Source organism: Lampris incognitus, chromosome 2 (assembly GCF_029633865.1).
Source record: "Lampris incognitus isolate fLamInc1 chromosome 2, fLamInc1.hap2, whole genome shotgun sequence".
Taxonomy (NCBI): domain Eukaryota; kingdom Metazoa; phylum Chordata; class Actinopteri; order Lampriformes; family Lampridae; genus Lampris; species Lampris incognitus.
In genome coordinates, this window is record NC_079212.1 from 86,436,266 (window position 1) to 86,503,148 (window position 66,883).

A 66,883-nucleotide genomic window follows, 5' to 3' on the forward strand; every position below is an offset into this window, starting at 1 on the left:
TTGGTAGATTTTTTGAGGAAGGAGTGGAGTACTCTGGGTAGATTTTTTGAGGAAGGAGTGGAATCCTCTTGGTAGTTCTGTTTAGGATGGATCGGAGTCCTCTTGGTAGATTTTTTTGAGGAAGGAGTAGAGTCCTCTTGGTAGATTTTTTTGAGGAAGGAGTGGAGTCCTCTTGGCAGATTTTTTGAGGGAGGAGTGGAGTCCTCTTGGCAGATTTTTTGAGGGAGGAGTAGAGTCCTCTTGGCAGATTTTTTGAGGAAGGAGTGGAGTCCCCTAGGTAGATTTTTTTGATGAAGGAGTGGAGTCCTCTTGGTATATTTTTTCAGGAAGGATTGGAGTCCTCTCGGTAGATTTTGTGAGGAAGGATTGGAGTCCTCTAGGTAGATTTATTGAGGAAGGAGTGGAGTCCTCTTGGTATGTTTTTTGAGGAAGGAGTGGAGTCCTCTAGGTAGATTCTTTGAGGAAGGAGTGGAATCCTCTAGGTAGATTTATTGAGGAAGGAGTGGAGTCCTCTTGGTATGTTTTTTGAGGAAGGAGTGGAGTCCTCTAGGTAGATTCTTTGAGGAAGGAGTGGAATCCGCTTGGTAGTTCTCTTTAGGAAGGATCGGAGTCCTCTTGGCAGATTTTTGAGCAAGGAGTAGAGTCCTCTTGGTATATTTTTTTGAGGAAGGAGTAGAGTCCCCTTGGTATATTTTTTTGAGGAAGGTGTAGAGTCCTCTTGGCAGATTTTTTGAGGAAGGAGTAGAGTCCTCTTGGTAGATTTTTTGAGGAAGGAGTAGAGTCCTCTTGGTAGATTTTTTGAGGAAGGAGTAGAGTCCTCTTGGCAGGTTTTTGAGCAAGGAGTAGAGTCCTCTTGGTATATTTTTTTGAGGAAGGAGAAAGAGTCCTCTTGGCAGAATTTTTGAGGAAGGAGTAGAGTCCTCTTGGCAGATTTTTTGAGGAAGGAGTAGAGTCCTCTTGGTAGATTTTTTTGAGGAAGGAGATGAGTCCTCTTGGTAGATTTTTTGAGGAAGGAGTGGAGTCCTCTGGGTAGATTTTTTGAGGAAGGAGTGGAATCCTCTTGGTAGTTCTGTTTAGGATGGATCGGAGTCCTCTTGGTAGATTTTTTTGAGGAAGGAGTAGAGTCCTCTTGGTAGATTTTTTGAGGAAGGAGTAGAGTCCTCTTGGCAGATTTTTGAGGAAGGAGTAGAGTCCTCTTGGTATATTTTTTTGAGGAAGGAGTAGAGTCCTCTTGGCAGATTTTTTGAGGAAGGAGTAGAGTCCTCTTGGCAGATTTTTTGAGGAAGGAGTGGAGTCCTCTAGGTAGATTTTTTGAGGAAGGAGTGGAGTCCTCTAGGTAGATTTTTTTGAGGAAGGAGTGGAGTCCTCTTGGTAGATTTTTTTAAGGAAGGAGTGGAGTCCTCTTGGTATGTTTTTTGAGGAAGGAGTGGAGTCCTCTAGGTAGATTCTTTGAGGAAGGAGTGGAATCCTCTTGGTAGTTCTCTTTAGGAAGGATCGGAGTCCTCTTGGTAGATTTTTTTGAGGAAGGAGTAGAGTCCTCTTGGTAGATTTTTTGAGGAAGGAGTAGAGTCCTCTTGGCAGATTTTTGAGCAAGGAGTAGAGTCCTCTTGGTATATTTTTTTGAGGAAGGAGTAGAGTCCTCTTGGCAGATTTTTTGAGGAAGGAGTAGAGTCCTCTTGGTAGATTTTTTGAGGAAGGAGTGGAATCCTCTTGGTAGTTCTCTTTAGGAAGGAGTGGAGTCCTCTCGGTAGATTTTTTGAGGAAGGAGTGGAGCCCTCTTGGTAGATTTTTTGAGGAAGGAGTAGAGTCCTCTTGGCAGATTTTTGAGCAAGGAGTAGAGTCCTCTTGGTATATTTTTTTGAGGAAGGAGTAGAGTCCCCTTGGTATATTTTTTTGAGGAAGGAGTAGAGTCCTCTTGGTAGATTTTTTGAGGAAGGAGTGGAGTCCTCTTGGTAGATTTTTTGAGGAAGGAGTGGAGTACTCTGGGTAGATTTTTTGAGGAAGGAGTGGAATCCTCTTGGTAGTTCTGTTTAGGATGGATCGGAGTCCTCTTGGTAGATTTTTTTGAGGAAGGAGTAGAGTCCTCTTGGTAGATTTTTTGAGGAAGGAGTAGAGTCCTCTTGGCAGATTTTTGAGGTAGGAGTAGAGTCCTCTTGGTAGATTTTTTGAGGAAGGAGTAGAGTCCTCTTGGTAGATTTTTTGAGGAAGGAGTAGAGTCCTCTTGGCAGATTTTTGAGCAAGGAGTAGAGTCCTCTTGGTATATTTTTTTGAGGAAGGAGTAGAGTCCTCTTGGCAGATTTTTTGAGGAAGGAGTAGAGTCCTCTTGGTAGATTTTTTGAGGAAGGAGTGGAATCCTCTTGGTAGTTCTCTTTAGGAAGGAGTGGAGTCCTCTCGGTAGATTTTTTGAGGAAGGAGTGGAGCCCTCTTGGTAGATTTTTTGAGGAAGGAGTAGAGTCCTCTTGGCAGATTTTTGAGCAAGGAGTAGAGTCCTCTTGGTATATTTTTTTGAGGAAGGAGTAGAGTCCCCTTGGTATATTTTTTTGAGGAAGGAGTAGAGTCCTCTAGGTAGATTTTTTGAGGAAGGAGTGGAGTCCTCTTGGTAGATTTTTTGAGGAAGGAGTGGAGTACTCTGGGTAGATTTTTTGAGGAAGGAGTGGAATCCTCTTGGTAGTTCTGTTTAGGATGGATCGGAGTCCTCTTGGTAGATTTTTTTGAGGAAGGAGTAGAGTCCTCTTGGTAGATTTTTTTGAGGAAGGAGTGGAGTCCTCTTGGCAGATTTTTTGAGGGAGGAGTGGAGTCCTCTTGGCAGATTTTTTGAGGGAGGAGTAGAGTCCTCTTGGCAGATTTTTTGAGGAAGGAGTGGAGTCCCCTAGGTAGATTTTTTTGATGAAGGAGTGGAGTCCTCTTGGTATATTTTTTCAGGAAGGATTGGAGTCCTCTCGGTAGATTTTGTGAGGAAGGATTGGAGTCCTCTAGGTAGATTTATTGAGGAAGGAGTGGAGTCCTCTTGGTATGTTTTTTGAGGAAGGAGTGGAGTCCTCTAGGTAGATTCTTTGAGGAAGGAGTGGAATCCTCTAGGTAGATTTATTGAGGAAGGAGTGGAGTCCTCTTGGTATGTTTTTTGAGGAAGGAGTGGAGTCCTCTAGGTAGATTCTTTGAGGAAGGAGTGGAATCCGCTTGGTAGTTCTCTTTAGGAAGGATCGGAGTCCTCTTGGCAGATTTTTGAGCAAGGAGTAGAGTCCTCTTGGTATATTTTTTTGAGGAAGGAGTAGAGTCCCCTTGGTATATTTTTTTGAGGAAGGTGTAGAGTCCTCTTGGCAGATTTTTTGAGGAAGGAGTAGAGTCCTCTTGGTAGATTTTTTGAGGAAGGAGTAGAGTCCTCTTGGTAGATTTTTTGAGGAAGGAGTAGAGTCCTCTTGGCAGGTTTTTGAGCAAGGAGTAGAGTCCTCTTGGTATATTTTTTTGAGGAAGGAGAAAGAGTCCTCTTGGCAGAATTTTTGAGGAAGGAGTAGAGTCCTCTTGGCAGATTTTTTGAGGAAGGAGTAGAGTCCTCTTGGTAGATTTTTTTGAGGAAGGAGATGAGTCCTCTTGGTAGATTTTTTGAGGAAGGAGTGGAGTCCTCTGGGTAGATTTTTTGAGGAAGGAGTGGAATCCTCTTGGTAGTTCTGTTTAGGATGGATCGGAGTCCTCTTGGTAGATTTTTTTGAGGAAGGAGTAGAGTCCTCTTGGTAGATTTTTTGAGGAAGGAGTAGAGTCCTCTTGGCAGATTTTTGAGGAAGGAGTAGAGTCCTCTTGGTATATTTTTTTGAGGAAGGAGTAGAGTCCTCTTGGCAGATTTTTTGAGGAAGGAGTAGAGTCCTCTTGGCAGATTTTTTGAGGAAGGAGTGGAGTCCTCTAGGTAGATTTTTTGAGGAAGGAGTGGAGTCCTCTAGGTAGATTTTTTTGAGGAAGGAGTGGAGTCCTCTTGGTAGATTTTTTTAAGGAAGGAGTGGAGTCCTCTTGGTATGTTTTTTGAGGAAGGAGTGGAGTCCTCTAGGTAGATTCTTTGAGGAAGGAGTGGAATCCTCTTGGTAGTTCTCTTTAGGAAGGATCGGAGTCCTCTTGGTAGATTTTTTTGAGGAAGGAGTAGAGTCCTCTTGGTAGATTTTTTGAGGAAGGAGTAGAGTCCTCTTGGCAGATTTTTGAGCAAGGAGTAGAGTCCTCTTGGTATATTTTTTTGAGGAAGGAGTAGAGTCCTCTTGGCAGATTTTTTGAGGAAGGAGTAGAGTCCTCTTGGTAGATTTTTTGAGGAAGGAGTGGAATCCTCTTGGTAGTTCTCTTTAGGAAGGAGTGGAGTCCTCTCGGTAGATTTTTTGAGGAAGGAGTGGAGCCCTCTTGGTAGATTTTTTGAGGAAGGAGTAGAGTCCTCTTGGCAGATTTTTGAGCAAGGAGTAGAGTCCTCTTGGTATATTTTTTTGAGGAAGGAGTAGAGTCCCCTTGGTATATTTTTTTGAGGAAGGAGTAGAGTCCTCTTGGTAGATTTTTTGAGGAAGGAGTGGAGTCCTCTTGGTAGATTTTTTGAGGAAGGAGTGGAGTACTCTGGGTAGATTTTTTGAGGAAGGAGTGGAATCCTCTTGGTAGTTCTGTTTAGGATGGATCGGAGTCCTCTTGGTAGATTTTTTTGAGGAAGGAGTAGAGTCCTCTTGGTAGATTTTTTGAGGAAGGAGTAGAGTCCTCTTGGCAGATTTTTGAGGTAGGAGTAGAGTCCTCTTGGTATATTTTTTTGAGGAAGGAGTAGAGTCCTCTTGGCAGATTTTTTGAGGAAGGAGTAGAGTCCTCTTGGCAGATTTTTTGAGGAAGGAGTGGAGTCATCTAGGTAGATTTTTTGAGGAAGGAGTGGAGTCCTCTAGGTATATTTTTTTGAGGAAGGAGTAGAGTCCTCTTGGCAGATTTTTTGAGGAAGGAGTAGAGTCCTCTTGGCAGATTTTTTGAGGAAGGAGTGGAGTCCTCTAGGTAGATTTTTTGAGGAAGAAGTGGAGTCCTCTAGGTAGATTTTTTTGAGGAAGGAGTGGAGTCCTCTTGATAGATTTTTTTAAGGAAGGAGTGGAGTCCTCTTGGTATGTTTTTTGAGGAAGGAGTGGAGTCCTCTAGGTAGATTCTTTGAGGAAGGAGTGGAATCCTCTTGGTAGTTCTCTTTAGGAAGGATCGGAGTCCTCTTGGTAGATTTTTTTGAGGAAGGAGTAGAGTCCTCTTGGTAGATTTTTTGAGGAAGGAGTGGAGTCCTCTTGGCAGATTTTTGAGCAAGGAGTAGAGAACTCTTGGTATATTTTTTTGAGGAAGGAGTAGAGTCCTCTTGGCAGATTTTTTGAGGAAGGAGTAGAGTCCTCTTGGTAGATTTTTTGAGGAAGGAGTGGAATCCTCTTGGTAGTTCTCTTTAGGAAGGAGTGGAGTCCTCTTGGTAGATTTTTTGAGGAAGGAGTGGAGTCCTCTTGGTAGATTTTTTGAGGAAGGAGTAGAGTCCTCTTGGCAGATTTTTGAGCAAGGAGTAGAGTCCTCTTGGTATATTTTTTGAGGAAGGAGTAGAGTCCTCTTGGCAGATTTTTTGAGGAAGTAGTAGAGTCCTCTTGGTAGATTTTTTGAGGAAGGAGTGGAGTCCTCTTGGTAGATTTTTTGAGGAAGGAGTGGAGTACTCTGGGTAGATTTTTTGAGGAAGGAGTGGAATCCTCTTGGTAGTTCTGTTTAGGATGGATCGGAGTCCTCTTGGTAGATTTTTTTGAGGAAGGAGTAGAGTCCTCTTGGTAGATTTTTTGAGGAAGGAGTAGAGTCCTCTTGGCAGATTTTTGAGGTAGGAGTAGAGTCCTCTTGGTATATTTTTTGAGGAAGTAGTAGAGTCCTCTTGGCAGATTTTTTGAGGAAGGAGTAGAGTCCTCTTGGCAGATTTTTGAGGAAGGAGTGGAGTCATCTTGGTAGATTTTTTGAGGAAGGAGTAGAGTCCTCTTGGCAGATTTTTTGAGGAAGGAGTAGAGTCCTCTTGGCAGATTTTTGAGGAAGGAGTGGAGTCCTCTTGGTAGATTTTTTGAGGAAGGAGTAGAGTCCTCTTGGTAGATTTTTTTGAGGAAGGAGTGGAGTCCTCTTGGTAGATTTTTTGAGGAAGGAGTGGAGTCCTCTGGGTAGATTTTTTGAGGAAGGAGTGGAATCCTCTTGGTAGTTCTCTTTAGGATGGATCGGAGTCCTGTTGGTAGATTTTTTTGAGGAAGGAGTAGAGTCCTCTTGGTAGATTTTTTGAGGAAGGAGTAGAGTCCTCTTGGCAGGTTTTTGAGGTAGGAGTAGAGTCCTCTTGGTATATTTTTTTGAGGAAGGAGTAGAGTCCTCTTGGCAGATTTTTTGAGGAAGGAGTAGAGTCCTCTTGGCAGATTTTTGAGGAAGGAGTGGAGTCATCTTGGTAGATTTTTTGAGGAAGGAGTAGAGTCCTCTTGGCAGATTTTTTGAGGAAGGAGTAGAGTCCTCTTGGCAGATTTTTGAAGAAGGAGTGGAGTCGTCTTGGTAGATTTTTTGAGGAAGGAGTAGAGTCCTCTTGGTAGATTTTTTTGAGGAAGGAGTGGAGTCCTCTTGGCAGATTTTTTGAGGGAGGAGTAGAGTCCTCTTGGCAGATTTTTTGAGGAAGGAGTGGAGTCCCCTAGGTAGATTTTTTGAGGAAGGAGTGGAATCCTCTTGGTAGTTCTCTTTAGGAAGGATCGGAGTCCTCTTGGTAGATTTTTTTGAGGAAGGAGTAGAGTCCTCTTGGTAGATTTTTTGAGGAAGGAGTAGAGTCCTCTTGGCAGATTTTTGAGCAAGGAGTAGAGTCCTCTTGGTATATTTTTTTGAGGAAGGAGTAGAGTCCTCTTGGCAGATTTTTTGAGGAAGGAGTAGAGTCCTCTTGGTAGATTTTTGAGGAAGGAGTGGAGTCATCTTGGTAGATTTTTTGAGGAAGGAGTAGAGTCCTCTTGGCAGATTTTTTGAGGAAGGAGTAGAGTCCTCTTGGCAGATTTTTTGAGGAAGGAGTGGAGTCCTCTAGGTAGATTTTTTGAGGAAGGAGTGGAGTCCTCTAGGTAGATTTTTTTGAGGAAGGAGTGGAGTCCTCTTGGTAGATTTTTTTAAGGAAGGAGTGGAGTCCTCTTGGTATGTTTTTTGAGGAAGGAGTGGAGTCCTCTAGGTAGATTCTTTGAGGAAGGAGTGGAATCCTCTTGGTAGTTCTCTTTAGGAAGGATCGGAGTCCTCTTGGTAGATTTTTTTGAGGAAGGAGTAGAGTCCTCTTGGTAGATTTTTTGAGGAAGGAGTAGAGTCCTCTTGGCAGATTTTTGAGCAAGGAGTAGAGTCCTCTTGGTATATTTTTTTGAGGAAGGAGTAGAGTCCTCTTGGCAGATTTTTTGAGGAAGGAGTAGAGTCCTCTTGGTAGATTTTTTGAGGAAGGAGTGGAATCCTCTTGGTAGTTCTCTTTAGGAAGGAGTGGAGTCCTCTCGGTAGATTTTTTGAGGAAGGAGTGGAGCCCTCTTGGTAGATTTTTTGAGGAAGGAGTAGAGTCCTCTTGGCAGATTTTTGAGCAAGGAGTAGAGTCCTCTTGGTATATTTTTTTGAGGAAGGAGTAGAGTCCCCTTGGTATATTTTTTTGAGGAAGGAGTAGAGTCCTCTAGGTAGATTTTTTGAGGAAGGAGTGGAGTCCTCTTGGTAGATTTTTTGAGGAAGGAGTGGAGTACTCTGGGTAGATTTTTTGAGGAAGGAGTGGAATCCTCTTGGTAGTTCTGTTTAGGATGGATCGGAGTCCTCTTGGTAGATTTTTTTGAGGAAGGAGTAGAGTCCTCTTGGTAGATTTTTTTGAGGAAGGAGTGGAGTCCTCTTGGCAGATTTTTTGAGGGAGGAGTGGAGTCCTCTTGGCAGATTTTTTGAGGGAGGAGTAGAGTCCTCTTGGCAGATTTTTTGAGGAAGGAGTGGAGTCCCCTAGGTAGATTTTTTTGATGAAGGAGTGGAGTCCTCTTGGTATATTTTTTCAGGAAGGATTGGAGTCCTCTCGGTAGATTTTGTGAGGAAGGATTGGAGTCCTCTAGGTAGATTTATTGAGGAAGGAGTGGAGTCCTCTTGGTATGTTTTTTGAGGAAGGAGTGGAGTCCTCTAGGTAGATTCTTTGAGGAAGGAGTGGAATCCTCTAGGTAGATTTATTGAGGAAGGAGTGGAGTCCTCTTGGTATGTTTTTTGAGGAAGGAGTGGAGTCCTCTAGGTAGATTCTTTGAGGAAGGAGTGGAATCCGCTTGGTAGTTCTCTTTAGGAAGGATCGGAGTCCTCTTGGCAGATTTTTGAGCAAGGAGTAGAGTCCTCTTGGTATATTTTTTTGAGGAAGGAGTAGAGTCCCCTTGGTATATTTTTTTGAGGAAGGTGTAGAGTCCTCTTGGCAGATTTTTTGAGGAAGGAGTAGAGTCCTCTTGGTAGATTTTTTGAGGAAGGAGTAGAGTCCTCTTGGTAGATTTTTTGAGGAAGGAGTAGAGTCCTCTTGGCAGGTTTTTGAGCAAGGAGTAGAGTCCTCTTGGTATATTTTTTTGAGGAAGGAGAAAGAGTCCTCTTGGCAGAATTTTTGAGGAAGGAGTAGAGTCCTCTTGGCAGATTTTTTGAGGAAGGAGTAGAGTCCTCTTGGTAGATTTTTTTGAGGAAGGAGATGAGTCCTCTTGGTAGATTTTTTGAGGAAGGAGTGGAGTCCTCTGGGTAGATTTTTTGAGGAAGGAGTGGAATCCTCTTGGTAGTTCTGTTTAGGATGGATCGGAGTCCTCTTGGTAGATTTTTTTGAGGAAGGAGTAGAGTCCTCTTGGTAGATTTTTTGAGGAAGGAGTAGAGTCCTCTTGGCAGATTTTTGAGGAAGGAGTAGAGTCCTCTTGGTATATTTTTTTGAGGAAGGAGTAGAGTCCTCTTGGCAGATTTTTTGAGGAAGGAGTAGAGTCCTCTTGGCAGATTTTTTGAGGAAGGAGTGGAGTCCTCTAGGTAGATTTTTTGAGGAAGGAGTGGAGTCCTCTAGGTAGATTTTTTTGAGGAAGGAGTGGAGTCCTCTTGGTAGATTTTTTTAAGGAAGGAGTGGAGTCCTCTTGGTATGTTTTTTGAGGAAGGAGTGGAGTCCTCTAGGTAGATTCTTTGAGGAAGGAGTGGAATCCTCTTGGTAGTTCTCTTTAGGAAGGATCGGAGTCCTCTTGGTAGATTTTTTTGAGGAAGGAGTAGAGTCCTCTTGGTAGATTTTTTGAGGAAGGAGTAGAGTCCTCTTGGCAGATTTTTGAGCAAGGAGTAGAGTCCTCTTGGTATATTTTTTTGAGGAAGGAGTAGAGTCCTCTTGGCAGATTTTTTGAGGAAGGAGTAGAGTCCTCTTGGTAGATTTTTTGAGGAAGGAGTGGAATCCTCTTGGTAGTTCTCTTTAGGAAGGAGTGGAGTCCTCTCGGTAGATTTTTTGAGGAAGGAGTGGAGCCCTCTTGGTAGATTTTTTGAGGAAGGAGTAGAGTCCTCTTGGCAGATTTTTGAGCAAGGAGTAGAGTCCTCTTGGTATATTTTTTTGAGGAAGGAGTAGAGTCCCCTTGGTATATTTTTTTGAGGAAGGAGTAGAGTCCTCTTGGTAGATTTTTTGAGGAAGGAGTGGAGTCCTCTTGGTAGATTTTTTGAGGAAGGAGTGGAGTACTCTGGGTAGATTTTTTGAGGAAGGAGTGGAATCCTCTTGGTAGTTCTGTTTAGGATGGATCGGAGTCCTCTTGGTAGATTTTTTTGAGGAAGGAGTAGAGTCCTCTTGGTAGATTTTTTGAGGAAGGAGTAGAGTCCTCTTGGCAGATTTTTGAGGTAGGAGTAGAGTCCTCTTGGTATATTTTTTTGAGGAAGGAGTAGAGTCCTCTTGGCAGATTTTTTGAGGAAGGAGTAGAGTCCTCTTGGCAGATTTTTTGAGGAAGGAGTGGAGTCATCTAGGTAGATTTTTTGAGGAAGGAGTGGAGTCCTCTAGGTATATTTTTTTGAGGAAGGAGTAGAGTCCTCTTGGCAGATTTTTTGAGGAAGGAGTAGAGTCCTCTTGGCAGATTTTTTGAGGAAGGAGTGGAGTCCTCTAGGTAGATTTTTTGAGGAAGGAGTGGAGTCCTCTAGGTAGATTTTTTTGAGGAAGGAGTGGAGTCCTCTTGGTAGATTTTTTTAAGGAAGGAGTGGAGTCCTCTTGGTATGTTTTTTGAGGAAGGAGTGGAGTCCTCTAGGTAGATTCTTTGAGGAAGGAGTGGAATCCTCTTGGTAGTTCTCTTTAGGAAGGATCGGAGTCCTCTTGGTAGATTTTTTTGAGGAAGGAGTAGAGTCCTCTTGGTAGATTTTTTGAGGAAGGAGTGGAGTCCTCTTGGCAGATTTTTGAGCAAGGAGTAGAGAACTCTTGGTATATTTTTTTGAGGAAGGAGTAGAGTCCTCTTGGCAGATTTTTTGAGGAAGGAGTAGAGTCCTCTTGGTAGATTTTTTGAGGAAGGAGTGGAATCCTCTTGGTAGTTCTCTTTAGGAAGGAGTGGAGTCCTCTTGGTAGATTTTTTGAGGAAGGAGTGGAGTCCTCTTGGTAGATTTTTTGAGGAAGGAGTAGAGTCCTCTTGGCAGATTTTTGAGCAAGGAGTAGAGTCCTCTTGGTATATTTTTTGAGGAAGGAGTAGAGTCCTCTTGGCAGATTTTTTGAGGAAGTAGTAGAGTCCTCTTGGTAGATTTTTTGAGGAAGGAGTGGAGTCCTCTTGGTAGATTTTTTGAGGAAGGAGTGGAGTACTCTGGGTAGATTTTTTGAGGAAGGAGTGGAATCCTCTTGGTAGTTCTGTTTAGGATGGATCGGAGTCCTCTTGGTAGATTTTTTTGAGGAAGGAGTAGAGTCCTCTTGGTAGATTTTTTGAGGAAGGAGTAGAGTCCTCTTGGCAGATTTTTGAGGTAGGAGTAGAGTCCTCTTGGTATATTTTTTGAGGAAGTAGTAGAGTCCTCTTGGCAGATTTTTTGAGGAAGGAGTAGAGTCCTCTTGGCAGATTTTTGAGGAAGGAGTGGAGTCATCTTGGTAGATTTTTTGAGGAAGGAGTAGAGTCCTCTTGGCAGATTTTTTGAGGAAGGAGTAGAGTCCTCTTGGCAGATTTTTGAGGAAGGAGTGGAGTCCTCTTGGTAGATTTTTTGAGGAAGGAGTAGAGTCCTCTTGGTAGATTTTTTTGAGGAAGGAGTGGAGTCCTCTTGGTAGATTTTTTGAGGAAGGAGTGGAGTCCTCTGGGTAGATTTTTTGAGGAAGGAGTGGAATCCTCTTGGTAGTTCTGTTTAGGATGGATCGGAGTCCTGTTGGTAGATTTTTTTGAGGAAGGAGTAGAGTCCTCTTGGTAGATTTTTTGAGGAAGGAGTAGAGTCCTCTTGGCAGGTTTTTGAGGTAGGAGTAGAGTCCTCTTGGTATATTTTTTTGAGGAAGGAGTAGAGTCCTCTTGGCAGATTTTTTGAGGAAGGAGTAGAGTCCTCTTGGCAGATTTTTGAGGAAGGAGTGGAGTCATCTTGGTAGATTTTTTGAGGAAGGAGTAGAGTCCTCTTGGCAGATTTTTTGAGGAAGGAGTAGAGTCCTCTTGGCAGATTTTTGAAGAAGGAGTGGAGTCCTCTTGGTAGATTTTTTGAGGAAGGAGTAGAGTCCTCTTGGTAGATTTTTTTGAGGAAGGAGTGGAGTCCTCTTGGCAGATTTTTTGAGGGAGGAGTAGAGTCCTCTTGGCAGATTTTTTGAGGAAGGAGTGGAGTCCCCTAGGTAGATTTTTTTGATGAAGGAGTGGAGTCCTCTTGGTATATTTTTTCAGGAAGGATTGGAGTCCTCTCGGTAGATTTTGTGAGGAAGGATTGGAGTCCTCTAGGTAGATTTATTGAGGAAGGAGTGGAGTCCTCTTGGTATGTTTTTTGAGGAAGGAGTGGAGTCCTCTAGGTAGATTCTTTGAGGAAGGAGTGGAATCCTCTAGGTAGATTTATTGAGGAAGGAGTGGAGTCCTCTTGGTATGTTTTTTGAGGAAGGAGTGGAGTCCTCTAGGTAGATTCTTTGAGGAAGGAGTGGAATCCGCTTGGTAGTTCTCTTTAGGAAGGATCGGAGTCCTCTTGGTAGATTTTTTTGAGGAAGGAGTAGAGTCCTCTTGGTAGATTTTTTAAGGAAGGAGTAGAGTCCTCTTGGCAGATTTTTGAGCAAGGAGTAGAGTCCTCTTGGTATATTTTTTTGAGGAAGGAGTAGAGTCCCCTTGGTATATTTTTTTGAGGAAGGTGTAGAGTCCTCTTGGCAGATTTTTTGAGGAAGGAGTAGAGTCCTCTTGGTAGCTTTTTTTGAGGAAGGAGTGGAGTCCTCTTGGTAGATTTTTGAGGAAGGAGTAGAGTCCTCTTGGCAGATTTTTGAGCAAGGAGTAGAGTCCTCTTGGTATATTTTTTTGAGGAAGGAGAAAGAGTCCTCTTGGCAGAATTTTTGAGGAAGGAGTAGAGTCCTCTTGGCAGATTTTTTGAGGAAGGAGTAGAGTCCTCTTGGTAGATTTTTTTGAGGAAGGAGATGAGTCCTCTTGGTAGATTTTTTGAGGAAGGAGTGGAGTCCTCTGGGTAGATTTTTTGAGGAAGGAGTGGAATCCTCTTGGTAGTTCTGTTTAGGATGGATCGGAGTCCTCTTGGTAGATTTTTTTGAGGAAGGAGTAGAGTCCTCTTGGTAGATTTTTTGAGGAAGGAGTAGAGTCCTCTTGGCAGATTTTTGAGGAAGGAGTAGAGTCCTCTTGGTATATTTTTTTGAGGAAGGAGTAGAGTCCTCTTGGCAGATTTTTTGAGGAAGGAGTAGAGTCCTCTTGGCAGATTTTTTGAGGAAGGAGTGGAGTCCTCTAGGTAGATTTTTTGAGGAAGGAGTGGAGTCCTCTAGGTAGATTTTTTTGAGGAAGGAGTGGAGTCCTCTTGGTAGATTTTTTTAAGGAAGGAGTGGAGTCCTCTTGGTATGTTTTTTGAGGAAGGAGTGGAGTCCTCTAGGTAGATTCTTTGAGGAAGGAGTGGAATCCTCTTGGTAGTTCTCTTTAGGAAGGATCGGAGTCCTCTTGGTAGATTTTTTTGAGGAAGGAGTAGAGTCCTCTTGGTAGATTTTTTGAGGAAGGAGTAGAGTCCTCTTGGCAGATTTTTGAGCAAGGAGTAGAGTCCTCTTGGTATATTTTTTTGAGGAAGGAGTAGAGTCCTCTTGGCAGATTTTTTGAGGAAGGAGTAGAGTCCTCTTGGTAGATTTTTTGAGGAAGGAGTGGAATCCTCTTGGTAGTTCTCTTTAGGAAGGAGTGGAGTCCTCTCGGTAGATTTTTTGAGGAAGGAGTGGAGCCCTCTTGGTAGATTTTTTGAGGAAGGAGTAGAGTCCTCTTGGCAGATTTTTGAGCAAGGAGTAGAGTCCTCTTGGTATATTTTTTTGAGGAAGGAGTAGAGTCCCCTTGGTATATTTTTTTGAGGAAGGAGTAGAGTCCTCTTGGTAGATTTTTTGAGGAAGGAGTGGAGTCCTCTTGGTAGATTTTTTGAGGAAGGAGTGGAGTACTCTGGGTAGATTTTTTGAGGAAGGAGTGGAATCCTCTTGGTAGTTCTGTTTAGGATGGATCGGAGTCCTCTTGGTAGATTTTTTTGAGGAAGGAGTAGAGTCCTCTTGGTAGATTTTTTGAGGAAGGAGTAGAGTCCTCTTGGCAGATTTTTGAGGTAGGAGTAGAGTCCTCTTGGTATATTTTTTTGAGGAAGGAGTAGAGTCCTCTTGGCAGATTTTTTGAGGAAGGAGTAGAGTCCTCTTGGCAGATTTTTTGAGGAAGGAGTGGAGTCATCTAGGTAGATTTTTTGAGGAAGGAGTGGAGTCCTCTAGGTATATTTTTTTGAGGAAGGAGTAGAGTCCTCTTGGCAGATTTTTTGAGGAAGGAGTAGAGTCCTCTTGGCAGATTTTTTGAGGAAGGAGTGGAGTCCTCTAGGTAGATTTTTTGAGGAAGGAGTGGAGTCCTCTAGGTAGATTTTTTTGAGGAAGGAGTGGAGTCCTCTTGGTAGATTTTTTTAAGGAAGGAGTGGAGTCCTCTTGGTATGTTTTTTGAGGAAGGAGTGGAGTCCTCTAGGTAGATTCTTTGAGGAAGGAGTGGAATCCTCTTGGTAGTTCTCTTTAGGAAGGATCGGAGTCCTCTTGGTAGATTTTTTTGAGGAAGGAGTAGAGTCCTCTTGGTAGATTTTTTGAGGAAGGAGTAGAGTCCTCTTGGCAGATTTTTGAGCAAGGAGTAGAGTCCTCTTGGTATATTTTTTTGAGGAAGGAGTAGAGTCCTCTTGGCAGATTTTTTGAGGAAGGAGTAGAGTCCTCTTGGTAGATTTTTTGAGGAAGGAGTGGAATCCTCTTGGTAGTTCTCTTTAGGAAGGAGTGGAGTCCTCTTGGTAGATTTTTTGAGGAAGGAGTGGAGTCCTCTTGGTATATTTTTTGAGGAAGGAGTAGAGTCCTCTTGGCAGATTTTTGAGCAAGGAGTAGAGTCCTCTTGGTATATTTTTTTGAGGAAGGAGTAGAGTCCTCTTGGCAGATTTTTTGAGGAAGTAGTAGAGTCCTCTTGGTAGATTTTTTGAGGAAGGAGTGGAGTCCTCTTGGTAGATTTTTTGAGGAAGGAGTGGAGTACTCTGGGTAGATTTTTTGAGGAAGGAGTGGAATCCTCTTGGTAGTTCTGTTTAGGATGGATCGGAGTCCTCTTGGTAGATTTTTTTGAGGAAGGAGTAGAGTCCTCTTGGTAGATTTTTTGAGGAAGGAGTAGAGTCCTCTTGGCAGATTTTTGAGGTAGGAGTAGAGTCCTCTTGGTATATTTTTTTGAGGAAGGAGTAGAGTCCTCTTGGCAGATTTTTTGAGGAAGGAGTAGAGTCCTCTTGGCAGATTTTTGAGGAAGGAGTGGAGTCATCTTGGTAGATTTTTTGAGGAAGGAGTAGAGTCCTCTTGGCAGATTTTTTGAGGAAGGAGTAGAGTCCTCTTGGCAGATTTTTGAGGAAGGAGTGGAGTCCTCTTGGTAGATTTTTAGAGGAAGGAGTAGAGTCCTCTTGGTAGATTTTTTTGAGGAAGGAGTGGAGTCCTCTTGGCAGATTTTTTGAGGGAGGAGTAGAGTCCTCTTGGCAGATTTTTTGAGGAAGGAGTGGAGTCCCCTAGGTAGATTTTTTTGATGAAGGAGTGGAGTCCTCTTGGTATATTTTTTGAGGAAGGAGTGGAGTCCTCTCGGTAGATTTTGTGAGGAAGGATTGGAGTCCTCTAGGTAGATTTATTGAGGAAGGAGTGGAGTCCTCTTGGTATGTTTTTTGAGGAAGGAGTGGAGTCCTCTAGGTAGATTCTTTGAGGAAGGAGTGGAATCCTCTAGGTAGATTTATTGAGGAAGGAGTGGAGTCCTCTTGGTATGTTTTTTGAGGAAGGAGTGGAGTCCTCTAGGTAGATTCTTTGAGGAAGGAGTGGAATCCGCTTGGTAGTTCTCTTTAGGAAGGATCGGAGTCCTCTTGGTAGATTTTTTTGAGGAAGGAGTAGAGTCCTCTTGGTAGATTTTTTGAGGAAGGAGTAGAGTCCTCTTGGCAGATTTTTGAGCAAGGAGTAGAGTCCTCTTGGTATATTTTTTTGAGGAAGGAGTAGAGTCCCCTTGGTATATTTTTTTGAGGAAGGTGTAGAGTCCTCTTGGCAGATTTTTTGAGGAAGGAGTAGAGTCCTCTTGGTAGATTTTTTTGAGGAAGGAGTGGAGTCCTCTTGGTAGATTTTTGAGGAAGGAGTAGAGTCCTCTTGGCAGATTTTTGAGGAAGGAGTGGAGTCCTCTTGGTAGATTTTTTGAGGAAGGAGTAGAGTCCTCTTGGTAGATTTTTTGAGGGAGGAGTAGAGTCCTCTTGGCAGGTTTTTGAGCAAGGAGTAGAGTCCTCTTGGTATATTTTTTTGAGGAAGGAGAAAGAGTCCTCTTGGCAGAATTTTTGAGGAAGGAGTAGAGTCCTCTTGGCAGATTTTTTGAGGAAGGAGTAGAGTCCTCTTGGTAGATTTTTTGAGGAAGGATTGGAGTCCTCTGGGTAGATTTTTTGAGGAAGGAGTGGAATCCTCTTGGTAGTTCTGTTTAGGATGGATCGGAGTCCTATTGGTAGATTGTTTTGAGGAAGGAGTAGAGTCCTCTTGGTAGATTTTTTGAGGAAGGAGTAGAGTCCTCTTGGCAGATTTTTGAGGAAGGAGTAGAGTCCTCTTGGTATATTTTTTTGAGGAATTAGTAGAGTCCTCTTGGCAGATTTTTTGAGGAAGGAGTAGAGTCCTCTTGGTAGATTTTTTTGAGGAAGGAGTGGAGTCCTCTTGGTAGATTTTTGAGGAAGGAGTAGAGTCCTCTTGGCAGATTTTTGAGGAAGGAGTGGAGTCCTCTTGGTAGATTTTTTGAGGAAGGAGTAGAGTCCTCCAGGTAGATTTTTTTGAGGAAGGAGTGGAGTCCTCTTGGTATATTTTTTGAGGAAGGAGTGGAGTCCTCTCGGTAGATTTTTTGAGGAAGGAGTGGAGTCCTCTAGGTAGATTTATTGAGGAAGGAGTGGAGTCCTCTGGGTAGATTTTTTGAGGAAGGAGTTGAGTCCTCTTGGTAGTTCTCTTTAGGAAGGATCGGAGTCTTCTTGGTAGATTTTTTTGAGGAAGGAGTAGAGTCCTCTTGGTAGATTTTTTGAGGAAGGAGTAGAGTCCTCTTGGCAGGTTTTTGAGCAAGGAGTAGAGTCCTCTTGGTATATTTTTTTGAGGAAGGAGTAGAGTCCTCTTGGCAGAATTTTTGAGGAAGGAGTAGAGTCCTCTTGGTAGATTTTTTTGAGGAAGGAGGGGAGTCCTCTTGGTAGATTTTTTGAGGAAGGAGTGGAGTCCTCTAGGTAGATTTATTGAGGAAGGAGTGGAGTCCTCTAGGTAGATTTATTGAGGAAGGAGTGGAGTCCTCTAGGTAGATATTTTTGAGGAAGGAGTGGAGTCCTCTAGGTAGATTTTTTTGAGGAAGGAGTGGAATCCTCTTGGTAGATATTTTTGAGGAAGGAGAGGAGTTCTCTTGGTAGATTTTTTGAGGAAGGAGTGGAGTCCTCTAGGTAGATTTTTTGAGGAAGGAGTTGAGTCCTCTTGGTAGTTCTCTTTAGGAAGGATCGGAGTCCTCTTGGTAGATTTTTTTGAGGAAGGAGTAGAGTCCTCTTGGTAGATTTTTTGAGGAAGGAGTAGAGTCCTCTTGGCAGGTTTTTGAGCAAGGAGTAGAGTCCTCTTGGTATATTTTTTTTAGGAAGGAGTAGAGTCCTCTTGGCAGAATTTTTGAGGAAGGAGTAGAGTCCTCTTGGTAAATTTTTTTGAGGAAGGAGGGGAGTCCTCTTGGTAGATTTTTTGAGGAAGGAGTGGAGTCCTCTAGGTAGATTTATTGAGGAAGGAGTGGAGTCCTCTAGGTAGATTTTTTTGAGGAAGGAGTGGAATCCTCTTGGTAGATTTTTTTGAGGAAAGAGTGGAAGTCCTCTTGGTTGATTTTTTGACGAATGATTGGAGTCCTCTAGGTAGATTTTTTGAGGAAGGAGTGGAGTCCTCTTGGTAGATTTTTTGAGGAAGGAGTGGAGTCCTCTTGGTAGATTTTTTTGAGGAAGGAGTAGAGTCCTCTTGGCAGATTTTTTGAGGAAGGAGTTAGTCCTCTAGGTAGATTTTTTTGAGGAAGGAGTGGAGTCCTCTAGGTAGATTTTTTTGAGGAAGGAGTGGAGTCCTCTTGGTAGATTTTTTTAAGGAAGGAGTGGAGTCCTCTTGGTATGTTTTTTGAGGAAGGAGTGGAGTCCTCTAGGTAGATTCTTTGAGGAAGGAGTGGAATCCTCTTGGTAGTTCTCTTTAGGAAGGATCGGAGTCCTCTTGGTAGATTTTTTTGAGGAAGGAGTAGAGTCCTCTTGGTAGATTTTTGGAGGAAGGAGTAGAGTCCTCTTGGCAGATTTTTGAGCAAGGAGTAGAGTCCTCTTGGTATATTTTTTTGAGGAAGGAGTAGAGTCCTCTTGGCAGATTTTTTGAGGAAGGAGTAGAGTCCTCTTGGTAGATTTTTTGAGGAAGGAGTGGAATCCTCTTGGTAGTTCTCTTTAGGAAGGATCGGAGTCCTCTTGGTAGATTTTTTTGAGGAAGGAGTAGAGTCCTCTGGGTAGATTTTTTGAGGAAGGAGTAGAGTCCTCTTGGCAGATTTCTGAGCAAGGAGTAGACTCCTCTTGGTATATTTTTTTGAGGAAGGCGTAGAGTCCTCTTGGCAGATTTTTTGAGGAAGGAGTAGAGTCCTCTTGGTAGATTTTTTTGAGGAAGGAGTGGAGTCCTCTGGGTAGATTTTTTGAGGAAGGAGTGGAGTCCTCTGGGTAGATTTTTTGAGGAAGGAGTGGAATCCTCTTGGTAGTTCTGTTTAGGATGGATCGGAGTCCTCTTGGTAGATTTTTTTGAGGAAGGAGTAGAGTCCTCTTGGTAGATTTTTTGAGGAAGGAGTAGAGTCCTCTTGGCAGATTTTTGAGGAAGGAGTAGAGTCCTCTTGGTATATTTTTTTGAGGAAGGAGTAGAGTCCTCTTGGCAGATTTTTTGAGGAAGGAGTAGAGTCCTCTTGGCAGATTTTTGAGGAAGGAGTGGAGTCCTCTTGGTAGATTTTTTATGGAAGGAGTAGAGTCGTCTTGGCAGATTTTTTGAGGAAGGAGTAGAGTCCTCTTGGCAGATTTTTGAGGAAGGAGTGGAGTCCTCTTGGTAGATTTTTTGAGGAAGGAGTAGAGTCCTCTTGGTAGATTTTTTTGAGGAAGGAGTGGAGTCCTCTTGGCAGATTTTTTGAGGGAGGAGTAGAGTCCTCTTGGCAGATTTTTTGAGGAAGGAGTGGAGTCCCCTAGGTAGATTTTTTTGATGAAGGAGTGGAGTCCTCTTGGTATATTTTTTGAGGAAGGAGTGGAGTCCTCTCGGTAGATTTTGTGAGGAAGGATTGGAGTCCTCTAGGTAGATTTATTGAGGAAGGAGTGGAGTCCTCTTGGTATGTTTTTTGAGGAAGGAGTGGAGTCCTCTAGGTAGATTCTTTGAGGAAGGAGTGGAATCCTCTAGGTAGATTTATTGAGGAAGGAGTGGAGTCCTCTTGGTATGTTTTTTGAGGAAGGAGTGGAATCCACTTGGTAGTTCTCTTTAGGAAGGATCGGAGTCCTCTTGGTAGATTTTTTTGAGGAAGGAGTAGAGTCCTCTTGGTAGATTTTTTGAGGAAGGAGTAGAGTCCTCTTGGCAGATTTTTGAGCAAGGAGTAGAGTCCTCTTGGTATATTTTTTTGAGGAAGGAGTAGAGTCCTCTTGGCAGATTTTTTGAGGAAGGAGTGGAATCCTCTTGGTAGTTCTCTTTAGGAAGGATCGGAGTCCTCTTGGTAGATTTTTTTGAGGAAGGAGTAGAGTCCTCTTGGCAGATTTCTGAGCAAGGAGTAGACTCCTCTTGGTATATTTTTTTGAGGAAGGCGTAGAGTCCTCTTGGCAGATTTTTTGAGGAAGGAGTAGAGTCCTCTTGGTAGATTTTTTTGAGGAAGGAGTGGAGTCCTCTTGGTAGATTTTTTGAGGAAGGAGTGGAGTCCTCTGGGTAGATTTATTGAGGAAGGAGTGGAGTCCTCTTGGTATGTTTTTTGAGGAAGGAGTGGAGTCCTCTAGGTAGATTCTTTGAGGAAGGAGTGGAATCCACTTGGTAGTTCTCTTTAGGAAGGATCGGAGTCCTCTTGGTAGATTTTTTTGAGGAAGGAGTAGAGTCCTCTTGGTAGATTTTTTGAGGAAGGAGTAGAGTCCTCTTGGCAGATTTTTGAGCAAGGAGTAGAGTCCTCTTGGTATATTTTTTTGAGGAAGGAGTAGAGTCCTCTTGGCAGATTTTTTGAGGAAGGAGTAGAGTCCTCTTGGTAGATTTTTTGAGGAAGGAGTGGAATCCTCTTGGTAGTTCTCTTTAGGAAGGATCGGAGTCCTCTTGGTAGATTTTTTTGAGGAAGGAGTAGAGTCCTCTTGGCAGATTTCTGAGCAAGGAGTAGACTCCTCTTGGTATATTTTTTTGAGGAAGGCGTAGAGTCCTCTTGGCAGATTTTTTGAGGAAGGAGTAGAGTCCTCTTGGTAGATTTTTTTGAGGAAGGAGTGGAGTCCTCTTGGTAGATTTTTTGAGGAAGGAGTGGAGTCCTCTGGGTAGATTTTTTGAGGAAGGAGTGGAATCCTCTTGGTAGTTCTGTTTAGGATGGATCGGAGTCCTCTTGGTAGATTTTTTTGAGGAAGGAGTAGAGTCCTCTTGGTAGATTTTTTGAGGAAGGAGTAGAGTCCTCTTGGCAGATTTTTGAGGAAGGAGTAGAGTCCTCTTGGTATATTTTTTTGAGGAAGGAGTAGAGTCCTCTTGGCAGATTTTTTGAGGAAGGAGTAGAGTCCTCTTGGCAGATTTTTGAGGAAGGAGTGGAGTCCTCTTGGTAGATTTTTTATGGAAGGAGTAGAGTCCTCTTGGCAGATTTTTTGAGGAAGGAGTAGAGTCCTCTTGGCAGATTTTTGAGGAAGGAGTGGAGTCCTCTTGGTAGATTTTTTGAGGAAGGAGTAGAGTCCTCTTGGTAGATTTTTTTGAGGAAGGAGTGGAGTCCTCTTGGCAGATTTTTTGAGGGAGGAGTAGAGTCCTCTTGGCAGATTTTTTGAGGAAGGAGTGGAGTCCCCTAGGTAGATTTTTTTGATGAAGGAGTGGAGTCCTCTTGGTATATTTTTTGAGGAAGGAGTGGAGTCCTCTCGGTAGATTTTGTGAGGAAGGATTGGAGTCCTCTAGGTAGATTTATTGAGGAAGGAGTGGAGTCCTCTTGGTATGTTTTTTGAGGAAGGAGTGGAGTCCTCTAGGTAGATTCTTTGAGGAAGGAGTGGAATCCTCTAGGTAGATTTATTGAGGAAGGAGTGGAGTCCTCTTGGTATGTTTTTTGAGGAAGGAGTGGAGTCCTCTAGGTAGATTCTTTGAGGAAGGAGTGGAATCCACTTGGTAGTTCTCTTTAGGAAGGATCGGAGTCATCTTGGTAGATTTTTTTGAGGAAGGAGTAGAGTCCTCTTGGTAGATTTTTTGAGGAAGGAGTAGAGTCCTCTTGGCAGATTTTTGAGCAAGGAGTAGAGTCCTCTTGGTATATTTTTTTGAGGAAGGAGTAGAGTCCCCTTGGTATATTTTTTTGAGGAAGGTGTAGAGTCCTCCTGGTAGATTTTTGAGGAAGGAGTAGAGTCCTCTTGGCAGGTTTTTGAGCAAGGAGTAGAGTCCTCTTGGTATATTTTTTTGAGGAAGGAGAAAGAGTCCTCTTGGCAGAATTTTTGAGGAAGGAGTAGAGTCCTCTTGGTAGATTTTTTTGAGGAAGGAGTGGAGTCCTCTTGGTAGATTTTTTGAGGAAGGAGTGGAGTCCTCTAGGTAGATTTATTGAGGAAGGAGTGGAGTCCTCTAGGTAGATTTTTTTGAGGAAAGAGTGGAATCCTCTTGGTAGATTTTTTTGAGGAAAGAGTGGAAGTCCTCTTGGTAGATTTTTTGAGGAATGAGTGGAGTCCTCTACGTAGATTTTTTGAGGAAGGAGTGGAGTCCTCTTGGTAGATTTTTTGAGGAAGGAGTGGAGTCCTCTTGGTAGATTTTTTTGAGGAAGGAGTAGAGTCCTCTTGGCAGATTTTTTGAGGAAGGAGTGGAGTCCTCCAGGTAGATTTTTTGAGGAAGGAGTGGAGTCCTCTAGGTAGATTTTTTTAAGGAATGAGTGGAGTCCTCTAGGTAGATTTTTTTAAGGAAGGAGTGGAGTCCTCTTGGTATGTTTTTTGAGGAAGGAGTGGAGTCCTCTAGGTAGATTCTTTGAGGAAGGAGTGGAATCCTCTTGGTAGTTCTCTTTAGGAAGGATCGGAGTCCTCTTGGTAGATTTTTTTGAGGAAGGAGTAGAGTCCTCTTGGTAGATTTTTGGAGGAAGGAGTAGAGTCCTCTTGGCAGATTTTTGAGCAAGGAGTAGAGTCCTCTTGGTATATTTTTTTGAGGAAGGAGTAGAGTCCTCTTGGCAGATTTTTTGAGGAAGGAGTAGAGTCCTCTTGGTAGATTTTTTAGGAAGGAGTGGAATCCTCTTGGTAGTTCTCTTTAGGAAGGAGTGGAGTCCTCTTGGTAGATTTTTTGAGGAAGGAGTTGAGTCCTCTTGGTAGATTTTTTGAGGAAGGAGTAGAGTCCTCTTGGCAGATTTTTGAGCAAGGAGTAGAGTCCTCTTGGTATATTTTTTTGAGGAAGGAGTAGAGTCCTCTTGGCAGATTTTTTGAGGAAGGAGTAGAGTCCTCTTGGTAGATTTTTTTGAGGAAGGAGTGGAGTCCTCTTGGTAGATTTTTTGAGGAAGGAGTGGAGTCCTCTGGGTAGATTTTTTGAGGAAGGAGTGGAATCCTCTTGGTAGTTCTATTTAGGATGGATCGGAGTCCTCTTGGTAGATTTTTTTGAGGAAGGAGTAGAGTCCTCTTGGTAGATTTTTTGAGGAAGGAGTAGAGTCCTCTTGGCAGATTTTTGAGGAAGGAGTAGAGTCCTCTTGGTATATTTTTTTGAGGAAGGAGTAGAGTCCTCTTGGCAGATTTTTTGAGGAAGGAGTAGAGTCCTCTTGGCAGATTTTTGAGGAAGGAGTGGAGTCCTCTTGGTAGATTTTTTGAGGAAGGAGTAGAGTCCTCTTGGCAGATTTTTTGAGGAAGGAGTAGAGTCCTCTTGGCAGATTTTTGAGGAAGGAGTGGAGTCCTCTTGGTAGATTTTTTGAGGAAGGAGTAGAGTCCTCTTGGTAGATTTTTTTGAGGAAGGAGTGGAGTCCTCTCGGTAGATTTTGTGAGGAAGGATTGGAGTCCTCTAGGTAGATTTATTGAGGAAGGAGTGGAGTCCTCTTGGTATGTTTTTTGAGGAAGGAGTGGAATCCTCTTGGTAGTTCTGTTTAGGATGGATCGGAGTCCTCTTGGTAGATTTTTTTGAGGAAGGAGTAGAGTCCTCTTGGTAGATTTTTTTGAGGAAGGAGTGGAGTCCTCTTGGCAGATTTTTTGAGGGAGGAGTGGAGTCCTCTTGGCAGATTTTTTGAGGGAGGAGTAGAGTCCTCTTGGCAGATTTTTTCAGGAAGGATTGGAGTCCTCTCGGTAGATTTTGTGAGGAAGGATTGGAGTCCTCTAGGTAGATTTATTGAGGAAGGAGTGGAGTCCTCTTGGTATGTTTTTTGAGGAAGGAGTGGAGTCCTCTAGGTAGATTCTTTGAGGAAGGAGTGGAATCCTCTAGGTAGATTTATTGAGGAAGGAGTGGAGTCCTCTTGGTATGTTTTTTGAGGAAGGAGTGGAGTCCTCTAGGTAGATTCTTTGAGGAAGGAGTGGAATCCGCTTGGTAGTTCTCTTTAGGAAGGATCGGAGTCCTCTTGGCAGATTTTTGAGCAAGGAGTAGAGTCCTCTTGGTATATTTTTTTGAGGAAGGAGTAGAGTCCCCTTGGTATATTTTTTTGAGGAAGGTGTAGAGTCCTCTTGGCAGATTTTTTGAGGAAGGAGTAGAGTCCTCTTGGTAGATTTTTTGAGGAAGGAGTAGAGTCCTCTTGGTAGATTTTTTGAGGAAGGAGTAGAGTCCTCTTGGCAGGTTTTTGAGCAAGGAGTAGAGTCCTCTTGGTATATTTTTTTGAGGAAGGAGAAAGAGTCCTCTTGGCAGAATTTTTGAGGAAGGAGTAGAGTCCTCTTGGCAGATTTTTTGAGGAAGGAGTAGAGTCCTCTTGGTAGATTTTTTTGAGGAAGGAGATGAGTCCTCTTGGTAGATTTTTTGAGGAAGGAGTGGAGTCCTCTGGGTAGATTTTTTGAGGAAGGAGTGGAATCCTCTTGGTAGTTCTGTTTAGGATGGATCGGAGTCCTCTTGGTAGATTTTTTTGAGGAAGGAGTAGAGTCCTCTTGGTAGATTTTTTGAGGAAGGAGTAGAGTCCTCTTGGCAGATTTTTGAGGAAGGAGTAGAGTCCTCTTGGTATATTTTTTTGAGGAAGGAGTAGAGTCCTCTTGGCAGATTTTTTGAGGAAGGAGTAGAGTCCTCTTGGCAGATTTTTTGAGGAAGGAGTGGAGTCCTCTAGGTAGATTTTTTGAGGAAGGAGTGGAGTCCTCTAGGTAGATTTTTTTGAGGAAGGAGTGGAGTCCTCTTGGTAGATTTTTTTAAGGAAGGAGTGGAGTCCTCTTGGTATGTTTTTTGAGGAAGGAGTGGAGTCCTCTAGGTAGATTCTTTGAGGAAGGAGTGGAATCCTCTTGGTAGTTCTCTTTAGGAAGGATCGGAGTCCTCTTGGTAGATTTTTTTGAGGAAGGAGTAGAGTCCTCTTGGTAGATTTTTTGAGGAAGGAGTAGAGTCCTCTTGGCAGATTTTTGAGCAAGGAGTAGAGTCCTCTTGGTATATTTTTTTGAGGAAGGAGTAGAGTCCTCTTGGCAGATTTTTTGAGGAAGGAGTAGAGTCCTCTTGGTAGATTTTTTGAGGAAGGAGTGGAATCCTCTTGGTAGTTCTCTTTAGGAAGGAGTGGAGTCCTCTCGGTAGATTTTTTGAGGAAGGAGTGGAGCCCTCTTGGTAGATTTTTTGAGGAAGGAGTAGAGTCCTCTTGGCAGATTTTTGAGCAAGGAGTAGAGTCCTCTTGGTATATTTTTTTGAGGAAGGAGTAGAGTCCCCTTGGTATATTTTTTTGAGGAAGGAGTAGAGTCCTCTTGGTAGATTTTTTGAGGAAGGAGTGGAGTCCTCTTGGTAGATTTTTTGAGGAAGGAGTGGAGTACTCTGGGTAGATTTTTTGAGGAAGGAGTGGAATCCTCTTGGTAGTTCTGTTTAGGATGGATCGGAGTCCTCTTGGTAGATTTTTTTGAGGAAGGAGTAGAGTCCTCTTGGTAGATTTTTTGAGGAAGGAGTAGAGTCCTCTTGGCAGATTTTTGAGGTAGGAGTAGAGTCCTCTTGGTATATTTTTTTGAGGAAGGAGTAGAGTCCTCTTGGCAGATTTTTTGAGGAAGGAGTAGAGTCCTCTTGGCAGATTTTTTGAGGAAGGAGTGGAGTCATCTAGGTAGATTTTTTGAGGAAGGAGTGGAGTCCTCTAGGTATATTTTTTTGAGGAAGGAGTAGAGTCCTCTTGGCAGATTTTTTGAGGAAGGAGTAGAGTCCTCTTGGCAGATTTTTTGAGGAAGGAGTGGAGTCCTCTAGGTAGATTTTTTGAGGAAGGAGTGGAGTCCTCTAGGTAGATTTTTTTGAGGAAGGAGTGGAGTCCTCTTGGTAGATTTTTTTAAGGAAGGAGTGGAGTCCTCTTGGTATGTTTTTTGAGGAAGGAGTGGAGTCCTCTAGGTAGATTCTTTGAGGAAGGAGTGGAATCCTCTTGGTAGTTCTCTTTAGGAAGGATCGGAGTCCTCTTGGTAGATTTTTTTGAGGAAGGAGTAGAGTCCTCTTGGTAGATTTTTTGAGGAAGGAGTGGAGTCCTCTTGGCAGATTTTTGAGCAAGGAGTAGAGAACTCTTGGTATATTTTTTTGAGGAAGGAGTAGAGTCCTCTTGGCAGATTTTTTGAGGAAGGAGTAGAGTCCTCTTGGTAGATTTTTTGAGGAAGGAGTGGAATCCTCTTGGTAGTTCTCTTTAGGAAGGAGTGGAGTCCTCTTGGTAGATTTTTTGAGGAAGGAGTGGAGTCCTCTTGGTAGATTTTTTGAGGAAGGAGTAGAGTCCTCTTGGCAGATTTTTGAGCAAGGAGTAGAGTCCTCTTGGTATATTTTTTGAGGAAGGAGTAGAGTCCTCTTGGCAGATTTTTTGAGGAAGTAGTAGAGTCCTCTTGGTAGATTTTTTGAGGAAGGAGTGGAGTCCTCTTGGTAGATTTTTTGAGGAAGGAGTGGAGTACTCTGGGTAGATTTTTTGAGGAAGGAGTGGAATCCTCTTGGTAGTTCTGTTTAGGATGGATCGGAGTCCTCTTGGTAGATTTTTTTGAGGAAGGAGTAGAGTCCTCTTGGTAGATTTTTTGAGGAAGGAGTAGAGTCCTCTTGGCAGATTTTTGAGGTAGGAGTAGAGTCCTCTTGGTATATTTTTTGAGGAAGTAGTAGAGTCCTCTTGGCAGATTTTTTGAGGAAGGAGTAGAGTCCTCTTGGCAGATTTTTGAGGAAGGAGTGGAGTCATCTTGGTAGATTTTTTGAGGAAGGAGTAGAGTCCTCTTGGCAGATTTTTTGAGGAAGGAGTAGAGTCCTCTTGGCAGATTTTTGAGGAAGGAGTGGAGTCCTCTTGGTAGATTTTTTGAGGAAGGAGTAGAGTCCTCTTGGTAGATTTTTTTGAGGAAGGAGTGGAGTCCTCTTGGTAGATTTTTTGAGGAAGGAGTGGAGTCCTCTGGGTAGATTTTTTGAGGAAGGAGTGGAATCCTCTTGGTAGTTCTGTTTAGGATGGATCGGAGTCCTGTTGGTAGATTTTTTTGAGGAAGGAGTAGAGTCCTCTTGGTAGATTTTTTGAGGAAGGAGTAGAGTCCTCTTGGCAGGTTTTTGAGGTAGGAGTAGAGTCCTCTTGGTATATTTTTTTGAGGAAGGAGTAGAGTCCTCTTGGCAGATTTTTTGAGGAAGGAGTAGAGTCCTCTTGGCAGATTTTTGAGGAAGGAGTGGAGTCATCTTGGTAGATTTTTTGAGGAAGGAGTAGAGTCCTCTTGGCAGATTTTTTGAGGAAGGAGTAGAGTCCTCTTGGCAGATTTTTGAAGAAGGAGTGGAGTCCTCTTGGTAGATTTTTTGAGGAAGGAGTAGAGTCCTCTTGGTAGATTTTTTTGAGGAAGGAGTGGAGTCCTCTTGGCAGATTTTTTGAGGGAGGAGTAGAGTCCTCTTGGCAGATTTTTTGAGGAAGGAGTGGAGTCCCCTAGGTAGATTTTTTTGATGAAGGAGTGGAGTCCTCTTGGTATATTTTTTCAGGAAGGATTGGAGTCCTCTCGGTAGATTTTGTGAGGAAGGATTGGAGTCCTCTAGGTAGATTTATTGAGGAAGGAGTGGAGTCCTCTTGGTATGTTTTTTGAGGAAGGAGTGGAGTCCTCTAGGTAGATTCTTTGAGGAAGGAGTGGAATCCTCTAGGTAGATTTATTGAGGAAGGAGTGGAGTCCTCTTGGTATGTTTTTTGAGGAAGGAGTGGAGTCCTCTAGGTAGATTCTTTGAGGAAGGAGTGGAATCCGCTTGGTAGTTCTCTTTAGGAAGGATCGGAGTCCTCTTGGTAGATTTTTTTGAGGAAGGAGTAGAGTCCTCTTGGTAGATTTTTTAAGGAAGGAGTAGAGTCCTCTTGGCAGATTTTTGAGCAAGGAGTAGAGTCCTCTTGGTATATTTTTTTGAGGAAGGAGTAGAGTCCCCTTGGTATATTTTTTTGAGGAAGGTGTAGAGTCCTCTTGGCAGATTTTTTGAGGAAGGAGTAGAGTCCTCTTGGTAGCTTTTTTTGAGGAAGGAGTGGAGTCCTCTTGGTAGATTTTTGAGGAAGGAGTAGAGTCCTCTTGGCAGATTTTTGAGCAAGGAGTAGAGTCCTCTTGGTATATTTTTTTGAGGAAGGAGAAAGAGTCCTCTTGGCAGAATTTTTGAGGAAGGAGTAGAGTCCTCTTGGCAGATTTTTTGAGGAAGGAGTAGAGTCCTCTTGGTAGATTTCTTTGAGGAAGGAGATGAGTCCTCTTGGTAGATTTTTTGAGGAAGGAGTGGAGTCCTCTGGGTAGATTTTTTGAGGAAGGAGTGGAATCCTCTTGGTAGTTCTGTTTAGGATGGATCGGAGTCCTCTTGGTAGATTTTTTTGAGGAAGGAGTAGAGTCCTCTTGGTAGATTTTTTGAGGAAGGAGTAGAGTCCTCTTGGCAGATTTTTGAGGAAGGAGTAGAGTCCTCTTGGTATATTTTTTTGAGGAAGGAGTAGAGTCCTCTTGGCAGATTTTTTGAGGAAGGAGTAGAGTCCTCTTGGCAGATTTTTTGAGGAAGGAGTGGAGTCCTCTAGGTAGATTTTTTGAGGAAGGAGTGGAGTCCTCTAGGTAGATTTTTTTGAGGAAGGAGTGGAGTCCTCTTGGTAGATTTTTTTAAGGAAGGAGTGGAGTCCTCTTGGTATGTTTTTTGAGGAAGGAGTGGAGTCCTCTAGGTAGATTCTTTGAGGAAGGAGTGGAATCCTCTTGGTAGTTCTCTTTAGGAAGGATCGGAGTCCTCTTGGTAGATTTTTTTGAGGAAGGAGTAGAGTCCTCTTGGTAGATTTTTTGAGGAAGGAGTAGAGTCCTCTTGGCAGATTTTTGAGCAAGGAGTAGAGTCCTCTTGGTATATTTTTTTGAGGAAGGAGTAGAGTCCTCTTGGCAGATTTTTTGAGGAAGGAGTAGAGTCCTCTTGGTAGATTTTTTGAGGAAGGAGTGGAATCCTCTTGGTAGTTCTCTTTAGGAAGGAGTGGAGTCCTCTCGGTAGATTTTTTGAGGAAGGAGTGGAGCCCTCTTGGTAGATTTTTTGAGGAAGGAGTAGAGTCCTCTTGGCAGATTTTTGAGCAAGGAGTAGAGTCCTCTTGGTATATTTTTTTGAGGAAGGAGTAGAGTCCCCTTGGTATATTTTTTTGAGGAAGGAGTAGAGTCCTCTTGGTAGATTTTTTGAGGAAGGAGTGGAGTCCTCTTGGTAGATTTTTTGAGGAAGGAGTGGAGTACTCTGGGTAGATTTTTTGAGGAAGGAGTGGAATCCTCTTGGTAGTTCTGTTTAGGATGGATCGGAGTCCTCTTGGTAGATTTTTTTGAGGAAGGAGTAGAGTCCTCTTGGTAGATTTTTTGAGGAAGGAGTAGAGTCCTCTTGGCAGATTTTTGAGGTAGGAGTAGAGTCCTCTTGGTATATTTTTTTGAGGAAGGAGTAGAGTCCTCTTGGCAGATTTTTTGAGGAAGGAGTAGAGTCCTCTTGGCAGATTTTTTGAGGAAGGAGTGGAGTCATCTAGGTAGATTTTTTGAGGAAGGAGTGGAGTCCTCTAGGTATATTTTTTTGAGGAAGGAGTAGAGTCCTCTTGGCAGATTTTTTGAGGAAGGAGTAGAGTCCTCTTGGCAGATTTTTTGAGGAAGGAGTGGAGTCCTCTAGGTAGATTTTTTGAGGAAGGAGTGGAGTCCTCTAGGTAGATTTTTTTGAGGAAGGAGTGGAGTCCTCTTGGTAGATTTTTTTAAGGAAGGAGTGGAGTCCTCTTGGTATGTTTTTTGAGGAAGGAGTGGAGTCCTCTAGGTAGATTCTTTGAGGAAGGAGTGGAATCCTCTTGGTAGTTCTCTTTAGGAAGGATCGGAGTCCTCTTGGTAGATTTTTTTGAGGAAGGAGTAGAGTCCTCTTGGTAGATTTTTTGAGGAAGGAGTAGAGTCCTCTTGGCAGATTTTTGAGCAAGGAGTAGAGTCCTCTTGGTATATTTTTTTGAGGAAGGAGTAGAGTCCTCTTGGCAGATTTTTTGAGGAAGGAGTAGAGTCCTCTTGGTAGATTTTTTGAGGAAGGAGTGGAATCCTCTTGGTAGTTCTCTTTAGGAAGGAGTGGAGTCCTCTTGGTAGATTTTTTGAGGAAGGAGTGGAGTCCTCTTGGTATATTTTTTGAGGAAGGAGTAGAGTCCTCTTGGCAGATTTTTGAGCAAGGAGTAGAGTCCTCTTGGTATATTTTTTTGAGGAAGGAGTAGAGTCCTCTTGGCAGATTTTTTGAGGAAGTAGTAGAGTCCTCTTGGTAGATTTTTTGAGGAAGGAGTGGAGTCCTCTTGGTAGATTTTTTGAGGAAGGAGTGGAGTACTCTGGGTAGATTTTTTGAGGAAGGAGTGGAATCCTCTTGGTAGTTCTGTTTAGGATGGATCGGAGTCCTCTTGGTAGATTTTTTTGAGGAAGGAGTAGAGTCCTCTTGGTAGATTTTTTGAGGAAGGAGTAGAGTCCTCTTGGCAGATTTTTGAGGTAGGAGTAGAGTCCTCTTGGTATATTTTTTTGAGGAAGGAGTAGAGTCCTCTTGGCAGATTTTTTGAGGAAGGAGTAGAGTCCTCTTGGCAGATTTTTGAGGAAGGAGTGGAGTCATCTTGGTAGATTTTTTGAGGAAGGAGTAGAGTCCTCTTGGCAGATTTTTTGAGGAAGGAGTAGAGTCCTCTTGGCAGATTTTTGAGGAAGGAGTGGAGTCCTCTTGGTAGATTTTTTGAGGAAGGAGTAGAGTCCTCTTGGTAGATTTTTTTGAGGAAGGAGTGGAGTCCTCTTGGCAGATTTTTTGAGGGAGGAGTAGAGTCCTCTTGGCAGATTTTTTGAGGAAGGAGTGGAGTCCCCTAGGTAGATTTTTTTGATGAAGGAGTGGAGTCCTCTTGGTATATTTTTTGAGGAAGGAGTGGAGTCCTCTCGGTAGATTTTGTGAGGAAGGATTGGAGTCCTCTAGGTAGATTTATTGAGGAAGGAGTGGAGTCCTCTTGGTATGTTTTTTGAGGAAGGAGTGGAGTCCTCTAGGTAGATTCTTTGAGGAAGGAGTGGAATCCTCTAGGTAGATTTATTGAGGAAGGAGTGGAGTCCTCTTGGTATGTTTTTTGAGGAAGGAGTGGAGTCCTCTAGGTAGATTCTTTGAGGAAGGAGTGGAATCCGCTTGGTAGTTCTCTTTAGGAAGGATCGGAGTCCTCTTGGTAGATTTTTTTGAGGAAGGAGTAGAGTCCTCTTGGTAGATTTTTTGAGGAAGGAGTAGAGTCCTCTTGGCAGGTTTTTGAGCAAGGAGTAGAGTCCTCTTGGTATATTTTTTTGAGGAAGGAGTAGAGTCCCCTTGGTATATTTTTTTGAGGAAGGTGTAGAGTCCTCTTGGCAGATTTTTTGAGGAAGGAGTAGAGTCCTCTTGGTAGATTTTTTTGAGGAAGGAGTGGAGTCCTCTTGGTAGATTTTTGAGGAAGGAGTAGAGTCCTCTTGGCAGATTTTTGAGGAAGGAGTGGAGTCCTCTTGGTAGATTTTTTGAGGAAGGAGTAGAGTCCTCTTGGTAGATTTTTTGAGGGAGGAGTAGAGTCCTCTTGGCAGGTTTTTGAGCAAGGAGTAGAGTCCTCTTGGTATATTTTTTTGAGGAAGGAGAAAGAGTCCTCTTGGCAGAATTTTTGAGGAAGGAGTAGAGTCCTCTTGGCAGATTTTTTGAGGAAGGAGTAGAGTCCTCTTGGAAGATTTTTTGAGGAAGGATTGGAGTCCTCTGGGTAGATTTTTTGAGGAAGGAGTGGAATCCTCTTGGTAGTTCTGTTTAGGATGGATCGGAGTCCTATTGGTAGATTTTTTTGAGGAAGGAGTAGAGTCCTCTTGGTAGATTTTTTGAGGAAGGAGTAGAGTCCTCTTGGCAGATTTTTGAGGAAGGAGTAGAGTCCTCTTGGTATATTTTTTTGAGGAATTAGTAGAGTCCTCTTGGCAGATTTTTTGAGGAAGGAGTAGAGTCCTCTTGGTAGATTTTTTTGAGGAAGGAGTGGAGTCCTCTTGGTAGATTTTTGAGGAAGGAGTAGAGTCCTCTTGGCAGATTTTTGAGGAAGGAGTGGAGTCCTCTTGGTAGATTTTTTGAGGAAGGAGTAGAGTCCTCCAGGTAGATTTTTTTGAGGAAGGAGTGGAGTCCTCTTGGTATATTTTTTGAGGAAGGAGTGGAGTCCTCTCGGTAGATTTTTTGAGGAAGGAGTGGAGTCCTCTAGGTAGATTTATTGAGGAAGGAGTGGAGTCCTCTGGGTAGATTTTTTGAGGAAGGAGTTGAGTCCTCTTGGTAGTTCTCTTTAGGAAGGATCGGAGTCTTCTTGGTAGATTTTTTTGAGGAAGGAGTAGAGTCCTCTTGGTAGATTTTTTGAGGAAGGAGTAGAGTCCTCTTGGCAGGTTTTTGAGCAAGGAGTAGAGTCCTCTTGGTATATTTTTTTGAGGAAGGAGTAGAGTCCTCTTGGCAGAATTTTTGAGGAAGGAGTAGAGTCCTCTTGGTAGATTTTTTTGAGGAAGGAGGGGAGTCCTCTTGGTAGATTTTTTGAGGAAGGAGTGGAGTCCTCTAGGTAGATTTATTGAGGAAGGAGTGGAGTCCTCTAGGTAGATTTATTGAGGAAGGAGTGGAGTCCTCTAGGTAGATATTTTTGAGGAAGGAGTGGAGTCCTCTAGGTAGATTTTTTTGAGGAAGGAGTGGAATCCTCTTGGTAGATATTTTTGAGGAAGGAGAGGAGTTCTCTTGGTAGATTTTTTGAGGAAGGAGTGGAGTCCTCTAGGTAGATTTTTTGAGGAAGGAGTTGAGTCCTCTTGGTAGTTCTCTTTAGGAAGGATCGGAGTCCTCTTGGTAGATTTTTTTGAGGAAGGAGTAGAGTCCTCTTGGTAGATTTTTTGAGGAAGGAGTAGAGTCCTCTTGGCAGGTTTTTGAGCAAGGAGTAGAGTCCTCTTGGTATATTTTTTTGAGGAAGGAGTAGAGTCCTCTTGGCAGAATTTTTGAGGAAGGAGTAGAGTCCTCTTGGTAGATTTTTTTGAAGAAGGAGGGGAGTCCTCTTGGTAGATTTTTTGAGGAAGGAGTGGAGTCCTCTAGGTAGATTTATTGAGGAAGGAGTGGAGTCCTCTAGGTAGATTTTTTTGAGGAAGGAGTGGAATCCTCTTGGTAGATTTTTTTGAGGAAAGAGTGGAAGTCCTCTTGGTAGATTTTTTGACGAATGATTGGAGTCCTCTAGGTAGATTTTTTGAGGAAGGAGTGGAGTCCTCTTGGTATATTTTTTGAGGAAGGAGTGGAGTCCTCTTGGTAGATTTTTTTGAGGAAGGAGTAGAGTCCTCTTGGCAGATTTTTTGAGGAAGGAGTTAGTCCTCTAGGTAGATTTTTTTGAGGAAGGAGTGGAGTCCTCTAGGTAGATTTTTTTGAGGAAGGAGTGGAGTCCTCTTGGTAGATTTTTTTAAGGAAGGAGTGGAGTCCTCTTGGTATGTTTTTTGAGGAAGGAGTGGAGTCCTCTAGGTAGATTCTTTGAGGAAGGAGTGGAATCCTCTTGGTAGTTCTCTTTAGGAAGGATCGGAGTCCTCTTGGTAGATTTTTTTGAGGAAGGAGTAGAGTCCTCTTGGTAGATTTTTTGAGGAAGGAGTAGAGTCCTCTTGGCAGATTTTTGAGCAAGGAGTAGAGTCCTCTTGGTATATTTTTTTGAGGAAGGAGTAGAGTCCTCTTGGCAGATTTTTTGAGGAAGGAGTAGAGTCCTCTTGGTAGATTTTTTGAGGAAGGAGTGGAATCCTCTTGGTAGTTCTCTTTAGGAAGGATCGGAGTCCTCTTGGTAGATTTTTTTGAGGAAGGAGTAGAGTCCTCTTGGTAGATTTTTTGAGGAAGGAGTAGAGTCCTCTTGGCAGATTTCTGAGCAAGGAGTAGACTCCTCTTGGTATATTTTTTTGAGGAAGGCGTAGAGTCCTCTTGGCAGATTTTTTGAGGAAGGAGTAGAGTCCTCTTGGTAGATTTTTTTGAGGAAGGAGTGGAGTCCTCTGGGTAGATTTTTTGAGGAAGGAGTGGAGTCCTCTGGGTAGATTTTTTGAGGAAGGAGTGGAATCCTCTTGGTAGTTCTGTTTAGGATGGATCGGAGTCCTCTTGGTAGATTTTTTTGAGGAAGGAGTAGAGTCCTCTTGGTAGATTTTTTGAGGAAGGAGTAGAGTCCTCTTGGCAGATTTTTGAGGAAGGAGTAGAGTCCTCTTGGTATATTTTTTTGAGGAAGGAGTAGAGTCCTCTTGGCAGATTTTTTGAGGAAGGAGTAGAGTCCTCTTGGCAGATTTTTGAGGAAGGAGTGGAGTCCTCTTGGTAGATTTTTTATGGAAGGAGTAGAGTCCTCTTGGCAGATTTTTTGAGGAAGGAGTAGAGTCCTCTTGGCAGATTTTTGAGGAAGGAGTGGAGTCCTCTTGGTAGATTTTTTGAGGAAGGAGTAGAGTCCTCTTGGTAGATTTTTTTGAGGAAGGAGTGGAGTCCTCTTGGCAGATTTTTTGAGGGAGGAGTAGAGTCCTCTTGGCAGATTTTTTGAGGAAGGAGTGGAGTCCCCTAGGTAGATTTTTTTGATGAAGGAGTGGAGTCCTCTTGGTATATTTTTTGAGGAAGGAGTGGAGTCCTCTCGGTAGATTTTGTGAGGAAGGATTGGAGTCCTCTAGGTAGATTTATTGAGGAAGGAGTGGAGTCCTCTTGGTATGTTTTTTGAGGAAGGAGTGGAGTCCTCTAGGTAGATTCTTTGAGGAAGGAGTGGAATCCTCTAGGTAGATTTATTGAGGAAGGAGTGGAGTCCTCTTGGTATGTTTTTTGAGGAAGGAGTGGAATCCACTTGGTAGTTCTCTTTAGGAAGGATCGGAGTCCTCTTGGTAGATTTTTTTGAGGAAGGAGTAGAGTCCTCTTGGTAGATTTTTTGAGGAAGGAGTAGAGTCCTCTTGGCAGATTTTTGAGCAAGGAGTAGAGTCCTCTTGGTATATTTTTTTGAGGAAGGAGTAGAGTCCTCTTGGCAGATTTTTTGAGGAAGGAGTGGAATCCTCTTGGTAGTTCTCTTTAGGAAGGATCGGAGTCCTCTTGGTAGATTATTTTGAGGAAGGAGTAGAGTCCTCTTGGCAGATTTCTGAGCAAGGAGTAGACTCCTCTTGGTATATTTTTTTGAGGAAGGCGTAGAGTCCTCTTGGCAGATTTTTTGAGGAAGGAGTAGAGTCCTCTTGGTAGATTTTTTTGAGGAAGGAGTGGAGTCCTCTTGGTAGATTTTTTGAGGAAGGAGTGGAGTCCTCTGGGTAGATTTATTGAGGAAGGAGTGGAGTCCTCTTGGTATGTTTTTTGAGGAAGGAGTGGAGTCCTCTAGGTAGATTCTTTGAGGAAGGAGTGGAATCCACTTGGTAGTTCTCTTTAGGAAGGATCGGAGTCCTCTTGGTAGATTTTTTTGAGGAAGGAGTAGAGTCCTCTTGGTAGATTTTTTGAGGAAGGAGTAGAGTCCTCTTGGCAGATTTTTGAGCAAGGAGTAGAGTCCTCTTGGTATATTTTTTTGAGGAAGGAGTAGAGTCCTCTTGGCAGATTTTTTGAGGAAGGAGTAGAGTCCTCTTGGTAGATTTTTTGAGGAAGGAGTGGAATCCTCTTGGTAGTTCTCTTTAGGAAGGATCGGAGTCCTCTTGGTAGATTTTTTTGAGGAAGGAGTAGAGTCCTCTTGGCAGATTTCTGAGCAAGGAGTAGACTCCTCTTGGTATATTTTTTTGAGGAAGGCGTAGAGTCCTCTTGGCAGATTTTTTGAGGAAGGAGTAGAGTCCTCTTGGTAGATTTTTTTGAGGAAGGAGTGGAGTCCTCTTGGTAGATTTTTTGAGGAAGGAGTGGAGTCCTCTGGGTAGATTTTTTGAGGAAGGAGTGGAATCCTCTTGGTAGTTCTGTTTAGGATGGATCGGAGTCCTCTTGGTAGATTTTTTTGAGGAAGGAGTAGAGTCCTCTTGGTAGATTTTTTGAGGAAGGAGTAGAGTCCTCTTGGCAGATTTTTGAGGAAGGAGTAGAGTCCTCTTGGTATATTTTTTTGAGGAAGGAGTAGAGTCCTCTTGGCAGATTTTTTGAGGAAGGAGTAGAGTCCTCTTGGCAGATTTTTGAGGAAGGAGTGGAGTCCTCTTGGTAGATTTTTTATGGAAGGAGTAGAGTCCTCTTGGCAGATTTTTTGAGGAAGGAGTAGAGTCCTCTTGGCAGATTTTTGAGGAAGGAGTGGAGTCCTCTTGGTAGATTTTTTGAGGAAGGAGTAGAGTCCTCTTGGTAGATTTTTTTGAGGAAGGAGTGGAGTCCTCTTGGCAGATTTTTTGAGGGAGGAGTAGAGTCCTCTTGGCAGATTTTTTGAGGAAGGAGTGGAGTCCCCTAGGTAGATTTTTTTGATGAAGGAGTGGAGTCCTCTTGGTATATTTTTTGAGGAAGGAGTGGAGTCCTCTCGGTAGATTTTGTGAGGAAGGATTGGAGTCCTCTAGGTAGATTTATTGAGGAAGGAGTGGAGTCCTCTTGGTATGTTTTTTGAGGAAGGAGTGGAGTCCTCTAGGTAGATTCTTTGAGGAAGGAGTGGAATCCTCTAGGTAGATTTATTGAGGAAGGAGTGGAGTCCTCTTGGTATGTTTTTTGAGGAAGGAGTGGAGTCCTCTAGGTAGATTCTTTGAGGAAGGAGTGGAATCCACTTGGTAGTTCTCTTTAGGAAGGATCGGAGTCATCTTGGTAGATTTTTTTGAGGAAGGAGTAGAGTCCTCTTGGTAGATTTTTTGAGGAAGGAGTAGAGTCCTCTTGGCAGATTTTTGAGCAAGGAGTAGAGTCCTCTTGGTATATTTTTTTGAGGAAGGAGTAGAGTCCCCTTGGTATATTTTTTTGAGGAAGGTGTAGAGTCCTCCTGGTAGATTTTTGAGGAAGGAGTAGAGTCCTCTTGGCAGGTTTTTGAGCAAGGAGTAGAGTCCTCTTGGTATATTTTTTTGAGGAAGGAGAAAGAGTCCTCTTGGCAGAATTTTTGAGGAAGGAGTAGAGTCCTCTTGGTAGATTTTTTTGAGGAAGGAGTGGAGTCCTCTTGGTAGATTTTTTGAGGAAGGAGTGGAGTCCTCTAGGTAGATTTATTGAGGAAGGAGTGGAGTCCTCTAGGTAGATTTTTTTGAGGAAGGAGTGGAATCCTCTTGGTAGATTTTTTTGAGGAAAGAGTGGAAGTCCTCTTGGTAGATTTTTTGAGGAATGAGTGGAGTCCTCTACGTAGATTTTTTGAGGAAGGAGTGGAGTCCTCTTGGTAGATTTTTTGAGGAAGGAGTGGAGTCCTCTTGGTAGATTTTTTTGAGGAAGGAGTAGAGTCCTCTTGGCAGATTTTTTGAGGAAGGAGTGGAGTCCTCCAGGTAGATTTTTTGAGGAAGGAGTGGAGTCCTCTAGGTAGATTTTTTTAAGGAATGAGTGGAGTCCTCTAGGTAGATTTTTTTAAGGAAGGAGTGGAGTCCTCTTGGTATGTTTTTTGAGGAAGGAGTGGAGTCCTCTAGGTAGATTCTTTGAGGAAGGAGTGGAATCCTCTTGGTAGTTCTCTTTAGGAAGGATCGGAGTCCTCTTGGTAGATTTTTTTGAGGAAGGAGTAGAGTCCTCTTGGTAGATTTTTGGAGGAAGGAGTAGAGTCCTCTTGGCAGATTTTTGAGCAAGGAGTAGAGTCCTCTTGGTATATTTTTTTGAGGAAGGAGTAGAGTCCTCTTGGCAGATTTTTTGAGGAAGGAGTAGAGTCCTCTTGGTAGATTTTTTAGGAAGGAGTGGAATCCTCTTGGTAGTTCTCTTTAGGAAGGAGTGGAGTCCTCTTGGTAGATTTTTTGAGGAAGGAGTTGAGTCCTCTTGGTAGATTTTTTGAGGAAGGAGTAGAGTCCTCTTGGCAGATTTTTGAGCAAGGAGTAGAGTCCTCTTGGTATATTTTTTTGAGGAAGGAGTAGAGTCCTCTTGGCAGATTTTTTGAGGAAGGAGTAGAGTCCTCTTGGTAGATTTTTTTGAGGAAGGAGTGGAGTCCTCTTGGTAGATTTTTTGAGGAAGGAGTGGAGTCCTCTGGGTAGATTTTTTGAGGAAGGAGTGGAATCCTCTTGGTAGTTCTATTTAGGATGGATCGGAGTCCTCTTGGTAGATTTTTTTGAGGAAGGAGTAGAGTCCTCTTGGTAGATTTTTTGAGGAAGGAGTAGAGTCCTCTTGGCAGATTTTTGAGGAAGGAGTAGAGTCCTCTTGGTATATTTTTTTGAGGAAGGAGTAGAGTCCTCTTGGCAGATTTTTTGAGGAAGGAGTAGAGTCCTCTTGGCAGATTTTTGGGAAGGAGTGGAGTCCTCTTGGTAGATTTTTTGAGGAAGGAGTAGAGTCCTCTTGGCAGATTTTTTGAGGAAGGAGTAGAGTCCTCTTGGCAGATTTTTGAGGAAGGAGTGGAGTCCTCTTGGTAGATTTTTTGAGGAAGGAGTAGAGTCCTCTTGGTAGATTTTTTTGAGGAAGGAGTGGAGTCCTCTCGGTAGATTTTGTGAGGAAGGATTGGAGTCCTCTAGGTAGATTTATTGAGGAAGGAGTGGAGTCCTCTTGGTATGTTTTTTGAGGAAGGAGTGGAGTCCTCTAGGTAGATTCTTTGAGGAAGGAGTGGAATCCTCTAGGTAGATTTATTGAGGAAGGAGTGGAGTCCTCTTGGTACGTTTTTTGAGGAAGGAGTGGAGTCCTCTAGGTAGATTCTTTGAGGAAGGAGTGGAATCCGCTTGGTAGTTCTCTTTAGGAAGGATCGGAGTCCTCTTGGTAGATTTTTTTGAGGAAGGAGTAGAGTCCTCTTGGTAGATTTTTTGAGGAAGGAGTAGAGTCCTCTTGGCAGATTTTTGAGCAAGGAGTAGAGTCCTCTTGGTATATTTTTTTGAGGAAAGAGTAGAGTCCCCTTGGTATATTTTTTTGAGGAAGGTGTAGAGTCCTCTTGGCAGATTTTTTGAGGAAGGAGTAGAGTCCTCTTGGTAGATTTTTTTGAGGAAGGAGTAGAGTCCTCTTGGTAGATTTTTTTGAGGAAGGAGTGGAGTCCTCTTGGCAGATTTTTTGAGGGAGGAGTAGAGTCCTCTTGGCAGATTTTTTGAGGAAGGAGTGGAGTCCCCTAGGTAGATTTTTTTGATGAAGGAGTGGAGTCCTCTTGGTATATTTTTTGAGGAAGGAGTGGAGTCCTCTCGGTAGATTTTGTGAGGAAGGATTGGAGTCCTCTAGGTAGATTTATTGAGGAAGGAGTGGAGTCCTCTTGGTATGTTTTTTGAGGAAGGAGTGGAGTCCTCTAGGTAGATTCTTTGAGGAAGGAGTGGAATCCTCTAGGTAGATTTATTGAGGAAGGAGTGGAGTCCTCTTGGTATGTTTTTTGAGGAAGGAGTGGAGTCCTCTAGGTAGATTCTTTGAGGAAGGAGTGGAATCCACTTGGTAGTTCTCTTTAGGAAGGATCGGAGTCATCTTGGTAGATTTTTTTGAGGAAGGAGTAGAGTCCTCTTGGTAGATTTTTTGAGGAAGGAGTAGAGTCCTCTTGGCAGATTTTTGAGCAAGGAGTAGAGTCCTCTTGGTATATTTTTTTGAGGAAGGAGTAGAGTCCCCTTGGTATATTTTTTTGAGGAAGGTGTAGAGTCCTCCTGGTAGATTTTTGAGGAAGGAGTAGAGTCCTCTTGGCAGGTTTTTGAGCAAGGAGTAGAGTCCTCTTGGTATATTTTTTTGAGGAAGGAGAAAGAGTCCTCTTGGCAGAATTTTTGAGGAAGGAGTAGAGTCCTCTTGGTAGATTTTTTTGAGGAAGGAGTGGAGTCCTCTTGGTAGATTTTTTGAGGAAGGAGTGGAGTCCTCTAGGTAGATTTATTGAGGAAGGAGTGGAGTCCTCTAGGTAGATTTTTTTGAGGAAGGAGTGGAATCCTCTTGGTAGATTTTTTTGAGGAAAGAGTGGAAGTCCTCTTGGTAGATTTTTTGAGGAATGAGTGGAGTCCTCTACGTAGATTTTTTGAGGAAGGAGTGGAGTCCTCTTGGTAGATTTTTTGAGGAAGGAGTGGAGTCCTCTTGGTAGATTTTTTTGAGGAAGGAGTAGAGTCCTCTTGGCAGATTTTTTGAGGAAGGAGTGGAGTCCTCCAGGTAGATTTTTTGAGGAAGGAGTGGAGTCCTCTAGGTAGATTTTTTTAAGGAATGAGTGGAGTCCTCTAGGTAGATTTTTTTAAGGAAGGAGTGGAGTCCTCTTGGTATGTTTTTTGAGGAAGGAGTGGAGTCCTCTAGGTAGATTCTTTGAGGAAGGAGTGGAATCCTCTTGGTAGTTCTCTTTAGGAAGGATCGGAGTCCTCTTGGTAGATTTTTTTGAGGAAGGAGTAGAGTCCTCTTGGTAGATTTTTGGAGGAAGGAGTAGAGTCCTCTTGGCAGATTTTTGAGCAAGGAGTAGAGTCCTCTTGGTATATTTTTTTGAGGAAGGAGTAGAGTCCTCTTGGCAGATTTTTTGAGGAAGGAGTAGAGTCCTCTTGGTAGATTTTTTAGGAAGGAGTGGAATCCTCTTGGTAGTTCTCTTTAGGAAGGAGTGGAGTCCTCTTGGTAGATTTTTTGAGGAAGGAGTTGAGTCCTCTTGGTAGATTTTTTGAGGAAGGAGTAGAGTCCTCTTGGCAGATTTTTGAGCAAGGAGTAGAGTCCTCTTGGTATATTTTTTTGAGGAAGGAGTAGAGTCCTCTTGGCAGATTTTTTGAGGAAGGAGTAGAGTCCTCTTGGTAGATTTTTTTGAGGAAGGAGTGGAGTCCTCTTGGTAGATTTTTTGAGGAAGGAGTGGAGTCCTCTGGGTAGATTTTTTGAGGAAGGAGTGGAATCCTCTTGGTAGTTCTATTTAGGATGGATCGGAGTCCTCTTGGTAGATTTTTTTGAGGAAGGAGTAGAGTCCTCTTGGTAGATTTTTTGAGGAAGGAGTAGAGTCCTCTTGGCAGATTTTTGAGGAAGGAGTAGAGTCCTCTTGGTATATTTTTTTGAGGAAGGAGTAGAGTCCTCTTGGCAGATTTTTTGAGGAAGGAGTAGAGTCCTCTTGGCAGATTTTTGAGGAAGGAGTGGAGTCCTCTTGGTAGATTTTTTGAGGAAGGAGTAGAGTCCTCTTGGCAGATTTTTTGAGGAAGGAGTAGAGTCCTCTTGGCAGATTTTTGAGGAAGGAGTGGAGTCCTCTTGGTAGATTTTTTGAGGAAGGAGTAGAGTCCTCTTGGTAGATTTTTTTGAGGAAGGAGTGGAGTCCTCTCGGTAGATTTTGTGAGGAAGGATTGGAGTCCTCTAGGTAGATTTATTGAGGAAGGAGTGGAGTCCTCTTGGTATGTTTTTTGAGGAAGGAGTGGAGTCCTCTAGGTAGATTCTTTGAGGAAGGAGTGGAATCCTCTAGGTAGATTTATTGAGGAAGGAGTGGAGTCCTCTTGGTACGTTTTTTGAGGAAGGAGTGGAGTCCTCTAGGTAGATTCTTTGAGGAAGGAGTGGAATCCGCTTGGTAGTTCTCTTTAGGAAGGATCGGAGTCCTCTTGGTAGATTTTTTTGAGGAAGGAGTAGAGTCCTCTTGGTAGATTTTTTGAGGAAGGAGTAGAGTCCTCTTGGCAGATTTTTGAGCAAGGAGTAGAGTCCTCTTGGTATATTTTTTTGAGGAAAGAGTAGAGTCCCCTTGGTATATTTTTTTGAGGAAGGTGTAGAGTCCTCTTGGCAGATTTTTTGAGGAAGGAGTAGAGTCCTCTTGGTAGATTTTTTTGAGGAAGGAGTGGAGTCCTCTTGGTAGATTTTTGAGGAAGGAGTAGAGTCCTCTTGGCAGATTTTTGAGGAAGGAGTGGAGTCCTCTTGGTAGATTTTTTGAGGAAGGAGTAGAGTCCTCTTGGTAGATTTTTTGAGGAAGGAGTAGAGTCCTCTTGGCAGGTTTTTGAGCAAGGAGTAGAGTCCTCTTGGTATATTTTGTGAGGAAGGATTGGAGTCCTCTAGGTAGATTTATTGAGGAAGGAGTGGAGTCCTCTTGGTATGTTTTTTGAGGAAGGAGTGGAGTCCTCTAGGTAGATTCTTTGAGGAAGGAGTGGAATCCTCTAGGTAGATTTATTGAGGAAGGAGTGGAGTCCTCTTGGTATGTTTTTTGAGGAAGGAGTGGAGTCCTCTAGGTAGATTCTTTGAGGAAGGAGTGGAATCCGCTTGGTAGTTCTCTTTAGGAAGGATCGGAGTCCTCTTGGTAGATTTTTTTGAGGAAGGAGTAGAGTCCTCTTGGTAGATTTTTTGAGGAAGGAGTAGAGTCCTCTTGGCAGATTTTTGAGCAAGGAGTAGAGTCCTCTTGGTATATTTTTTTGAGGAAAGAGTAGAGTCCCCTTGGTATATTTTTTTGAGGAAGGTTTAGAGTCCTCTTGGCAGATTTTTTGAGGAAGGAGTAGAGTCCTCTTGGTAGATTTTTTTGAGGAAGGAGTGGAGTCCTCTTGGTAGATTTTTTGAGGAAGGAGTAGAGTCCTCTTGGTAGATTTTTTGAGGAAGGAGTAGAGTCCTCTTGGCAGGTTTTTGAGCAAGGAGTAGAGTCCTCTTGGTATATTTTTTTGAGGAAGGAGAAAGAGTCCTCTTGGCAGAATTTTTGAGGAAGGAGTAGAGTCCTCTTGGTAGATTTTTTTGAGGAAGGAGTGGAGTCCTCTTGGTAGATTTTTTGAGGAAGGAGTGGAGTCCTCTAGGTAGATTTATTGAGGAAGGAGTGGAGTCCTCTAGGTAGATTTTTTTGAGGAAGGAGTGGAATCCTCTTGGTAGATTTTTTTGAGGAAAGAGTGGAAGTCCTCTTGGTAGATTTTTTGAGGAATGAGTGGAGTCCTCTAGGTAGATTTTTTGAGGAAGGAGTGGAGTCCTCTTGGTAGATTTTTTGAGGAAGGAGTGGAGTCCTCTTGGTAGATTTTTTTGAGGAAGGAGTAGAGTCCTCTTGGCAGATTTTTTGAGGAAGGAATGGAGTCCTCTAGATAGATTTTTTGAGGAAGGAGTGGAGTCCTCTAGGTAGATTTTTTTGAGGAAGGAGTGGAGTCCTCTTGGTAGATTTTTTTAAGGAAGGAGTGGAGTCCTCTTGGTATATTTTTTGAGGAAGGAGTGGAGTCCTCTAGGTAGATTCTTTGAGGAAGGAGTGGAATCCTCTTGGTAGTTCTCTTTAGGAAGGAGTGGAGTCCTCTTGGTAGATTTTTTTGAGGAAGGAGTAGAGTCCTCTTGGTAGATTTTTTGAGGATGGAGTAGAGTCCTCTTGGCAGATTTTTGAGGAAGGAGTAGAGTCCTCTTGGTATATTTTTTTGAGGAAGGAGTAGAGTCCTCTTGGCAGATTTTTTGAGGAAGGAGTAGAGTCCTCTTGGCAGATTTTTGAGGAAGGAGTGGAGTCCTCATGGTAGATTTTTTGAGGAAGGAGTAGAGTCCTCTTGGCAGATTTTTTGAGGAAGGAGTAGAGTCCTCTTGGCAGATTTTTGAGGAAGGAGTGGAGTCCTCTTGGTAGATTTTTTGAGGAAGGAGTAGAGTCATCTTGGTAGATTTTTTTGAGGAAGGAGTGGAGTCCTCTTGGCAGATTTTTTGAAGGAGGAGTAGAGTCCTCTTGGCAGATTTTTTGAGGAAGGAGTGGAGTCCCCTAGGTAGATTTTTTTGAGGAAGGAGTGGAGTCCTCTTGGTATATTTTTTGAGGAAGGAGTGGAGTCCTCTCGGTAGATTTTGTGAGGAAGGATTGGATTCCTCTAGGTAGATTTATTGAGGAAGGAGTGGAGTCCTCTTGGTATGTTTTTTGAGGAAGGAGTGGAGTCCTCTAGGTAGATTTTTCGAGGAAGGAGTGGAATCCTCTAGGTAGATTTATTGAGGAAGGAGTGGAGTCCTCTTGGTATGTTTTTTGAGGAAGGAGTGGAGTCCTCTAGGTAGATTTTTTTGAGGAAGGAGTGGAATCCGCTTGGTAGTTCTCTTTATGAAGGATCGGAGTCCTCTTGGTAGATTTTTTTGAGGAAGGAGTAGAGTCCTCTTGGTAGATTTTTTGAGGAAGGAGTAGAGTCCTCTTGGCAGATTTTTGAGCAAGGAGTAGAGTCCTCTTGGTACATTTTTTTGAGGAAGGAGTAGAGTCCCCTTGGTATATTTTTTTGAGGAAGGTGTAGAGTCCTCTTGGCAGATTTTTTGAGGAAGGAGTAGAGTCCTCTTGGTAGATTTTTTTGAGGAAGGAGTGGAGTCCTCTTGGTAGATTTTTTGAGGAAGGAGTGGAGTCCTCTTGGCAGATTTTTTGAGGAAGGAGTGGAGTCCTCTAGGTAGATTTATTGAGGAAGGAGTGGAGTCCTCTATGTAGATTTTTTTGAGGAATGAGTGGAGTCCTCTAGGTAGATTTTTTTGAGGAAGGAGTAGAGTCCTCTTGGTAGATTTTTTGAGGAAGGAGTGGAGTCCTCTTGGCAGATTTTTTTGAGGAAGGAGTGGAGTCCTCTTGGTAGATTTTTTGAGGAAGGAGTGGAGTCCTCTTGGTAGATTTTTTGAGGAAGGAGTGGAGTCCTCTTGGTAGATTTTTTGAGGAAGGAGTGGAGTCCTCTTGGTAGTTCTGTTTAGGATGGATCGGAGTCCTCTTGGTAGATTTTTTTGAGGAAGGAGTGGAGTCCTCTTGGCAGATTTTTGAGGAAGGAGTAGAGTCCCCTTGGTATATTTTTTTGAGGAAGGTGTAGAGTCTTCTTGGCAGATTTTTTGAGGAAGGAGTAGAGTCCTCTTGGTAGATTTTTTTGAGGAAGGAGTGGAGTCCTCTTGGCAGATTTTTTGAGGGAGGAGTGGAATCCTCTTGGTAGTTCTCTTTAGGAAGGATCGGAGTCCTCTTGGTAGATTTTTTGAGGAAGGAGTGGAGTCCTCTAGGTCGATTTATTGAGGAAGGAGTGGAGTCCTCTATGTAGATTTTTTTGAGGAATGAGTGGAGTCCTCTAGGTAGATTTTTTTGAGGAAGGAGTGGAATCCTGTTAGCAGGTTTTTGAGGAAGGAGTAGAGTCCTCTTGGCAGACTTTTTGAGGAAGGAGTAGAGTCCTCTTGGTAGATTTTTTTGAGGAAGGAGTGGAGTCCTCTTGGTAGATTTTTGAGGAAGGAGTAGAGTCCTCTTGGCAGATTTTTGAGGAAGGAGTGGAGTCCACTTGATAGATTTTTTGAGGAAAGAGTAGAGTCCTCTTGGTAGATTTTTTTGAGGAAGGAGTGGAGTCCTCTTGGCAGATTTTTTGAGGAAGGAGTGGAGTCCTCTAGGTAGATTTTTTTGAGGAAGGAGTGGAGTCCTCTAGGTAGATTTTTTTGAGGAAGGAGTGGAGTCCTCTTGGTAGATTTTTTTAAGGAAGGAGTGGAGTCCTCTTGGTATGTTTTTTGAGGAAGGAGTGGAGTCCTCTAGGTAGATTCTTTGAGGAAGGAGTGGAATCCTCTATGTAGTTCTCTTTAGGAAGGATCGGAGTCCTCTTGGTAGATTTTTTTGAGGAAGGAGTAGCGTCCTCTTGGTAGATTTTTTGAGGAAGGAGTAGAGTCCTCTTGGCAGATTTTTGAGCAAGGAGTAGAGTCCTCTTGGTATATTTTTTTGAGGAAGGAGTAGAGTCCTCTTGGCAGATTTTTTGAGGAAGGAGTAGAGTCCTCTTGGTAGATTTTTTTGAGGAAGGAGTGGAGTCCTCTTGGTAGATTTTTGAGGAAGGAGTAGAGTCCTCTTGGCAGATTTTTGAGGAAGGAGTGGAGTCCTCTTGGTAGATTTTTTGAGGAAGGAGTAGAGTCCTCTTGGTAGATTTTTTGAGGAAGGAGTAGAGTCCTCTTGGCAGGTTTTTGAGCAAGGAGTAGAGTCCTCTTGGTATATTTTTTTGAGGAAGGAGAAAGAGTCCTCTTGGCAGAATTTTTGAGGAAGGAGTAGAGTCCTCTTGGTAGATTTTTTTGAGGAAGGAGTGGAGTCCTCTTGGTAGATTTTTTTGAGGAAGGAGTAGAGTCCTCTTGGCAGATTTTTTGAGGAAGGAGTGGAGTCCTCCAGGTAGATTTTTTGAGGAAGGAGTGGAGTCCTCTAGGTAGATTTTTTTAAGGAATGAGTGGAGTCCTCTAGGTAGATTTTTTTAAGGAAGGAGTGGAGTCCTCTTGGTATGTTTTTTGAGGAAGGAGTGGAGTCCTCTAGGTAGATTCTTTGAGGAAGGAGTGGAATCCTCTTGGTAGTTCTCTTTAGGAAGGATCGGAGTCCTCTTGGTAGATTTTTTTGAGGAAGGAGTAGAGTCCTCTTGGTAGATTTTTGGAGGAAGGAGTAGAGTCCTCTTGGCAGATTTTTGAGCAAGGAGTAGAGTCCTCTTGGTATATTTTTTTGAGGAAGGAGTAGAGTCCTCTTGGCAGATTTTTTGAGGAAGGAGTAGAGTCCTCTTGGTAGATTTTTTAGGAAGGAGTGGAATCCTCTTGGTAGTTCTCTTTAGGAAGGAGTGGAGTCCTCTTGGTAGATTTTTTGAGGAAGGAGTTGAGTCCTCTTGGTAGATTTTTTGAGGAAGGAGTAGAGTCCTCTTGGCAGATTTTTGAGCAAGGAGTAGAGTCCTCTTGGTATATTTTTTTGAGGAAGGAGTAGAGTCCTCTTGGCAGATTTTTTGAGGAAGGAGTAGAGTCCTCTTGGTAGATTTTTTTGAGGAAGGAGTGGAGTCCTCTTGGTAGATTTTTTGAGGAAGGAGTGGAGTCCTCTGGGTAGATTTTTTGAGGAAGGAGTGGAATCCTCTTGGTAGTTCTATTTAGGATGGATCGGAGTCCTCTTGGTAGATTTTTTTGAGGAAGGAGTAGAGTCCTCTTGGTAGATTTTTTGAGGAAGGAGTAGAGTCCTCTTGGCAGATTTTTGAGGAAGGAGTAGAGTCCTCTTGGTATATTTTTTTGAGGAAGGAGTAGAGTCCTCTTGGCAGATTTTTTGAGGAAGGAGTAGAGTCCTCTTGGCAGATTTTTGAGGAAGGAGTGGAGTCCTCTTGGTAGATTTTTTGAGGAAGGAGTAGAGTCCTCTTGGCAGATTTTTTGAGGAAGGAGTAGAGTCCTCTTGGCAGATTTTTGAGGAAGGAGTGGAGTCCTCTTGGTAGATTTTTTGAGGAAGGAGTAGAGTCCTCTTGGTAGATTTTTTTGAGGAAGGAGTGGAGTCCTCTCGGTAGATTTTGTGAGGAAGGATTGGAGTCCTCTAGGTAGATTTATTGAGGAAGGAGTGGAGTCCTCTTGGTATGTTTTTTGAGGAAGGAGTGGAGTCCTCTAGGTAGATTCTTTGAGGAAGGAGTGGAATCCTCTAGGTAGATTTATTGAGGAAGGAGTGGAGTCCTCTTGGTACGTTTTTTGAGGAAGGAGTGGAGTCCTCTAGGTAGATTCTTTGAGGAAGGAGTGGAATCCGCTTGGTAGTTCTCTTTAGGAAGGATCGGAGTCCTCTTGGTAGATTTTTTTGAGGAAGGAGTAGAGTCCTCTTGGTAGATTTTTTGAGGAAGGAGTAGAGTCCTCTTGGCAGATTTTTGAGCAAGGAGTAGAGTCCTCTTGGTATATTTTTTTGAGGAAAGAGTAGAGTCCCCTTGGTAGTTCTCTTTAGGAAGGAGTGGAGTCCTCTTGGTAGATTTTTTGAGGAAGGAGTTGAGTCCTCTTGGTAGATTTTTTGAGGAAGGAGTAGAGTCCTCTTGGCAGATTTTTGAGCAAGGAGTAGAGTCCTCTTGGTATATTTTTTTGAGGAAGGAGTAGAGTCCTCTTGGCAGATTTTTTGAGGAAGGAGTAGAGTCCTCTTGGTAGATTTTTTTGAGGAAGGAGTGGAGTCCTCTTGGTAGATTTTTTGAGGAAGGAGTGGAGTCCTCTGGGTAGATTTTTTGAGGAAGGAGTGGAATCCTCTTGGTAGTTCTATTTAGGATGGATCGGAGTCCTCTTGGTAGATTTTTTTGAGGAAGGAGTAGAGTCCTCTTGGTAGATTTTTTGAGGAAGGAGTAGAGTCCTCTTGGCAGATTTTTGAGGAAGGAGTAGAGTCCTCTTGGTATATTTTTTTGAGGAAGGAGTAGAGTCCTCTTGGCAGATTTTTTGAGGAAGGAGTAGAGTCCTCTTGGCAGATTTTTGAGGAAGGAGTGGAGTCCTCTTGGTAGATTTTTTGAGGAAGGAGTAGAGTCCTCTTGGCAGATTTTTTGAGGAAGGAGTAGAGTCCTCTTGGCAGATTTTTGAGGAAGGAGTGGAGTCCTCTTGGTAGATTTTTTGAGGAAGGAGTAGAGTCCTCTTGGTAGATTTTTTTGAGGAAGGAGTGGAGTCCTCTCGGTAGATTTTGTGAGGAAGGATTGGAGTCCTCTAGGTAGATTTATTGAGGAAGGAGTGGAGTCCTCTTGGTATGTTTTTTGAGGAAGGAGTGGAGTCCTCTAGGTAGATTCTTTGAGGAAGGAGTGGAATCCTCTAGGTAGATTTATTGAGGAAGGAGTGGAGTCCTCTTGGTACGTTTTTTGAGGAAGGAGTGGAGTCCTCTAGGTAGATTCTTTGAGGAAGGAGTGGAATCCGCTTGGTAGTTCTCTTTAGGAAGGATCGGAGTCCTCTTGGTAGATTTTTTTGAGGAAGGAGTAGAGTCCTCTTGGTAGATTTTTTGAGGAAGGAGTAGAGTCCTCTTGGCAGATTTTTGAGCAAGGAGTAGAGTCCTCTTGGTATATTTTTTTGAGGAAAGAGTAGAGTCCCCTTGGTATATTTTTTTGAGGAAGGTGTAGAGTCCTCTTGGCAGATTTTTTGAGGAAGGAGTAGAGTCCTCTTGGTAGATTTTTTTGAGGAAGGAGTGGAGTCCTCTTGGTAGATTTTTGAGGAAGGAGTAGAGTCCTCTTGGCAGATTTTTGAGGAAGGAGTGGAGTCCTCTTGGTAGATTTTTTGAGGAAGGAGTAGAGTCCTCTTGGTAGATTTTTTGAGGAAGGAGTAGAGTCCTCTTGGCAGGTTTTTGAGCAAGGAGTAGAGTCCTCTTGGTATATTTTGTGAGGAAGGATTGGAGTCCTCTAGGTAGATTTATTGAGGAAGGAGTGGAGTCCTCTTGGTATGTTTTTTGAGGAAGGAGTGGAGTCCTCTAGGTAGATTCTTTGAGGAAGGAGTGGAATCCTCTAGGTAGATTTATTGAGGAAGGAGTGGAGTCCTCTTGGTATGTTTTTTGAGGAAGGAGTGGAGTCCTCTAGGTAGATTCTTTGAGGAAGGAGTGGAATCCGCTTGGTAGTTCTCTTTAGGAAGGATCGGAGTCCTCTTGGTAGATTTTTTTGAGGAAGGAGTAGAGTCCTCTTGGTAGATTTTTTGAGGAAGGAGTAGAGTCCTCTTGGCAGATTTTTGAGCAAGGAGTAGAGTCCTCTTGGTATATTTTTTTGAGGAAAGAGTAGAGTCCCCTTGGTATATTTTTTTGAGGAAGGTTTAGAGTCCTCTTGGCAGATTTTTTGAGGAAGGAGTAGAGTCCTCTTGGTAGATTTTTTTGAGGAAGGAGTGGAGTCCTCTTGGTAGATTTTTTGAGGAAGGAGTAGAGTCCTCTTGGTAGATTTTTTGAGGAAGGAGTAGAGTCCTCTTGGCAGGTTTTTGAGCAAGGAGTAGAGTCCTCTTGGTATATTTTTTTGAGGAAGGAGAAAGAGTCCTCTTGGCAGAATTTTTGAGGAAGGAGTAGAGTCCTCTTGGTAGATTTTTTTGAGGAAGGAGTGGAGTCCTCTTGGTAGATTTTTTGAGGAAGGAGTGGAGTCCTCTAGGTAGATTTATTGAGGAAGGAGTGGAGTCCTCTAGGTAGATTTTTTTGAGGAAGGAGTGGAATCCTCTTGGTAGATTTTTTTGAGGAAAGAGTGGAAGTCCTCTTGGTAGATTTTTTGAGGAATGAGTGGAGTCCTCTAGGTAGATTTTTTGAGGAAGGAGTGGAGTCCTCTTGGTAGATTTTTTGAGGAAGGAGTGGAGTCCTCTTGGTAGATTTTTTTGAGGAAGGAGTAGAGTCCTCTTGGCAGATTTTTTGAGGAAGGAATGGAGTCCTCTAGATAGATTTTTTGAGGAAGGAGTGGAGTCCTCTAGGTAGATTTTTTTGAGGAAGGAGTGGAGTCCTCTTGGTAGATTTTTTTAAGGAAGGAGTGGAGTCCTCTTGGTATATTTTTTGAGGAAGGAGTGGAGTCCTCTAGGTAGATTCTTTGAGGAAGGAGTGGAATCCTCTTGGTAGTTCTCTTTAGGAAGGAGTGGAGTCCTCTTGGTAGATTTTTTTGAGGAAGGAGTAGAGTCCTCTTGGTAGATTTTTTGAGGATGGAGTAGAGTCCTCTTGGCAGATTTTTGAGGAAGGAGTAGAGTCCTCTTGGTATATTTTTTTGAGGAAGGAGTAGAGTCCTCTTGGCAGATTTTTTGAGGAAGGAGTAGAGTCCTCTTGGCAGATTTTTGAGGAAGGAGTGGAGTCCTCATGGTAGATTTTTTGAGGAAGGAGTAGAGTCCTCTTGGCAGATTTTTTGAGGAAGGAGTAGAGTCCTCTTGGCAGATTTTTGAGGAAGGAGTGGAGTCCTCTTGGTAGATTTTTTGAGGAAGGAGTAGAGTCATCTTGGTAGATTTTTTTGAGGAAGGAGTGGAGTCCTCTTGGCAGATTTTTTGAAGGAGGAGTAGAGTCCTCTTGGCAGATTTTTTGAGGAAGGAGTGGAGTCCCCTAGGTAGATTTTTTTGAGGAAGGAGTGGAGTCCTCTTGGTATATTTTTTGAGGAAGGAGTGGAGTCCTCTCGGTAGATTTTGTGAGGAAGGATTGGATTCCTCTAGGTAGATTTATTGAGGAAGGAGTGGAGTCCTCTTGGTATGTTTTTTGAGGAAGGAGTGGAGTCCTCTAGGTAGATTTTTCGAGGAAGGAGTGGAATCCTCTAGGTAGATTTATTGAGGAAGGAGTGGAGTCCTCTTGGTATGTTTTTTGAGGAAGGAGTGGAGTCCTCTAGGTAGATTTTTTTGAGGAAGGAGTGGAATCCGCTTGGTAGTTCTCTTTATGAAGGATCGGAGTCCTCTTGGTAGATTTTTTTGAGGAAGGAGTAGAGTCCTCTTGGTAGATTTTTTGAGGAAGGAGTAGAGTCCTCTTGGCAGATTTTTGAGCAAGGAGTAGAGTCCTCTTGGTACATTTTTTTGAGGAAGGAGTAGAGTCCCCTTGGTATATTTTTTTGAGGAAGGAGTGGAGTCCTCTTGGTAGATTTTTTGAGGAAGGAGTGGAGTCCTCTTGGCAGATTTTTTGAGGAAGGAGTGGAGTCCTCTAGGTAGATTTATTGAGGAAGGAGTGGAGTCCTCTATGTAGATTTTTTTGAGGATAGAGTGGAGTCCTCTAGGTAGATTTTTTTGAGGAAGGAGTAGAGTCCTCTTGGTAGATTTTTTGAGGAAGGAGTGGAGTCCTCTTGGCAGATTTTTTTGAGGAAGGAGTGGAGTCCTCTTGGTAGATTTTTTGAGGAAGGAGTGGAGTCCTCTTGGTAGATTTTTTGAGGAAGGAGTGGAGTCCTCTTGGTAGATTTTTTGAGGAAGGAGTGGAGTCCTCTTGGTAGTTCTGTTTAGGATGGATCGGAGTCCTCTTGGTAGATTTTTTTGAGGAAGGAGTGGAGTCCTCTTGGCAGATTTTTGAGGAAGGAGTAGAGTCCCCTTGGTATATTTTTTTGAGGAAGGTGTAGAGTCTTCTTGGCAGATTTTTTGAGGAAGGAGTAGAGTCCTCTTGGTAGATTTTTTTGAGGAAGGAGTGGAGTCCTCTTGGCAGATTTTTTGAGGGAGGAGTGGAATCCTCTTGGTAGTTCTCTTTAGGAAGGATCGGAGTCCTCTTGGTAGATTTTTTGAGGAAGGAGTGGAGTCCTCTAGGTCGATTTATTGAGGAAGGAGTGGAGTCCTCTATGTAGATTTTTTTGAGGAATGAGTGGAGTCCTCTAGGTAGATTTTTTTGAGGAAGGAGTGGAATCCTGTTAGCAGGTTTTTGAGGAAGGAGTAGAGTCCTCTTGGCAGACTTTTTGAGGAAGGAGTAGAGTCCTCTTGGTAGATTTTTTTGAGGAAGGAGTGGAGTCCTCTTGGTAGATTTTTGAGGAAGGAGTAGAGTCCTCTTGGCAGATTTTTGAGGAAGGAGTGGAGTCCACTTGATAGATTTTTTGAGGAAAGAGTAGAGTCCTCTTGGTAGATTTTTTTGAGGAAGGAGTGGAGTCCTCTTGGCAGATTTTTTGAGGAAGGAGTGGAGTCCTCTAGGTAGATTTTTTTGAGGAAGGAGTGGAGTCCTCTAGGTAGATTTTTTTGAGGAAGGAGTGGAGTCCTCTTGGTAGATTTTTTTAAGGAAGGAGTGGAGTCCTCTTGGTATGTTTTTTGAGGAAGGAGTGGAGTCCTCTAGGTAGATTCTTTGAGGAAGGAGTGGAATCCTCTATGTAGTTCTCTTTAGGAAGGATCGGAGTCCTCTTGGTAGATTTTTTTGAGGAAGGAGTAGCGTCCTCTTGGTAGATTTTTTGAGGAAGGAGTAGAGTCCTCTTGGCAGATTTTTGAGCAAGGAGTAGAGTCCTCTTGGTATATTTTTTTGAGGAAGGAGTAGAGTCCTCTTGGCAGATTTTTTGAGGAAGGAGTAGAGTCCTCTTGGTAGATTTTTTTGAGGAAGGAGTGGAGTCCTCTTGGTAGATTTTTGAGGAAGGAGTAGAGTCCTCTTGGCAGATTTTTGAGGAAGGAGTGGAGTCCTCTTGGTAGATTTTTTGAGGAAGGAGTAGAGTCCTCTTGGTAGATTTTTTGAGGAAGGAGTAGAGTCCTCTTGGCAGGTTTTTGAGCAAGGAGTAGAGTCCTCTTGGTATATTTTTTTGAGGAAGGAGAAAGAGTCCTCTTGGCAGAATTTTTGAGGAAGGAGTAGAGTCCTCTTGGTAGATTTTTTTGAGGAAGGAGTGGAGTCCTCTTGGTAGATTTTTTGAGGAAGGAGTGGAGTCCTCTAGGTAGATTTATTGAGGAAGGAGTGGAGTCCTCTAGGTAGATTTTTTTGAGGAAGGAGTGGAATCCTCTTGATAGATTTTTTTGAGGAAAGAGTGGAAGTCCTCTTGGTAGATTTTTTGAGGAATGAGTGGAGTCCTCTAGGTAGATTTTTTGAGGAAGGAGTGGAGTCCTCTTGGTAGATTTTTTGAGGAAGGAGTGGAGTCCTCTTGGTAGATTTTTTTGAGGAAGGAGTAGAGTCCTCTTGGCAGATTTTTTGAGGAAGGAGTGGAGTCCTCTAGGTAGATTTTTTGAGGAAGGAGTGGAGTCCTCTAGGTAGATTTTTTTGAGGAAGGAGTGGAGTCCTCTTGGTAGATTTTTTTAAGGAAGGAGTGGAGTCCTCTTGGTATGTTTTTTGAGGAAGGAGTGGAGTCCTCTAGGTAGATTCTTTGAGGAAGGAGTGGAATCCTCTTGGTAGTTCTCTTTAGGAAGGATCGGAGTCCTCTTGGTAGATTTTTTTGAGGAAGGAGTAGAGTCCTCTTGGTAGATTTTTTGAGGAAGGAGTAGAGTCCTCTTGGCAGATTTTTGAGCAAGGAGTAGAGTCCTCTTGGTATATTTTTTTGAGGAAGGAGTAGAGTCCTCTTGGCAGATTTTTTGAGGAAGGAGTAGAGTCCTCTTGGTAGATTTTTTGAGGAAGGAGTGGAATCCTCTTGGTAGTTCTCTTTAGGAAGGAGTGGAGTCCTCTTGGTAGATTTTTTGAGGAAGGAGTGGAGTCCTCTTGCTAGATTTTTTGAGGAAGGAGTAGAGTCCTCTTGGCAGATTTTTGAGCAAGGAGTAGAGTCCTCTTGGTATATTTTTTTGAGGAAGGAGTAGAGTCCTCTTGGCAGATTTTTTGAGGAAGGAGTAGAGTCCTCTTGGTAGATTTTTTTGAGGAAGGAGTGGAGTCCTCTTGGTAGATTTTTTGAGGAAGGAGTGGAGTCCTCTGGGTAGATTTTTTGAGGAAGGAGTGGAATTCTCTTGGTAGTTCTGTTTAGGATGGATCGGAGTCCTCTTGGTAGATTTTTTTGAGGAAGGAGTGGAGTCCTCTTGGTAGATTTTTTGAGGAAGGAGTAGAGTCCTCTTGGCAGATTTTTGAGGAAGGAGTAGAGTCCTCTTGGTAGATTTTTTTGAGGAAGGAGTAGAGTCCTCTTGGTAGATTTTTTGAGGAAGGAGTAGAGTCCTCTTGGCAGATTTTTGAGGAAGGAGTAGAGTCCTCTTGGTATATTTTTTTGAGGAAGGAGTAGAGTCCTCTTGGCAGATTTTTGAGGAAGGAGTAGAGTCCTCTTGGCAGATTTCTGAGCAAGGAGTAGACTCCTCTTGGTATATTTTTTTGAGGAAGGCGTAGAGTCCTCTTGGCAGATTTTTTGAGGAAGGAGTAGAGTCCTCTTGGTAGATTTTTTTGAGGAAGGAGTGGAGTCCTCTTGGTAGATTTTTTGAGGAAGGAGTGGAGTCCTCTGGGTAGATTTTTTGAGGAAGGAGTGGAATCCTCTTGGTAGTTCTGTTTAGGATGGATCGGAGTCCTCTTGGTAGATTTTTTTGAGGAAGGAGTAGAGTCCTCTTGGTAGATTTTTTGAGGAAGGAGTAGAGTCCTCTTGGCAGATTTTTGAGGAAGGAGTAGAGTCCTCTTGGTATATTTTTTTGAGGAAGGAGTAGAGTCCTCTTGGCAGATTTTTTGAGGAAGGAGTAGAGTCCTCTTGGCAGATTTTTGAGGAAGGAGTGGAGTCCTCTTGGTAGATTTTTTATGGAAGGAGTAGAGTCCTCTTGGCAGATTTTTTGAGGAAGGAGTAGAGTCCTCTTGGCAGATTTTTGAGGAAGGAGTGGAGTCCTCTTGGTAGATTTTTTGAGGAAGGAGTAGAGTCCTCTTGGTAGATTTTTTTGAGGAAGGAGTGGAGTCCTCTTGGCAGATTTTTTGAGGGAGGAGTAGAGTCCTCTTGGCAGATTTTTTGAGGAAGGAGTGGAGTCCCCTAGGTAGATTTTTTTGATGAAGGAGTGGAGTCCTCTTGGTATATTCTTTGAGGAAGGAGTGGAATCCTCTAGGTAGATTTATTGAGGAAGGAGTGGAGTCCTCTTGGTATGTTTTTTGAGGAAGGAGTGGAGTCCTCTAGGTAGATTCTTTGAGGAAGGAGTGGAATGCACTTGGTAGTTCTCTTTAGGAAGGATCGGAGTCATCTTGGTAGATTTTTTTGAGGAAGGAGTAGAGTCCTCTTGGTAGATTTTTTGAGGAAGGAGTAGAGTCCTCTTGGCAGATTTTTGAGCAAGGAGTAGAGTCCTCTTGGTATATTTTTTTGAGGAAGGAGTAGAGTCCCCTTGGTATATTTTTTTGAGGAAGGTGTAGAGTCCTCCTGGTAGATTTTTGAGGAAGGAGTAGAGTCCTCTTGGCAGGTTTTTGAGCAAGGAGTAGAGTCCTCTTGGTATATTTTTTTGAGGAAGGAGAAAGAGTCCTCTTGGCAGAATTTTTGAGGAAGGAGTAGAGTCCTCTTGGTAGATTTTTTTGAGGAAGGAGTGGAGTCCTCTTGGTAGATTTTTTGAGGAAGGAGTGGAGTCCTCTAGGTAGATTTATTGAGGAAGGAGTGGAGTCCTCTAGGTAGATTTTTTTGAGGAAGGAGTGGAATCCTCTTGGTAGATTTTTTTGAGGAAAGAGTGGAAGTCCTCTTGGTAGATTTTTTGAGGAATGAGTGGAGTCCTCTACGTAGATTTTTTGAGGAAGGAGTGGAGTCCTCTTGGTAGATTTTTTGAGGAAGGAGTGGAGTCCTCTTGGTAGATTTTTTTGAGGAAGGAGTAGAGTCCTCTTGGCAGATTTTTTGAGGAAGGAGTGGAGTCCTCTAGGTAGATTTTTTGAGGAAGGAGTGGAGTCCTCTAGGTAGATTTTTTTGAGGAATGAGTGGAGTCCTCTAGGTAGATTTTTTTAAGGAAGGAGTGGAGTCCTCTTGGTATGTTTTTTGAGGAAGGAGTGGAGTCCTCTAGGTAGATTCTTTGAGGAAGGAGTGGAATCCTCTTGGTAGTTCTCTTTAGGAAGGATCGGAGTCCTCTTGGTAGATTTTTTTGAGGAAGGAGTAGAGTCCTCTTGGTAGATTTTTGGAGGAAGGAGTAGAGTCCTCTTGGCAGATTTTTGAGCAAGGAGTAGAGTCCTCTTGGTATATTTTTTTGAGGAAGGAGTAGAGTCCTCTTGGCAGATTTTTTGAGGAAGGAGTAGAGTCCTCTTGGTAGATTTTTTGAGGAAGGAGTGGAATCCTCTTGGTAGTTCTCTTTAGGAAGGAGTGGAGTCCTCTTGGTAGATTTTTTGAGGAAGGAGTTGAGTCCTCTTGGTAGATTTTTTGAGGAAGGAGTAGAGTCCTCTTGGCAGATTTTTGAGCAAGGAGTAGAGTCCTCTTGGTATATTTTTTTGAGGAAGGAGTAGAGTCCTCTTGGCAGATTTTTTGAGGAAGGAGTAGAGTCCTCTTGGTAGATTTTTTTGAGGAAGGAGTGGAGTCCTCTTGGTAGATTTTTTGAGGAAGGAGTGGAGTCCTCTGGGTAGATTTTTTGAGGAAGGAGTGGAATCCTCTTGGTAGTTCTATTTAGGATGGATCGGAGTCCTCTTGGTAGATTTTTTTGAGGAAGGAGTAGAGTCCTCTTGGTAGATTTTTTGAGGAAGGAGTAGAGTCCTCTTGGCAGATTTTTGAGGAAGGAGTAGAGTCCTCTTGGTATATTTTTTGAGGAAGGAGTGGAATCCTCTTGGTAGTTCTCTTTAGGAAGGATCGGAGTCCTCTTGGTAGATTTTTTTGAGGAAGGAGTAGAGTCCTCTTGGTAGATTTTTTGAGGAAGGAGTAGAGTCCTCTTGGCAGATTTTTGAGCAAGGAGTAGAGTCCTCTTGGTATATTTTTTTGAGGAAGGAGTAGAGTCCTCTTGGCAGATTTTTTGAGGAAGGAGTAGAGTCCTCTTGGTAGATTTTTTGAGGAAGGAGTGGAATCCTCTTGGTAGTTCTCTTTAGGAAGGAGTGGAGTCCTCTTGGTAGATTTTTTGAGGAAGGAGTGGAGTCCTCTTGCTAGATTTTTTGAGGAAGGAGTAGAGTCCTCTTGGCAGATTTTTGAGCAAGGAGTAGAGTCCTCTTGGTATATTTTTTTGAGGAAGGAGTAGAGTCCTCTTGGCAGATTTTTTGAGGAAGGAGTAGAGTCCTCTTGGTAGATTTTTTTGAGGAAGGAGTGGAGTCCTCTTGGTAGATTTTTTGAGGAAGGAGTGGAGTCCTCTGGGTAGATTTTTTGAGGAAGGAGTGGAATTCTCTTGGTAGTTCTGTTTAGGATGGATCGGAGTCCTCTTGGTAGATTTTTTTGAGGAAGGAGTGGAGTCCTCTTGGTAGATTTTTTGAGGAAGGAGTAGAGTCCTCTTGGCAGATTTTTGAGGAAGGAGTAGAGTCCTCTTGGTAGATTTTTTTGAGGAAGGAGTAGAGTCCTCTTGGTAGATTTTTTGAGGAAGGAGTAGAGTCCTCTTGGCAGATTTTTGAGGAAGGAGTAGAGTCCTCTTGGTATATTTTTTTGAGGAAGGAGTAGAGTCCTCTTGGCAGATTTTTGAGGAAGGAGTAGAGTCCTCTTGGCAGATTTCTGAGCAAGGAGTAGACTCCTCTTGGTATATTTTTTTGAGGAAGGCGTAGAGTCCTCTTGGCAGATTTTTTGAGGAAGGAGTAGAGTCCTCTTGGTAGATTTTTTTGAGGAAGGAGTGGAGTCCTCTTGGTAGATTTTTTGAGGAAGGAGTGGAGTCCTCTGGGTAGATTTTTTGAGGAAGGAGTGGAATCCTCTTGGTAGTTCTGTTTAGGATGGATCGGAGTCCTCTTGGTAGATTTTTTTGAGGAAGGAGTAGAGTCCTCTTGGTAGATTTTTTGAGGAAGGAGTAGAGTCCTCTTGGCAGATTTTTGAGGAAGGAGTAGAGTCCTCTTGGTATATTTTTTTGAGGAAGGAGTAGAGTCCTCTTGGCAGATTTTTTGAGGAAGGAGTAGAGTCCTCTTGGCAGATTTTTGAGGAAGGAGTGGAGTCCTCTTGGTAGATTTTTTATGGAAGGAGTAGAGTCCTCTTGGCAGATTTTTTGAGGAAGGAGTAGAGTCCTCTTGGCAGATTTTTGAGGAAGGAGTGGAGTCCTCTTGGTAGATTTTTTGAGGAAGGAGTAGAGTCCTCTTGGTAGATTTTTTTGAGGAAGGAGTGGAGTCCTCTTGGCAGATTTTTTGAGGGAGGAGTAGAGTCCTCTTGGCAGATTTTTTGAGGAAGGAGTGGAGTCCCCTAGGTAGATTTTTTTGATGAAGGAGTGGAGTCCTCTTGGTATATTCTTTGAGGAAGGAGTGGAATCCTCTAGGTAGATTTATTGAGGAAGGAGTGGAGTCCTCTTGGTATGTTTTTTGAGGAAGGAGTGGAGTCCTCTAGGTAGATTCTTTGAGGAAGGAGTGGAATGCACTTGGTAGTTCTCTTTAGGAAGGATCGGAGTCATCTTGGTAGATTTTTTTGAGGAAGGAGTAGAGTCCTCTTGGTAGATTTTTTGAGGAAGGAGTAGAGTCCTCTTGGCAGATTTTTGAGCAAGGAGTAGAGTCCTCTTGGTATATTTTTTTGAGGAAGGAGTAGAGTCCCCTTGGTATATTTTTTTGAGGAAGGTGTAGAGTCCTCCTGGTAGATTTTTGAGGAAGGAGTAGAGTCCTCTTGGCAGGTTTTTGAGCAAGGAGTAGAGTCCTCTTGGTATATTTTTTTGAGGAAGGAGAAAGAGTCCTCTTGGCAGAATTTTTGAGGAAGGAGTAGAGTCCTCTTGGTAGATTTTTTTGAGGAAGGAGTGGAGTCCTCTTGGTAGATTTTTTGAGGAAGGAGTGGAGTCCTCTAGGTAGATTTATTGAGGAAGGAGTGGAGTCCTCTAGGTAGATTTTTTTGAGGAAGGAGTGGAATCCTCTTGGTAGATTTTTTTGAGGAAAGAGTGGAAGTCCTCTTGGTAGATTTTTTGAGGAATGAGTGGAGTCCTCTACGTAGATTTTTTGAGGAAGGAGTGGAGTCCTCTTGGTAGATTTTTTGAGGAAGGAGTGGAGTCCTCTTGGTAGATTTTTTTGAGGAAGGAGTAGAGTCCTCTTGGCAGATTTTTTGAGGAAGGAGTGGAGTCCTCTAGGTAGATTTTTTGAGGAAGGAGTGGAGTCCTCTAGGTAGATTTTTTTGAGGAATGAGTGGAGTCCTCTAGGTAGATTTTTTTAAGGAAGGAGTGGAGTCCTCTTGGTATGTTTTTTGAGGAAGGAGTGGAGTCCTCTAGGTAGATTCTTTGAGGAAGGAGTGGAATCCTCTTGGTAGTTCTCTTTAGGAAGGATCGGAGTCCTCTTGGTAGATTTTTTTGAGGAAGGAGTAGAGTCCTCTTGGTAGATTTTTGGAGGAAGGAGTAGAGTCCTCTTGGCAGATTTTTGAGCAAGGAGTAGAGTCCTCTTGGTATATTTTTTTGAGGAAGGAGTAGAGTCCTCTTGGCAGATTTTTTGAGGAAGGAGTAGAGTCCTCTTGGTAGATTTTTTGAGGAAGGAGTGGAATCCTCTTGGTAGTTCTCTTTAGGAAGGAGTGGAGTCCTCTTGGTAGATTTTTTGAGGAAGGAGTTGAGTCCTCTTGGTAGATTTTTTGAGGAAGGAGTAGAGTCCTCTTGGCAGATTTTTGAGCAAGGAGTAGAGTCCTCTTGGTATATTTTTTTGAGGAAGGAGTAGAGTCCTCTTGGCAGATTTTTTGAGGAAGGAGTAGAGTCCTCTTGGTAGATTTTTTTGAGGAAGGAGTGGAGTCCTCTTGGTAGATTTTTTGAGGAAGGAGTGGAGTCCTCTGGGTAGATTTTTTGAGGAAGGAGTGGAATCCTCTTGGTAGTTCTATTTAGGATGGATCGGAGTCCTCTTGGTAGATTTTTTTGAGGAAGGAGTAGAGTCCTCTTGGTAGATTTTTTGAGGAAGGAGTAGAGTCCTCTTGGCAGATTTTTGAGGAAGGAGTAGAGTCCTCTTGGTATATTTTTTTGAGGAAGGAGTAGAGTCCTCTTGGCAGATTTTTTGAGGAAGGAGTAGAGTCCTCTTGGCAGATTTTTGAGGAAGGAGTGGAGTCCTCTTGGTAGATTTTTTGAGGAAGGAGTAGAGTCCTCTTGGCAGATTTTTTGAGGAAGGAGTAGAGTCCTCTTGGCAGATTTTTGAGGAAGGAGTGGAGTCCTCTTGGTAGATTTTTTGAGGAAGGAGTAGAGTCCTCTTGGTAGATTTTTTTGAGGAAGGAGTGGAGTCCTCTCGGTAGATTTTGTGAGGAAGGATTGGAGTCCTCTAGGTAGATTTATTGAGGAAGGAGTGGAGTCCTCTTGGTATGTTTTTTGAGGAAGGAGTGGAGTCCTCTAGGTAGATTCTTTGAGGAAGGAGTGGAATCCTCTAGGTAGATTTATTGAGGAAGGAGTGGAGTCCTCTTGGTATGTTTTTTGAGGAAGGAGTGGAGTCCTCTAGGTAGATTCTTTGAGGAAGGAGTGGAATCCGCTTGGTAGTTCTCTTTAGGAAGGATCGGAGTCCTCTTGGTAGATTTTTTTGAGGAATGAGTAGAGTCCTCTTGGTAGATTTTTTGAGGAAGGAGTAGAGTCCTCTTGGCAGATTTTTGAGCAAGGAGTAGAGTCCTCTTGGTATATTTTTTTGAGGAAAGAGTAGAGTCCCCTTGGTATATTTTTTTGAGGAAGGTGTAGAGTCCTCTTGGCAGATTTTTTGAGGAAGGAGTAGAGTCCTCTTGGTAGATTTTTTTGAGGAAGGAGTGGAGTCCTCTTGGTAGATTTTTGAGGAAGGAGTAGAGTCCTCTTGGCAGATTTTTGAGGAAGGTGTGGAGTCCTCTTGGTAGATTTTTTGAGGAAGGAGTAGAGTCCTCTTGGTAGATTTTTTGAGGAAGGAGTAGAGTCCTCTTGGCAGGTTTTTGAGCAAGGAGTAGAGTCCTCTTGGTATATTTTGTGAGGAAGGATTGGAGTCCTCTAGGTAGATTTATTGAGGAAGGAGTGGAGTCCTCTTGGTATGTTTTTTGAGGAAGGAGTGGAGTCCTCTAGGTAGATTCTTTGAGGAAGGAGTGGAATCCTCTAGGTAGATTTATTGAGGAAGGAGTGGAGTCCTCTTGGTATGTTTTTTGAGGAAGGAGTGGAGTCCTCTAGGTAGATTCTTTGAGGAAGGAGTGGAATCCGCTTGGTAGTTCTCTTTAGGAAGGATCGGAGTCCTCTTGGTAGATTTTTTTGAGGAAGGAGTAGAGTCCTCTTGGTAGATTTTTTGAGGAAGGAGTAGAGTCCTCTTGGCAGATTTTTGAGCAAGGAGTAGAGTCCTCTTGGTATATTTTTTTGAGGAAAGAGTAGAGTCCCCTTGGTATATTTTTTTGAGGAAGGTGTAGAGTCCTCTTGGCAGATTTTTTGAGGAAGGAGTAGAGTCCTCTTGGTAGATTTTTTTGAGGAAGGAGTGGAGTCCTCTTGGTAGATTTTTGAGGAAGGAGTAGAGTCCTCTTGGCAGATTTTTGAGGAAGGAGTGGAGTCCTCTTGGTAGATTTTTTGAGGAAGGAGTAGAGTCCTCTTGGTAGATTTTTTGAGGAAGGAGTAGAGTCCTCTTGGCAGGTTTTTGAGCAAGGAGTAGAGTCCTCTTGGTATATTTTTTTGAGGAAGGAGAAAGAGTCCTCTTGGCAGAATTTTTGAGGAAGGAGTAGAGTCCTCTTGGTAGATTTTTTTGAGGAAGGAGTGGAGTCCTCTTGGTAGATTTTTTGAGGAAGGAGTGGAGTCCTCTAGGTAGATTTATTGAGGAAGGAGTGGAGTCCTCTAGGTAGATTTTTTTGAGGAAGGAGTGGAATCCTCTTGGTAGATTTTTTTGAGGAAAGAGTGGAAGTCCTCTTGGTAGATTTTTTGAGGAATGAGTGGAGTCCTCTAGGTAGATTTTTTGAGGAAGGAGTGGAGTCCTCTTGGTAGATTTTTTGAGGAAGGAGTGGAGTCCTCTTGGTAGATTTTTTTGAGGAAGGAGTAGAGTCCTCTTGGCAGATTTTTTGAGGAAGGAATGGAGTCCTCTAGATAGATTTTTTGAGGAAGGAGTGGAGTCCTCTAGGTAGATTTTTTTGAGGAAGGAGTGGAGTCCTCTTGGTAGATTTTTTTAAGGAAGGAGTGGAGTCCTCTTGGTATATTTTTTGAGGAAGGAGTGGAGTCCTCTAGGTAGATTCTTTGAGGAAGGAGTGGAATCCTCTTGGTAGTTCTCTTTAGGAAGGAGTGGAGTCCTCTTGGTAGATTTTTTTGAGGAAGGAGTAGAGTCCTCTTGGTAGATTTTTTGAGGATGGAGTAGAGTCCTCTTGGCAGATTTTTGAGGAAGGAGTAGAGTCCTCTTGGTATATTTTTTTGAGGAAGGAGTAGAGTCCTCTTGGCAGATTTTTTGAGGAAGGAGTAGAGTCCTCTTGGCAGATTTTTGAGGAAGGAGTGGAGTCCTCATGGTAGATTTTTTGAGGAAGGAGTAGAGTCCTCTTGGCAGATTTTTTGAGGAAGGAGTAGAGTCCTCTTGGTAGATTTTTGAGGAAGGAGTGGAGTCCTCTTGGTAGATTTTTTTGAGGAAGGAGTGGAGTCCTCTTGGCAGATTTTTTGAAGGAGGAGTAGAGTCCTCTTGGCAGATTTTTTGAGGAAGGAGTGGAGTCCCCTAGGTAGATTTTTTTGAGGAAGGAGTGGAGTCCTCTTGGTATATTTTTTGAGGAAGGAGTGGAGTCCTCTCGGTAGATTTTGTGAGGAAGGATTGGATTCCTCTAGGTAGATTTATTGAGGAAGGAGTGGAGTCCTCTTGGTATGTTTTTTGAGGAAGGAGTGGAGTCCTCTAGGTAGATTTTTCGAGGAAGGAGTGGAATCCTCTAGGTAGATTTATTGAGGAAGGAGTGGAGTCCTCTTGGTATGTTTTTTGAGGAAGGAGTGGAGTCCTCTAGGTAGATTTTTTTGAGGAAGGAGTGGAATCCGCTTGGTAGTTCTCTTTATGAAGGATCGGAGTCCTCTTGGTAGATTTTTTTGAGGAAGGAGTAGAGTCCTCTTGGTAGATTTTTTGAGGAAGGAGTAGAGTCCTCTTGGCAGATTTTTGAGCAAGGAGTAGAGTCCTCTTGGTACATTTTTTTGAGGAAGGAGTAGAGTCCCCTTGGTATATTTTTTTGAGGAAGGTGTAGAGTCCTCTTGGCAGATTTTTTGAGGAAGGAGTAGAGTCCTCTTGGTAGATTTTTTTGAGGAAGGAGTGGAGTCCTCTTGGTAGATTTTTTGAGGAAGGAGTGGAGTCCTCTTGGCAGATTTTTTGAGGAAGGAGTGGAGTCCTCTAGGTAGATTTATTGAGGAAGGAGTGGAGTCCTCTATGTAGATTTTTTTGAGGAATGAGTGGAGTCCTCTAGGTAGATTTTTTTGAGGAAGGAGTAGAGTCCTCTTGGTAGATTTTTTGAGGAAGGAGTGGAGTCCTCTTGGCAGATTTTTTTGAGGAAGGAGTGGAGTCCTCTTGGTAGATTTTTTGAGGAAGGAGTGGAGTCCTCTTGGTAGATTTTTTGAGGAAGGAGTGGAGTCCTCTTGGTAGATTTTTTGAGGAAGGAGTGGAGTCCTCTTGGTAGTTCTGTTTAGGATGGATCGGAGTCCTCTTGGTAGATTTTTTTGAGGAAGGAGTGGAGTCCTCTTGGCAGATTTTTGAGGAAGGAGTAGAGTCCCCTTGGTATATTTTTTTGAGGAAGGTGTAGAGTCCTCTTGGCAGATTTTTTGAGGAAGGAGTAGAGTCCTCTTGGTAGATTTTTTTGAGGAAGGAGTGGAGTCCTCTTGGCAGATTTTTTGAGGGAGGAGTGGAATCCTCTTGGTAGTTCTCTTTAGGAAGGATCGGAGTCCTCTTGGTAGATTTTTTGAGGAAGGAGTGGAGTCCTCTAGGTCGATTTATTGAGGAAGGAGTGGAGTCCTCTATGTAGATTTTTTTGAGGAATGAGTGGAGTCCTCTAGGTAGATTTTTTTGAGGAAGGAGTGGAATCCTGTTAGCAGGTTTTTGAGGAAGGAGTAGAGTCCTCTTGGCAGACTTTTTGAGGAAGGAGTAGAGTCCTCTTGGTAGATTTTTTTGAGGAAGGAGTAGAGTCCTCTTGGCAGATTTTTGAGGAAAGAGTGGAGTCCACTTGATAGATTTTTTGAGGAAAGAGTAGAGTCCTCTTGGTAGATTTTTTTGAGGAAGGAGTGGAGTCCTCTTGGCAGATTTTTTGAGGAAGGAGTGGAGTCCTCTAGGTAGATTTTTTTGAGGAAGGAGTGGAGTCCTCTAGGTAGATTTTTTTGAGGAAGGAGTGGAGTCCTCTTGGTAGATTTTTTTAAGGAAGGAGTGGAGTCCTCTTGGTATGTTTTTTGAGGAAGGAGTGGAGTCCTCTAGGTAGATTCTTTGAGGAAGGAGTGGAATCCTCTATGTAGTTCTCTTTAGGAAGGATCGGAGTCCTCTTGGTAGATTTTTTTGAGGAAGGAGTAGCGTCCTCTTGGTAGATTTTTTGAGGAAGGAGTAGAGTCCTCTTGGCAGATTTTTGAGCAAGGAGTAGAGTCCTCTTGGTATATTTTTTTGAGGAAGGAGTAGAGTCCTCTTGGCAGATTTTTTGAGGAAGGAGTAGAGTCCTCTTGGTAGATTTTTTTGAGGAAGGAGTGGAGTCCTCTTGGTAGATTTTTGAGGAAGGAGTAGAGTCCTCTTGGCAGATTTTTGAGGAAGGAGTGGAGTCCTCTTGGCAGATTTTTGAGGAAAGAGTGGAGTCCACTTGATAGATTTTTTGAGGAAAGAGTAGAGTCCTCTTGGTAGATTTTTTTGAGGAAGGAGTGGAGTCCTCTTGGCAGATTTTTTGAGGAAGGAGTGGAGTCCTCTAGGTAGATTTTTTTGAGGAAGGAGTGGAGTCCTCTAGGTAGATTTTTTTGAGGAAGGAGTGGAGTCCTCTTGGTAGATTTTTTTAAGGAAGGAGTGGAGTCCTCTTGGTATGTTTTTTGAGGAAGGAGTGGAGTCCTCTAGGTAGATTCTTTGAGGAAGGAGTGGAATCCTCTATGTAGTTCTCTTTAGGAAGGATCGGAGTCCTCTTGGTAGATTTTTTTGAGGAAGGAGTAGCGTCCTCTTGGTAGATTTTTTGAGGAAGGAGTAGAGTCCTCTTGGCAGATTTTTGAGCAAGGAGTAGAGTCCTCTTGGTATATTTTTTTGAGGAAGGAGTAGAGTCCTCTTGGCAGATTTTTTGAGGAAGGAGTAGAGTCCTCTTGGTAGATTTTTTTGAGGAAGGAGTGGAGTCCTCTTGGTAGATTTTTGAGGAAGGAGTAGAGTCCTCTTGGCAGATTTTTGAGGAAGGAGTGGAGTCCTCTTGGTAGATTTTTTGAGGAAGGAGTAGAGTCCTCTTGGTAGATTTTTTGAGGAAGGAGTAGAGTCCTCTTGGCAGGTTTTTGAGCAAGGAGTAGAGTCCTCTTGGTATATTTTTTTGAGGAAGGAGAAAGAGTCCTCTTGGCAGAATTTTTGAGGAAGGAGTAGAGTCCTCTTGGTAGATTTTTTTGAGGAAGGAGTGGAGTCCTCTTGGTAGATTTTTTGAGGAAGGAGTGGAGTCCTCTAGGTAGATTTATTGAGGAAGGAGTGGAGTCCTCTAGGTAGATTTTTTTGAGGAAGGAGTGGAATCCTCTTGATAGATTTTTTTGAGGAAAGAGTGGAAGTCCTCTTGGTAGATTTTTTGAGGAATGAGTGGAGTCCTCTAGGTAGATTTTTTTGAGGAAGGAGTGGAGTCCTCTTGGTAGATTTTTTTAAGGAAGGAGTGGAGTCCTCTTGGTATGTTTTTTGAGGAAGGAGTGGAGTCCTCTAGGTAGATTCTTTGAGGAAGGAGTGGAATCCTCTTGGTAGTTCTCTTTAGGAAGGATCGGAGTCCTCTTGGTAGATTTTTTTGAGGAAGGAGTAGAGTCCTCTTGGTAGATTTTTTGAGGAAGGAGTAGAGTCCTCTTGGCAGATTTTTGAGCAAGGAGTAGAGTCCTCTTGGTATATTTTTTTGAGGAAGGAGTAGAGTCCTCTTGGCAGATTTTTTGAGGAAGGAGTAGAGTCCTCTTGGTAGATTTTTTGAGGAAGGAGTGGAATCCTCTTGGTAGTTCTCTTTAGGAAGGAGTGGAGTCCTCTTGGTAGATTTTTTGAGGAAGGAGTGGAGTCCTCTTGCTAGATTTTTTGAGGAAGGACTAGAGTCCTCTTGGCAGATTTTTGAGCAAGGAGTAGAGTCCTCTTGGTATATTTTTTTGAGGAAGGAGTAGAGTCCTCTTGGCAGATTTTTTGAGGAAGGAGTAGAGTCCTCTTGGTAGATTTTTTTGAGGAAGGAGTGGAGTCCTCTTGGTAGATTTTTTGAGGAAGGAGTGGAGTCCTCTTGGTAGATTTTTGAGGAAGGAGTAGAGTCCTCTTGGCAGATTTTTGAGGAAAGAGTGGAGTCCACTTGATAGATTTTTTGAGGAAAGAGTAGAGTCCTCTTGGTAGATTTTTTTGAGGAAGGAGTGGAGTCCTCTTGGCAGATTTTTTGAGGAAGGAGTGGAGTCCTCTAGGTAGATTTTTTTGAGGAAGGAGTGGAGTCCTCTAGGTAGATTTTTTTGAGGAAGGAGTGGAGTCCTCTTGGTAGATTTTTTTAAGGAAGGAGTGGAGTCCTCTTGGTATGTTTTTTGAGGAAGGAGTGGAGTCCTCTAGGTAGATTCTTTGAGGAAGGAGTGGAATCCTCTATGTAGTTCTCTTTAGGAAGGATCGGAGTCCTCTTGGTAGATTTTTTTGAGGAAGGAGTAGCGTCCTCTTGGTAGATTTTTTGAGGAAGGAGTAGAGTCCTCTTGGCAGATTTTTGAGCAAGGAGTAGAGTCCTCTTGGTATATTTTTTTGAGGAAGGAGTAGAGTCCTCTTGGCAGATTTTTTGAGGAAGGAGTAGAGTCCTCTTGGTAGATTTTTTTGAGGAAGGAGTGGAGTCCTCTTGGTAGATTTTTGAGGAAGGAGTAGAGTCCTCTTGGCAGATTTTTGAGGAAGGAGTGGAGTCCTCTTGGTAGATTTTTTGAGGAAGGAGTAGAGTCCTCTTGGTAGATTTTTTGAGGAAGGAGTAGAGTCCTCTTGGCAGGTTTTTGAGCAAGGAGTAGAGTCCTCTTGGTATATTTTTTTGAGGAAGGAGAAAGAGTCCTCTTGGCAGAATTTTTGAGGAAGGAGTAGAGTCCTCTTGGTAGATTTTTTTGAGGAAGGAGTGGAGTCCTCTTGGTAGATTTTTTGAGGAAGGAGTGGAGTCCTCTAGGTAGATTTATTGAGGAAGGAGTGGAGTCCTCTAGGTAGATTTTTTTGAGGAAGGAGTGGAATCCTCTTGATAGATTTTTTTGAGGAAAGAGTGGAAGTCCTCTTGGTAGATTTTTTGAGGAATGAGTGGAGTCCTCTAGGTAGATTTTTTTGAGGAAGGAGTGGAGTCCTCTTGGTAGATTTTTTTAAGGAAGGAGTGGAGTCCTCTTGGTATGTTTTTTGAGGAAGGAGTGGAGTCCTCTAGGTAGATTCTTTGAGGAAGGAGTGGAATCCTCTTGGTAGTTCTCTTTAGGAAGGATCGGAGTCCTCTTGGTAGATTTTTTTGAGGAAGGAGTAGAGTCCTCTTGGTAGATTTTTTGAGGAAGGAGTAGAGTCCTCTTGGCAGATTTTTGAGCAAGGAGTAGAGTCCTCTTGGTATATTTTTTTGAGGAAGGAGTAGAGTCCTCTTGGCAGATTTTTTGAGGAAGGAGTAGAGTCCTCTTGGTAGATTTTTTGAGGAAGGAGTGGAATCCTCTTGGTAGTTCTCTTTAGGAAGGAGTGGAGTCCTCTTGGTAGATTTTTTGAGGAAGGAGTGG